At 43.1% G+C, this 72,089-nt stretch overlaps 2 protein-coding genes across 2 annotated transcripts; one reads left to right on the top strand and one right to left on the bottom strand.

Annotated features, from left to right (window-relative positions):
• Positions 1-16,726: 16,726 nt before the first annotated feature.
• On the bottom strand, positions 16,727-22,484 carry LOC145432177 (heat shock 70 kDa protein 12A-like). The gene is made up of 4 exons (XM_080308789.1): positions 22,434-22,484; positions 18,113-18,337; positions 17,875-18,040; positions 16,727-17,754 (listed from the first exon to the last, which is right to left on the bottom strand). The coding sequence occupies exons 1-4, from the start codon at positions 22,482-22,484 to the stop codon at positions 16,727-16,729; spliced, it is 1,470 nt and encodes a 489-aa protein (XP_080164915.1).
• Positions 22,485-45,347: 22,863 nt separating this feature from the next.
• On the top strand, positions 45,348-54,345 carry LOC145432111 (heat shock 70 kDa protein 12A-like). The gene is made up of 4 exons (XM_080308671.1): positions 45,348-45,629; positions 52,642-52,866; positions 52,939-53,104; positions 53,225-54,345. Exons 1-4 carry the CDS (start codon positions 45,348-45,350, stop codon positions 54,250-54,252), a joined length of 1,701 nt encoding a protein of 566 aa, XP_080164797.1. The 3' UTR covers positions 54,253-54,345.
• Positions 54,346-72,089: the final 17,744 nt, after the last annotated feature.

Here is a 72,089-nt window from a genome sequence, read left to right as displayed (position 1 = left end):
TCCTATATGTTGGTTTTGCACCAGATAGGATGACAGATTTCAGGTGGCCCTGTGTTTTTCTCTATTACATCTGCCACTGCATCTCGATAATCTTTGTGTGGCTTCTAGTGGGTCCTGACCCTCTCATATTTTGAAAAAATCTGTGTTTGAATCTCCCTCAATAATTCTGTTAAGAATTCTCTCCGCCTTTGTCAAAAGTTTTCTATTAGGAAAAAGTGAAATAAATATAAGTACAAAGTCCCAATGTGTAGAGCACACATTAATAAATTAGTCATGTTCTCTGTGAAACAAAATAAGCCTAATTCTTAAAGACCCCTCAAATCATTTACTAGATGTTTATTTTTTGAATAAAATAAAAATCTGAGTTTAACAAAACATCTTAAATGTAAATATAAAGCTTACCTTTCTTTCTTCCATAAAATGTGCTTGTGGGCACGCCAGCCATTTTGAAAAGGTGGGAAAAACAATTGGCAAGCCCACACCCCCACATATGTGATATAATTTTAAAGGTACTGTTGTCCTCTCTAAGAAACATCAGGACTTAGAGGAGTGACAAGTAGAGTATGAGAGCTATAAGCAAAAACTAAATGTGTACTACAGTGCGCAAAAATGAAGTACTGGGTCATCAGGGGGTTATGAGGGACATTTATGACACGAAAAATCCCACAAACCTTAAAGTGCACTTTAAAAGCTCACACAAGAAGGTTAACCTAGTTTACCTTGAAGGGCTCATCAGGGGAGCACTCTCCCCCTCGTTGAAGAGCTCCCCCACTTAACCCGCATCCCCCCGAAAACAGCTAACCCCAGATAAGGCAGCGTGATGTATCCCGAGATAACAGGACTGGGGCATCTAAATAAATGTGTGAAACAATCACCTTAAAAAGGTTATTAATCCACTTCAACCAAAATTAGGAACACTTGGTGCGGCAAGTTAATAGTTATTAGTCTCAACACCCAAGGATAACCAGGAGAGCATGATTGATATGATGGAACTGAGATTTTGTACACTTAATCTTTGCGAAACACAACTAAAACTAAACTGAAACTAAGGATTTTTAGAAAATAAAAACTAGACTAAACTAGCAAAGAATTGGTAAAAACTAATTACAACTGGTAAAAAATTTAAAATCTGGAGTTGAAACTAAATAACAATTAATTGGTAATAGATTGATAATTGGCCACATTTACAGCTGTATTGACTTGTTGTGGACGTAGTCGACTTCAGGTTTAAACACTCTAATTAACAGGTTGAAAATAGTGACATTAAAGGAAGAGTATGCAGCGCCACCCTGTCAGACGCCAGTGATGGTGGAGCTCACTGATGAATCAGGTGAGCTGGATTCATGGCTGATTCAAAACTAAGATCCCCCTGCTGTGGTCAGTAAGGGGAGAACAGGGGGAAATAAAATTAAGAATAAAAGAGGCATTTATAAACGTTTATGGGTCAAGTGAAACGGGATAAAAGGGGGTTTTACTGTTATTTTAATATCAGCATTATTATTGTAGGAGATTCATGCAACAAGCATTGCATCGATGATCGTTTATTGAAGCTTTTGACCTTATACTAACATCTGTGTTCCTGTGATTGTTATAACCTCTGATGAATCTTCTATTTACAGGTGTTAGGATAATGATATAATGTTCCATTGCAGGTGTAACCATGATCATTTTCATACATATTGCAACTTGTTGCTCATTGTAGAGTTGTGCTCAAGTTAATAAGGGTTAAAAGCTACAGTCAGCGCGAATGTCTGACTGATCTATTGAGGGAAAAGGCTTCGAGCATAGAAGGCCGCACGCGCTTACAAAACACTGATATCATGTTATTTTTTGTGATCTTTTCTTCAATTATGTCTTTAAGTTTAGTTTAAATAGTGGCAGTTAATTACATGACATTTATTAAAATATTAAATACCTGAGTCAGAACGTTACACGCAGATCACCTTAAGAGTCTGGGAAACTTTGTAGCTGCCTAACTTTTTTATTTTGAATGTTCTAGCTCTGTTGATTTGACACATTGGAATGTGTCAAAAAAGGGGGAGAGGGGAAGTTGAGTTTTAACATCAAACAAGGATTATTTGAACATTTTATAACTTCATTTGTGTCTTTAATACCTTAGGTATGGTAAAGCTTAAGCTAATAGCGGTCCGAGAAGACGGACTTTTGTAGAGAATCAGTGAGAAGCATAAACCATTATTTTCATGTTTAATCATTACTCATTGAAATGAAGTGAATAGCGTTTAGAAGATTTGTTAATTTCTTTGTCTTTGTTAAAAAGAGAGGGTTTCAATAATTTTCAGACACACATTGCAAATGTGCTTATAACGAGTTGGCACTCGGCCTTTTGAAGGTCAGAAGCTTCGTTCGGCGTGATTGTCCGGGCTGATAAAGTGTAGGAAATGCCTTGAGTGCAGAGGGCTAAATGCAAACACGCTTACACACACATAGGATATGATTAGAATAAGTCCCTGGGACATTCTGAAATATTTTAAAACCAATTCTGAATCACTAGAAGGTCAATAGATAACAACATTAGATTATTAGGGTTAGGAAGAGAGGTGTTTTGGTTTTCTGTCTCTTACAGAGAAAGGAACAGACACCAGACGAGGTCACAGATATGCGAGGATCCTCCGTAGCAGAGACAGACACAGTGACTGCCGAGACATCAACTGGGTCCAAAGGTCATGGCGTTTGGGCTCCAGCTAGTCACCACAAAAAAGATGGATCCCATAAACACAGCAATAACCATGAAGGGGTTGGCGGAAATCCGGGAACACCAGACCAACGAAGTTCGAGAGGCTTTTGGGCAAAAAGGGGAACACCTTCCTGTTCCTTTTTTCTGGAGGATACACAGATCGTTGTTTGAAATCGGGGCAGAATAATCCCCTGATCTGTGCCACGACTGAAGGGTTGTCTAACCCCTAAGGTTGAAGAATGAAGAGCAGAGGATCACCCAACTGGACGACACTGGTAGCTGCAACAATAAAATAAAGGCTAAAAGCTGTGGGAGACCTGGGGAGTGTCATCTGTACCCGCTATTGTTGGAATAATAGTTTTTCTTGCATCTGAACTGCGCAAACACAGAGGTCATCCCACATATGGTTCGCCCCTCAGGGGGACAGAGGACCTCAGGAGTGAGAAGAGATGAACCCGGCCACACTGAATTGAAGGGTGTTGGTGAGGTCATTATTCTAATGACCTCATCAGGGGGAATTGTTAGATTATAATATTATTTTATGCCATGCTATACCCCGAATTAAAGATTGTGAATTATTATGTAGTTTTAGTTTGCATTATTCTCCTGAATTAGAAGAAGCTGATAACTATTGCATCAGTTAAACTGATGTGCATTATATTAAACTGTTGACTTATTGTGAATGAATGATATTGTTTTATGATGCATTATACTGCTGAGTTATAAGAAATACTGTTTGCAGAAAGTCATTGCCTTATTTGTCTGATTAAAAGAGAACAGAACATACTGGAGTTTTCTGCCCCATCTCAGCAGGAGCAGATAAACGGAGAGCCAAGGTCGTAGCTTAGGCGCTGTGTGAGAAGAAGGCATGTGAATGTTTATGCTTTGTATGATAAGGTGGAGGCACCAGAGGCTATAAAAGTTTGAGCAATGCTCCACCATTTTGAGATTTTGAGGCTGTCTGCATCAGTGTCCATCTCCCACGCGTGTGATCATTAAATCATCGTTTGACTCAACCCGACCGGACCAGTGTTGTTATTGTGGTTTTTCTCTTGTCTCCATCCCCGATATTTTTGAACCTTAACAGCCTGCAGAGCAAGAGCGGAGCGCTCTAATAGGGTGATATGGTACTACAAGGTCATTAAGATAAGATGGGCCCTGATTATTTAAGACCTTGTATGTGAGGAGCAGGATTTTGAATTCTGGATTTAACAGGAAGCCAATGAAGGGAAGCCAAAACAGGAGAAATCTGCTCTCTCTTTCTAGTCCCTGTCAGGACTCTTGCTGCAGCATTTTGGATCAGCTGAAGACTTTTCAGGGAGTTTTTAAGACATCCTGATAATAATGAATTACAGTCGTCCAGCTTGGAAGTAATAAATGCATGAACTAGTTTTTCAGCATCACTCTGAGACAGGATATTTCTACATATATTTCTACACACACACACACACACACACACACACACACACACACACACACACACACACACACACACAGGTAAGGTACTCTTTGTGTGAATGTAGACGTCATATGTTAATGAACCTATGCATATTCATGTAACCTCAATAAAAGGGCAGTGGTACGGGAGAACGGAGAGAGCAACCGGGTCAGGCGAGGGAGCGGCGCCTCTTCGGTCTCTCCGTGCACGAGTACCATGAAGAACTTTGCCTACTTGAGTCTTGCTTCGCAGTGTAATTATATTGTCTTCAATGTTCCAGCGGATAGGTACAAGCTACAAACCTATCATTAATTGGTCCTTCGATGCCGGATCCCTGGAATCGACATTCACCAAGGGGGGGAGAGGCACGCTGAAAGACTGACGTCAGCCAGGAAGTTCCTGTGGATTTGCTGTCTGTCGTTTCTCCTCGATGAATGGCGATCGGCGGGATTTGAGGCTGATATTACACGCTAAGCAACACCGAGTAAGTTTAGAGTCCAACTCTATAACTGTACGTCTTCGCCGCTCAGTGGGGTGTTGTCAGTGGCCGCTCAGTGGGGCTAAAATTCGCCGTCTAAGTGGGGCGATGTACAAAGCTGCTCAGTTGGGTTTTTTGTACAGAAGCATTAAGTCGCAGAGTTGCGCAGTTCGAACTTTTTTGGTTCGCCGTCGTAGTGGGGTGAAATACAGACCGCTTTGTGGGGTACTGTAGTGAGTTCTCCACTGCTCAGTGGGATGTTGAGAAGTTCCGTGGGGTCCAGATTGTGCTGGACAGTAGGCCTATTTTGTGTTGTTGTCATTGTCGTCGTCGTCATTGTTGTTGTTGTGTGTGAGTGTGTGCGGAGCAGAACATGTGGTCTGTGACACCGACTGTTGTTGTTATCATGGGTTTCTAAGCAACCAAGAGTGAGTCGGAGGGAGACAGACGTTTGTGCTGGACTTTGCTCCTGGCAGCAAAGTATTTATGTAAAAAAAAAAAAAAAAAAGAGAGAGAGAGAGTGAAGGCTCCACAGCTGCGCGGACGCACGCGAGCGCGGTCGCGCGGGTTTCACGCGGACCTGAGCCGTGCGGTTAATCACAGGCTTATAAATGGAAGAGATTCAGATGTTAGAAGTTTTCAGAAAACACACCAGCCTTGAAGAGTGTGTGGAAAAGGCCAGCCCACATCAGCAGCTGTGCTCTGGTGGGTGGCTTTCCCCCCACCCCTTGCTGACAAAAAATGTTAGCTCTTTAGCTTGCCCTGATCGACAGCAGCCTGTGTGCCAGACCATAGATTTAATTGAGGTGGATAGTTGTTAAAAGTAATCTACATTAAGCTTGTGGTTGCTCAAATTCAGTACAATGACATGTGAGGTTAAGTGATATAGGTAAACATTTAAACTAATGAAGTGCATAGAGGCACTTGACCTGTGTGAAAGACTGTCGTCTTATTATGAGCCATTGTTGAGATATACAGCACGCCTGTGAAAACAACTAAAATGCTGAACCATGTATGAAACATCTAAAAGTACATGATGGAGAAGCTGCATTGAATATGAAAGTGTAAGACTTTGCCGCTGTGGGCAGAGCATGCAACTACTATGTGATGTTGCGTTGCAGTTTTTTTTTTTTCTGAGCTGATGAGCAAGCTACACATTATCAGATCAAGAGCTGTCTGAGAACTACTCAAAGAGAGGGAAACAGAGAGTGTGCAGCGTTTCCATGAGCAGTTTTTCTGCACCTTGACTCGTGTGTGTAGCATCAGCATCATGTTTTTTGTTTATTTGTTTTGTTGGGTTAAAAAATAATTAAATGAACTGGTGATCATATTTATGGATCACCATGGTATCGTCAGCCATGAGATTTATTTATGCAGATGAAAAAGAGAAAGAATTTATATTTTAGATGACAAATAAATCATAGGGAGAAGGTTTTGTGTTGATCAGCCAAGAACAACTACAATCTTATTTTCTGCTTTTAAGAAAGGATTGTTCACAAAAACACACACACAGAGAGAGAGGGGGAGATGTGTGTTGATTAAGCAGTGATGATAATAATGAAAATGTCTTAGTTAGTCAGATTCAGGTGAAAAGCAGACCTGAATCAATTTTCCACATGCAGCAGTCGGAAGAGAATGATAGTTTAACATCATTGGAAACATGCAGGCCAAGTTTCTGGCTGACTGATTTACAGCACAATGTGTATGTGTCTCTCAACCTCACAAGCAAGCAAGCTCTCACCCCTCCCTGAAGACAAGGAATGCAGCTCCAAAGCAATAACATGATAAAGAGACAGCAGCAAGTCCTGACCAAAGAGTCCCAGCAAACAGCAGCAATGTGGACAAACAGCATCAGAGAAGAGCAAACCCATCATCCTGACTGATCGGATGAATGGCACTGTGTCTACAACAAGCTGAAACTTCACTATGCATGTGAAGAAAACGTTTGAAGAGAACTGAACAGTTGGAGTTTGACATTTGCCACCTGTGGAGTAAAATGGCAAGAAGAGACAGTGGAACACAGGACAAAGCTGAAGGAGAACTGCCGGGACTGTTGAAGTGGGAGAGGACAACAGAGTGAGAAGATTAGGTGAGAACACATAGGAATTATTTAATGTGGGAAATCAAAATTTGGGTTAGCAAACCTGGGGAAAAGAAAACTGACTGCTTAAGTTGGAAAATTGTGAAGGAGTCTGAAACATATACAAACATATACAAAATCACACAGAACATGCCTTAACCCTACTAATACAAACACAAAATAACTCAGGAAGACTAGACAACATCTTAAGCGTGAGTCTGTTTATCATCTTGTCCAAGTCACCTCGTGTGATGCAAAGACCAGTGGAACTCATAGCACATTACATGCTCTGCTGGAGATGCAGCTCCACAGACATGCATTAGACCTGCCTAATAACACAAACACCCATGCAATGAAAATTAGCTTGTTATCTTTCATCAGTGTTAAAATAGTGTCACTTTAGCAGACACTTGTTATCAAATACTGAATTTATCCAATGGAAAAAAAAGAAAGAAAAAAAAATTGACGCTCTAGGTTGCAGGACAACAATTTAAGCTTTTGTGGGAAAAAAGAATCCTGGTTTGACCAACCAGTGATCAGACAATAAATTTAGTTGTTAAAATGGTAAATTGGGAGAAGCTTCCTGCTTGATTGATGCAGCAAGTAAATTACATTATGAGGGAAATTGTCTTTTGTGATACTATTTTGAACATGCTTTTCTGTCGTCCTGTCAACTTAGTGGGTTAATAGCTGATATGCAAATTAGTTGATCGGTTTTCGATTAATGAAAGGTGACTGAATTCTAGCACGAGTAAATGGGATGTGTTGGAGTTTGTTGTGTGTTGAAGTGCATGACAGCATGTCACATGTTTTATGATGAAGGAAAAAGGAAAATTGAATAAAATAGATCTGTGGCCTAAATGAGTGAAGAGCACAGACCTGGTGATTAAACTCATAGTTATGTGGTGTGGTGTGTTGTGCAGCTGATGGTTGGTTTGGAGTGAATCTAGCTGATGATTCTTCTCCTGTTGTGAAGTTGATGAGGAGCTTGTGTCATGACTTAAAAAGGCCTTTTTATTTTGATACTTTCACAGTGCACTGAAAGTTTGGTTTGATAATCTCTGTTATTTTTCATTTTTATCTTTTGAACAGGCACTGATTTTGTTTGTCTATTTCTTTTCTTTAAGCAGATCTGCATGTCAGAAATTAAAAGTGCGATACGACCTGTCAAGAAAGCCTTACAAGTGAATTTTCTCCACATTAAAATGGGCTCTGGAGAAAGCCACTTATTGGGACAATATTAAATGAAAGTCCCGGCCTAAAAAAGGATTCAGCGATGTAATCCAAACTAAAGTTCTTCTTTTTCTTTTTGAGATGACGTCATTTTGCTGGAAGTGGAAATTAAATGCGACAACAGGTTCCACTATCAGCAAAGGAAGAATGAATGAATGAATGAATGGAAATAAAAAACAAACTGACTGACTGGTAAAAGCTGACAGGACTTGGCCACGACTCAAGGTTAACCTCCACCTAGACAGGACAAAAGGGTGGATGAATTTATGTGTTTTTGTTACAGGAGCAGAAAGATGACAGCAACATTCGAGGTTGCATGACGATTTAACCTTTTAAATGCCATTTTCTCTGTCTGTGAATTTACTATGTGTGTGTCATCCACTAACTTGCGCAGCGCTAACTTTATGGTGTTTTCATGGCACCTCTGGAATGTGGATGGCCGATGCCTGCCCACCAGGATAATCAATGTGTGTTGCTAATGTTTGTTTCTCTGAGACTGCATTTAGAAGATTCAGCTGAAGCGGACAAGTGACATGAGAAATATGTATAAGGGATTGTTTATGGAAAAGTTGAATATGGGCTCTTAGCTGGCCACTTTGAGCCCATAGTAATATATGAGTAGAGTGACCTTGCTTAAGGGAAGTCACTGATTACATTAATGTTAACTGAGCACAAGGGATGATCCATGTTTGAGGTGAATTATGGTAATAATAGTGATTTGATGTTTTGAGAAAACCTGCACATGACACTTGTCTTGCTGATGCTGAATGCTTATTACCCTTGTGATATAATTGTTTATAAGTGTGAAGTTTGATTTTATTTCCAGATCTTGTTTTCCAGGCCATGATGGTGTGTATGCAGGCTCCTGGTGGAGCCAGTTTTTAAGACAGGGATCCAGGTTTGGTGAGTTGACACATGAGAGTGTCCATGCGTCAAGAGGTGGGGTCCAGAATTAACATTAAACAATGTTTACTATTATTGTTGCAGTGATTTGTGTGATTAGCCGTTTATTTACAAGTATTAAACCTATGCAAGTGGTGCATCCATGTTCAGATGAGGCTTTGATGGCCTATAAGTGAAGTTCACTGAACTAAAGAATGTGGTTTGATGATTGTTGACATGCTCTCCAAATAGAAGTCTTTCTGAAATACAGGTGCAGCAGTGAGAAGCGAGCAAGGAGGTCGAGGTCCCAGGAAACTCCAGCACCCTCAAGACAGCACAATAGAGAAATCTCACACTTGGTTGTTTCAGGGGTGAGGGAGAAGTGCTGATTGAGCCCCCGTAGGGTAAGCTCGCACTTCAACCTCCAGCCTCTGATCAACTCTAGGGCAACCAAGTGCAAGGTGTGACGGCTGAATCAGCTGAACCAGGAGGAAGGCAGAGAAGCTGAGTGTTTTGAGACAGGTCCAGCAGGCCCAAAATCAGGACTATGCGTGACGAGAAGGAGTGCCTGAGAGGATCGTCCACAGGATGGGAGCTGAGGCCAGGAGAGAGACTTCAGGAGGATCAGAGATCATCTTCAGCACAGCAGACATCACAGAGAGAGCTGCGCTACTGAGCTTCCAGGAGACTTCCCACAGCAAGATTTTAAATAAAATAAAAGATTCAATGTTGACGCTGAGGAAGACAACTAAGGTGTACGACGTGCTCTGCCTTAAATCTTCAGCAGCGTTGGAACATGAAAACTCGAGGGATGAGGAGCGTGCCAAGCTCCATCGACAGCGCAGAAGGAGTTCGAGGATGACATCATGATTCTGTGAAAGCACAGGAACCAGAAGCTATGGTGGTGATGACAGCAGTTTACTATGAAAATCACCTAATGCTTTGCCACTATACTGTGCATACGATGACACTCTGATGGCTGCTGGGATCATAACAGCAGTAAGACAACTGAACTCTGCACCCTTTCCACAGAGGTGTTTCTCTGCAGAGCGTGGACAATTAAGGAGTCATAAATATCCCCCTCACAGGATGAAGGCCTGAAGTGAGGTGGTGGGTAGAGGCCATAAAACTAGAGTGCTGAGAGGTCTGCAGCTTTGGAAATAGCTGAGACCCATGTTGACAAACAACAAAACAAACTGGTGTGTTTGAATGTTTATCCTACATACATTTGGACTCTGGTCCTATGGACAATGATGGAAACAACTGAAAGAGACATTCATGACGCCCTGCAGAACTCAAACCACTCTGCAGAGAGACATGTGATTTGCACACCCGGAGGAAGCATTACCAAGCTGAGATGTTTTTGAAAATGTTACTTTCTTATTTTCACTATTAAATTAACAATTTCTTTGTTTGCTTGTAGGATGCAGTTTGCCATGAGATGAGATCAATGAATGGGATAACCGCTAATACATTTGTTAAACTGTATTTTTTCAGTAATTTAGGGTGATTTGACATATGCTGAGTATAACGATGTTTGCATTAAAACTGTCAGACATGAGGTATTCATAACTGGGAACTTTTCTAGCATAAAGGTCAAAAAGGGGGGAATGATAGGTTTGTATTGTTGATTGTCATTTATGCTTAGAAATATTTACTCATATATGCTTAGAAATATTTACTCATATATGCTTAGAAATATTTACTCATATATGCTTAGAAGTATATAATCATTGGTAGATTGAAAGGATGTCTCATCCTAAAAGAGGTCTGTATTAACTCTGTGTAGCATACATTCCTCAGTGTTCTTGGTATAAATCACATACTCCCTAGGAGAGTTTATTTTTGATTTATGGTATAGCAAGCACACGTATATCTGTTTAAGTATAAGAGCCTTTTGTTAGATGGACCCAGACGTCCTGGCACCAGCTTTGAGGAGTCTTCACAGGGTCACATCTTGACCTCACACACACACAAACACACACACACACACACACACACACACACACACACACACACACACACACACACACACACACACACACACACCCACATCCACCTGTAAGGAAGAGGACTCCCTTACTGCATTTATTTATATTGTATTGTCTGTATAGCACTTTAGAGCACACCTTTCACTTTATTAAAAGCACCTTATCAAGCAATTTATGAGCATTGCACTTTAACACTAGGACTCCCAGGCTTTTACGTTTCTACCTAGAAAACCCAGGAGGAGCCAAATGGCTTCTAGCTAGGCTTTAGCTTCAGGCAGAAGCTAAATTGGCTAGTCATTCATATGTATATGAGGTTGTTAAAAAGCTATTCATGAGGGAGGGGAGTGGGGGTGTGTGGATGAGGGGGTGCTGGAGCTGCTAAAAGCTGTGAACTCTCTTTTGTGTTTGCATTCTCAATCATCCAGGGAAATAAATCTCCAAAAGTCACCAACTTGGAGTGTTTCAGTTTGCCGTCTTAGGGAGAAATCAACACACATGGGTGTTTGTCCTTTGTTGCTGAGATTTATTGATAAAAACAGTACAAAAATCCAACCATTTGTATACATTTTTACAAATAATAATAAAAAGTGAGTGAGTACATTTCAACATTTTCAGCAATCACTCACAATCCTGGCACTGCCATGGTATCTGTAGTCTGCATTTACCACATGTGTATCTGTTGCAGTGAACACATTGCACAGTGGCATGATTTTTCTTGCAGTTGTATTTGACCTGACACGTGGCTCTTTTTCCAATGCTCGTTGTGGAGGGTTGTGTGCAAAGCAACTGTTCTTTTCTTGCCTTCTTCGCAGCTACATGAGAGCGAGCCAACTCCCTTGCAAGCTCCACCAGGAAGTCCACCCGTCTTTCCTTCGTCCCGGTGCATGCTTGATACAGCACATGTGCATTCAGTGCTGCCATGTCAATCATGTTATAAAACACAGCAACTGGCCAGCGCCGTGTTCCTCTGCGGACAGTGTACTCCCGAACCATCTGGTCCATCACATCCACGCCACACTTTGTTTTGTTGTAAAGGGTGACAGTGTTTGGCTTCCTTTTGGTAGTGTTATCAGTCTGAACCACGCTGTGCATGCTGCTAAGAATATAGACTGTCTTCTTCCGTTTGGCCGCATACGCCGTCAGCGTGGCAGCAGAGGTTGAAAACACTTAAGAAATAAGATAAATTGTTATTTTCATAGCCCTTTTACACACAATGAAACACATAAACATAGAACCACAAAAGACCTGCAACATACCTGAGTGGTGAATTCATTGCGATCTGTCTGTCTAGTGGATTGAGGAATTTCCCTGCGAATCTTGTTGACTGTGCCGAGGATGGTGGTTTTCCGTCTAAGAAGTTTTTGCGCAAGTGAAAGCGATGTGAAAAAATTGTCCGTGGTAACATTTCTGCCCTTGTCTAGGAATGGTTCCATCCAGCTTCTTTTTGTTCCTCAGGCATCCAGAGACGGCACCGGAACTGAGTAGTCATTTCACAAAACCGTTATTCATCTTTATTCATCTTCATTTAAGCATGCATCTTCTAGAGGGGAAGATGTGCAAGGCCGGTGTCCCTCTGCAGATCTTCCCTCCTTTGTCTGTGAAACACAGTTTTGTAGAAGGGACCCTATCATAAAACCCCCATGGTGTGCTGCAAACTTTGTGTGTCTATGTGTGTATGCACAAGCACGTGAATGCCTTTGTGTGCGCGTACCCGTGTGTCTATGTGAGTGCATGTGAGTTACTGTGCATGTAGGTGTGGGTGTGTCGTAACAGTCAAAGCACTGTGTGTGTGTCTCTGTGACTTCCTGCCAGTCAAAAGTAATCTCCTCACCCAAGCTACACCAAATTCTCTTAGACAACTGTTGCGAGATCAATCAATGTAGAGCAGTGAAACAAACCACGAAGGCCCAGAAGAGTGCAATCAAACGATGAGTTTATTAACACACAGGAGAAGAAACATCAGCACATGTCTTCTGCCAAAAAACACTTTTAAAGCGTCAGGGTTTACGTCCCCCTTATGGCGTCAAATACAGATCAAAGACGTTGATCGCAGTAAATGGTACATCTTAAATGGCTAAAAACAGACACAGAACTTCCTATTTCTATAACACCTTCAATAAACTTAAAGCTCTAAGGGTCTCTGAGGGCTGATCCTTGACTCTGGTCATCTGTTACCGAGTAAATTAAAATGTGGTTGGAAGCTAAATGAATTTGGCCTGGCAGGTTTATGGATTCTATGTGTTTGTAAGCGGGTATGCGGCCTTCTATGCTCTAAGTCTTTTACACAATTGATTGTGAAGTCATAGCACTTCACAAAGCTTGAGACCTTCTTTAAGAGACTGAACATCAACTCTGAATGAGCACAAACATGCAATGTGTCTATATTACTTCTGGCTGTACCTGTAATTAAAGGTTAACATGGTGGGATTAACTTTAATAAACATCTTTAATGCAATATCAGAATCAGAAAGGGTTTTATTGCCAAATGTTGAGCAGGTTTACAACATTAGGAAACTGTCATAAATTACGTTTAAATAGACATGAAAATAAAAATAAGAATAAGAATTAAAAGTGCTACATAGATAGATATATACATGATATATACATGAGTGCAGGTGGTGATCAGTGCAAACATGGAATGATGCAGTGAACACAGCGTAGGGTCATGTGTTAGTGGCGGGGACAGTCATATGGTTATTGTTCATGTGTCCAACAGCAGAGGGGAAGAAACTGTTCTTATGGCGAGAGGTTCTGGTGCGAATGGACCGGAGCCTCCTGCCTGAGGGGAGCAGGTCAAACAGACTGTGTCCAGGGTGAGAAGGGTCAGCTGAGATCCGAGCTGCACGCCGCAGTGTCCTGGAGGTGTACAGGTCCTGCAGAGATGGGAGTCTGCAGCCAATCACCTTCTCAGCAGAGCGCACAGCACGCTGCAGTCTCTGTTTGTCCCTGATAGTGGCTCCAGCGTACCACACGGTGATGGAGGAGGTGAGGATGGACTCGATGATTGCAGTGTAGAACTGCATTATCAAATGCAGTAAGAGATAAATGATAAAACTGCAGATTATATGTTAGCAATGAAACAATTTCTGTATTTCCACAGAACATAGAAAACACAGTTAACAAATTACAAACACTGAGACTCCAACTCTGCATCCACTGGGCCATTGGCCTCTTGTTGTCTTACATTTACAGATAAGCATGTGGAGAGCTTCCTGCAAACCTGCTTCTAAGTTATAACAATTATGAGTTTTTATTAAAGGTACAAGCATCAGCAACCCCCAACTGTAGCTTCCTGTCTCCTTTCATGACAGCAGACCCCCAGTGTCCATAAACTCCTTTCTTTCTAAACAATTACACACGCTCTCAGGCCACAGCTAAGCACACTGAGACGCAGACCAAGCCTTCCTTATTCCTGTGATCTAAACAAATTTAATACATCACATTATAATAATTATTTTCTTGTACTCACACTGTTTATGTCCATATTGCTAAACTTTGGTAGTTACACAATGTTTTACGTTAGTTTTGCACAGCCTTAGTTAATCTGCTGACAATTCTTTTTTGGCTGTCTAAACTTTCTGCCCATTTCTCAGCAATAAGCAGCAAGTACTTTTGAAGTAACTTCATCTTGTTCCACTTATTTTAAAGGACTGTTTTGCTTTTTCAGTATTTCTGCTAATTTATCACAATTCTGCAAAGTTATTATGATTTCAGCTTCTTCCTCTGTTTTTAGCAGATGGTTTCCGCTATGCAGCATTTACATGGCATTTTCTCAGGAAATTTCACTTTTTCTAGTTATTACAATAAATTAACTGTAGTTAAATACATTTCAAAACTGAGAGCTCACTGAAGGGGATGTTCTCGGAAGAAAAATGGCAGAAGAGACCTGGGATTTAAAGCAGATATAATACAGGCTCTTGAGAATTCAAAACCCTTCACTGAATCGTAATTTAGGCTCCATACACAGAATTGTTAACCTTTGGTACTTGAGGAATGTAAAACAATAGGATGTATAGGCATTCAAATCCACTAATTAAGGGACTGCATGCCAGCTTTGAAATAAAGCAAATCAATGCAATTTTCAGAAAGCAGAATCTTCCATTTGGGTCTACCTGTCACGATCTGCGGAGGCAGACCGTGCGGAGATGTGTATGGTGGACCCAGGTGCGAACACAAGCGAGGATACGGGAGTGGATTTAAACAAAAGCGAGCCTTTTATTATGGCTGATGAAAGGAACGAACCAGAATGAGGGCAGCACAAGAGCAGAAGTTCAAAGGAAACCTAAACTGGACACAAACTATGGAAAGGCTATGGCTGGGGATACGAAACACGGGGGATGGGAACACAGACGACGCAACGCAGACTGCATGAAACACAGAGACTAAATACACATGAGGGATGATCAGGGGAAGTGACCAAACATGGAGCACAGCTGACACACATGAACCATAACGACAGGACTGGAGAGGTGAAACTGAATACGCTGACATTGAATACAGACTTTCAAAGTAAAACAGGAAACATGGAGACATGACATGAACTAAACATAACCACGCAGACGTGACACATGAACCAGGGAGACTTAGTCCAGGGGGAGATGACATAAACAACTAAGGAACAAGACTAAACAGCAATCTAGAAATTAACTAGGTGCACTAAGCTAAGGCACAACAGGAATACAAAAGATACATAAACTCAAACACTGGGTCGCTTGACCCAGGACCATGAGACTACCAGTATTGTGAAAAGTATTCCTGAAAGGCTTCAGTCAACAGCATTGTGTTATGAAAGTTGATGAAAGTTCAAACATGTCTAAAGTCAAATTAAAACCCAAAAGAGACACAGACAAAGAGACACCAAAGGGGAAACATGCCATGATTCTCTCATGGCAGGCTTCTGAATTATATCTGGTATCTTTATTTAATTTGAAATAAGCAATAGAGTTTCTGATTCCAGAGGATTAGTAAACAGCTACCACTGTTTCTAAATATGCAGGAAGTAAAAGACATCTTATCAGTGACGGTGGCTGGTCTAGTGACTTGCCTTTTTGTTTTTTTTTCCAAGCCACATTGTTCTTTCACTGCCAAGTTTCTCTTTTATTTTGTACTTTTTTTCTCTGGAAACTGAATGATGTGTCCGATAACAATGAAGAAGTTATCTGAAGTCAACTGTTACTGTATATCCCCTAATTCTTTAGTGTAAATTGCATGTGAGAATCAGAGGTGTCTTTTTAAGCTTTTTTTTGTTATCATTAAATTCAGTTCAGTACTATTTTATTCATCACCAAATCACAAAAAAATTGCCTCTCGGTGCAAAGAATTTCTGCAATATGTCAATGCAAATGAAAAAAATAAGCTAAAATTGTAAGAATATAGGATCCACAAACCCATGTAAAGATAGGTTTTAGGTAGAACATTGTCTAAACCCAAGTGGTTCCTGAATTTATTACACGAGTCAAAGCCAAAAAAAAATAATCATAAAGTAAATCCCAAAGAGTTGATTCTGTTCATCTTGACGTTTTGAGTGGGAAAAACATTTCATCACTCTTTCAGGTGACTTCTTCAATCTCAGCTGACTGCAGGTTTCACCAATCTTATGAACAGTATATTTGCATAATGACTGAACTAGCACCACTGAATGAATAATGGGCTGTGAGGTCAGTTCCTTGATCATTAATATGCAAATTGCCATGACCACTGATCAACACCTACTGATCAAAGCCCATTGATCAATAGCCGTGAGCACCATTCAGTGGGCTGGTTTCAGTTGTTTTGCAAATGTACTGTTTATAAGTTTGGGGAAACCTGTAGTCAGCTGAGACTGAAGAAGTCACTTGGATGATGATGAAACATTACTCCCACTCAAAATGTTAGGTCCAGAAGAACAAAATCACCTTTTTGGGATTTACTTGCCTGGATGATTGAGCATTCATCCAGTAATAAAGTCAAATGTTACTTTATCTTTAAACCCGGAAGCCATATCTGTGGCTGTTGCTGTTATCTCTGTAAAGCCAAACTTAACTTCCAATTTCACTGCACGATTTATGCCTCCTGAAGTGTCAGGCATTTCGACTAAACATGAAGCAACTTTTTTTACATCCTCTTCGTCTATATACTCTGGATTTTTATTAGCTGTGCAACAAAACTCAAAGCCTACTGCTCTCTGATTTGCTTTTAATGGATAAACAATATGAGTTCTGGTTTCATTATATCGCACGTTTTCACCTTCCTCCACCACTTTACAGAATATATCAAAGCAGAAATCCTTTCCTTCAACTGTATGTTTCTTCTCTGTCTTGTGTTTAGACCCATCAAATATCTCATTTGTACCAAACCCATAAGTAAAAGCACTTTTTTGAGATGCCACCACTGCTGGGGTTCTTCCAAACTGCACAGCTCCCTTCAGGATCACTTCTTGAGGCCTAAATGGACACAGAACTTTACACTGATCACCAAATTGATGGATAACATGTTGACGTAGAATCTGGCTTTCAGCGTAGCCCCCCACTAACAGAATGTACTCGATGTGTAGATCTTTCTTCAGGATTTCTCTGAGACTGTCAGTGATGCCCTTCAGACTCTCAGTAAAGAAAGACCTCAGTGTGTTTTTAGAGATTATGATTGATCCACCATCCCAGGAAGCACCTCTTACTGTTTCAAATAATTTTTCTATTTCCTGTCTTTTCTCAGCCAATTTTCCCAGGTTATATGGGCACACCACCTGAACATCATCATCTACCTGTTTGAGAAACATAAAATCATTCATTATCCTCTGAACCTCACTGGGAAAGTTTCTCTCATATTCATCCCAGACACCATGACTGAAGATTTCTCTTAGAAACTCTTTGAATTTCCTGTCCACAGTTTGTCCCCCCAAATTATTTCCTGAGGGCTTGTGTAGCTCCTCCAGGGCTCCTCCATCCAGGACTTTATGAACAGTGATGTCAATGGTTCCACCTGAAACACACAGGAAGTGATGAAAGTGGACTTCCTGCAGCAGCAGCAGACACAGTCAGATGTTTCCAATGTGTCTGTGGATGAATGTGTAACAGAATGTAACAGAGTCACATACAGTACCTCCACAGTCCACCACCATGAACTGTGTTCCTTGAGACAGTGATCTTCCATCATTGTTCTGAGTGATGAAGCCATCAGCTGGCAGCTTCTTGCACCAGACTGAGGCTGCCTCTGGTTCCAGTGCAATGATCAGTTTTTCCTGAGTTCCTTCTGTAATGATTCCTGCCTGGAAATGAAATACAACTGAATACTCTGAACATTTCAGCATCTCAGAGCTCTCTTAATAAAATTATGTTACCTGAGCTGCAGCTTCTCTCATGAACTGCTCTGCTGAAGAATCCCAGATCGCAGGTACAGTCAGCACCCAGGTGAGGTCAGAGGGTATGAACTTCCTCCCTTCTGTGTTCCTGGCAATTGTTTTCTGTGCATCATCCTTCAGGTATTTCAGTGATTCGGTAAACACCTTCAAAGCCTTCATCGTCTTCCCATTTGCAGCTTCAATAGTCATATCTCTGCTGAGTTTCTAGAGATGATTGATAAGATGTTAGCTTGTATGGACAGTTTTCAATTTATTAGTTTCCGTAATCTTCCGTAAGTGTTATTACGGAAGATTAAATAATTTAAATCACTCCAACCTTCTTCAGTTTGCATGAACTTACAAACAGGGTCTGTAAAGACTGATCACTGAGAGCTGTACGGTTTCACTGCGAGGGGATTTGTGCTGCATCAACATACATTTTTTATTTTCATCTACCAAGTTTCAAAAAGGGATCATCTTCTGCCCCTTTGGGTGCCAAACTGAATGCATATCCACTGTATGCAGTGCCAAAGTCTAAGGCTATGATGAATTGCTCACTGTTTCCATTCATTGTAGAAACATGTCCAGCAGGTTGAGTGAAGGAATTAAATAAAGTGCCAACGAGCAGCAGTTACAGAGTATGTATTCTTTTGCTTTCTTTAAACCACACCTCTTTTTTTTATCTACAAATATTTGGACATAAAGGCTTTTCAGAAAAGAGGCAGCACTAGCTGGATACAATAATACAAAGAACAAGAACGGCGGGGCAGCATTTGACACTGATTTTTTTGGCTTGTTTTCAATCCATATGAATGTTTATAATATATGAACTGTATAATCTTTACCCCTGTGTTCATTTTTGATGATTTACAGTTGGTTTTAAACATCTGTTGCATCAAATCTAACAATTGTTTAGCAACATAACTAAGGTGTTTTACCTTTAACCAGTATTTCTGTTTAATTGAACTTTAAATAATAGTAAAAAATAATAGTAGTAATAATAATGATAGTATATGTTTTGTTAGAATTGTGTTATGATACAAGTTTTGTTGTGAAAGTCCAAAGCTATGGACAAGATTAGTGGCCTGTGAAATGGTTAAAGTCTACAGTTTACTTCACACCTCAAACCTTTAGTAAACTATTAAAAAGTAAAAGTAAAATACAATAAATTACAGGTAGCAACAAAATGAACTACTAACTCTTTTACGCTATGTCCAAAGGTATGGGGATATTTTTGAAAACAGCTTTTCTGTGCGTTAGGACCTTTTGTCCACACGTAAATGCCGTTTTGAATCACTGAAAACTGAGATTTTTTAAAGCTCCTGTCAGGTTAGAGGTTTTCGAAAACTATTTTTGCATTCACGTGTGGATGAGGAATACATGAGTTCATCATGCAACGTCAAACGTCACATCACGCTGTGTGCCACATTATTGTTTACATGCGATGAATTTCTACAATGGCAGATACAGACAAAATACTGTTACTGTTAATCTTACTATGTGCAGTTTTTTCAAGTTATATATACACACTGTTAAGGTTCAAAAATATCGGGGATGGAGACAAGAGAAAAACCACAATAACAACACTGGTCCGGTCGGGTTTAGTCAAACGATGATTTAATGATCACACGCGTGGGAGATGGACACTGATGCAGACAGCCTCAAAATCTCAAAATGGTGGAGCATTGCTCAAACTTTTATAGCCTCTGGTGCCTCCACCTTATCATAAAACCTAAACATTCACATGCTTTCTCTCACACAGCGCCTAAGCTACGACCTTGGCTCCTCGTTTATCTGCTCCTGCTGAGATGGGGCAGAAAACTCCAGTATGTTCTGTTCTCTTCTAATCAGACAAATAAGGCGATGACTTTCTGCAAACAGTATTTCTTATAACTCAGCAGTATAATGCATCATAAAACAATATCATTCATTCACAATAAATCAGCAGTCTACTTTAATGAAAATCATTTTAACTGATGCAATAGTTATCAGCTTCTTCTAATTCAGGAGAATAATGCAAACTAAAACTACATAATAATTCACAATCTTTAATTAGGGGTATAGCATGGCATAAAATAATATTAGAATCTGACAATTCCCCCTGATGAGGTCATTAGAATAATGACCTCACCAACACCCTTCAATTCAGTGTGGCCGGGTTCATCTCTTCTCGCTCCTGCGGCCCTTTGTCCCCCTGAGGGGCGAACCATATGTGGGATGACCTCTGTGTTTGCGCAGTTCAGATGTAAGACAAACTATTATTCCAACAATAGCGGGTCCAGATGACACTCCCCAGGTCTCCCACAGCTTTTAGCCTTTATTTTATTGCTGCAGCTACCAGTGTCATCCAGTTGGGTGATCCTCTGCTTTTCATTCTTCAACTTTAGGGGTTAGACAACCCTTCAGTCGTGGCACAGATCAGGGGATTATTCTGCCCCGATTTCAAACAACGATCTGTGTATCCTCCAGAAAAAAGGAACAGGAAGGTGTTCCCCTTTTTGCCCAAAAGCCTCTCGAACTTCGTTGGTCTGGTGTTCCCGGATTTCCGCCAACCCCTTCATGGTTATTGCTGTGTTTATGGGATCCATCTTTTTTGTGGTGACTAGCTGGAGCCCAAACGCCATGACCTTTGGACCCAGTTGATGTCTCGGCAGTCACTGTGTCTGTCTCTGCTACGGAGGATCCTCGCATATCTGTGACCTCGTCTGGTGTCTGTTCCTTTCTCTGTAAGAGACAGAAAACCAAAACACCTCTCTTCCTAACCCTAATAATCTAATGTTGTTATCTATTGACCTTCTAGTGATTCAGAATTGGTTTTAAAATATTTCAGAATGTCCCAGGGACTTATTCTAATCATATCCTATGTGTGTGTAAGCGTGTTTGCAGTTAGCCCTCTGCACTCAAAGTCAATAACCGCAATATATCAATCCGGACAGTCACGCCGAATGAAGCTTCTGACCTTCAACAGACCGAGTGCCAACTCGTTATAAGCACATTTGCAAGGTGTGTCTGAAAATTATTGAAACCCTCTCTTTTTAACAAAGACAAAGAAATTAACAAATCTTCTAAACGCTATTCAGTTCATTTCAATGATTAATGCTTAAACATGGACGTGATGATCTATGCTTCTCACTGATTCTCTAAAAGGTCCGTCTTCTCGGACCGCTATTAGCTTAAGCTTTACCATACCTAAGGTATTAAATACACAAATGAAGTTATAAAATGTTCAAATAATCCTTGTTTGATGTTAAAGCTCAACTTCCCCCCTTTTTTGACACATTCCAATGTGTCAAATCAACAGAGCTAGAACATTCAAAAAAAAAGTTAGGCAGCTACAAAGTTTCCCAGACTCTTAAGGTGATCTGCGTGTAACGTTCTGACTCAGGTATTTAATATTTTAATAAATGTCGTTTAATTAACTGCCACTATTTAAACTAAACTTAAAGACATAATTGAAGAAAAGATCACAAAGAATAACATGATATCAGTGTTTTGTAAGCGTGTGCGGCCTTCTATGCTCGAAGCCTTTTCCCTCAATAGATCAGTCAGACATTCGCGCTGACTGTAGCTATTAACCCTTATTAACTTGAGCACAACTCTTCAATGAGCAACAAGTTGCAATATGTATGAAATGATCATGGTTACACCTGCAATGAAAAATTATATCATTATCCTAACACCTGTAAATAAAGATTCATCAGAGGTTATAACAATCACAGGAACACAGATGTTAGTATAAGGTCAAAAGCTTCAATAAACGATCATCGATGCAATGTTTGTTGCATGATTCTCATACAATAATAATGCTGATATTAAAAATAACAGTAAAACACCCTTTTATCCCGTTTCACTTGACCCATAAACGTTTATAAATGACTCTTTTACCCTTAATTTTATTTCCCCCTGTTCTCCCCTTACTGACCACAGCAGGGGGATCTTAGTTTTGAATCAGCCATGAATCCAGCTCACCTGATTCATCAGTGAGCTCCACCATCACTGGCGTCTGACAGGGTGGCGCTGCATACTCTTCCTTTAATGTCACTATTTTCAACCTGTTAATTAGAGTGTTTAAACCTGAAGTCGACTACGTCCACAACAAGTCAATACAGCTGTAAATGTGGCCAATTATCAATCTATTACCAATCAATAACAACAGATAACTTCTATTTTATGCATGCTTTTAATCAACCACTCACCCAGAGGATCTCCAATCCCAGGAAATTCCTTCTCCTCCTTTAATGAGTCTGTCCTCCTTCCATGCCCTGGTAACTGGTCCATCCAGAGCCACATGATCTCAAAATATACATGCAACAAGCCAAACCACACCTTGGTCAAACCAACCCTCTCCCGCCCCGAAGATGTCCAATGCCATCCTAGTATGGACTGAAAGTGGCTTTAACGCTGACTGTCCTGACAATCCATCTTATACATTTCCTGGTCAGATTTGCCAACACCACAGGACGAGCCCCCAAAATGTTATGGTTCAAAATATTGGGGATGGAGACAAGAGAAAAACCACAATAACAACACTGGTCCGGTCGGGTTGAGTCAAACGAAGCTTTAATGATCACACACGTGGGAGATGGACACTGATGCAGACAGCCCCTGATCTCAAAATGGTGGAGCATTGCTCAAACTTTTATAGCCTCTGGTGTCTCCACCTTATCATACAAAGCATAAACATTCACATGCTTTCTCTCACACAGCGCCTAAGCTACGACCTTGGCTCCCTGTTTATCTGCTCCTGCTGAGATGGGGCAGAAAACTCCAGCATGTTCTGTTCTCTTCTAATCAGACAAATAAGGCGATGACTTTCTGCAAACAGTATTTCTTATAACTCAGCAGTATAATGCATCATAAAACAATATCATTCATTCACAATAAATCAACAGTTTAATATAATGCACATCAGTTTAACTAATGCAATAGTTATCAGCTTCTTGTAATTCAGGAGAATAATGCAAACTAAAACTACATAATAATTCACAATCTTTAATTCGGGGTATAACATGGCATAAAATAATATTAGAATCTAACAACACGCAGTTACTGTCCCTCCATTTAGAAAGGCAGAGGGGTAATGGTGTAATTGTTTTACGTGTAGTGTTTTTCCCTGTGTAATAATATTCAGCATTGCTATCAATACATTTTTCAAAAAATGCCTCTCTGTGCAAAATGTGTTCAATAACATAAACCACCGTGGGATACTGCTCGTCTGTGATTTGGACAGGGGGAACAAATTGTTGCTGCAACTTTACTGTATAAAAAGGTAAAATTTCCAAAATTTCAGGAGTAGTTCGTTGTTATAAGAATGGTAAATGGTAAATGGCCTGTATTTATATAGCGCTTTACTAGTCCCTAAGGACCCCAAAGTGCTTTACACATCCAGTCATCCACCCATTCACACACACATTCACACACTGGTGATGGCAGCTACATTGAAGCCACAGCCACCCTGGGGCGCACTGACAGAGGCGAGGCTGCCGGACACTGGCGCCACCGGGCCCGGTGACCACCACCAGTGGGCAGAGGGTGAAGTGTTTGTCATGATTTGGACAGCCCAGCGCATGCTCCCAACGCAGGAAACCTGCAGGGAGTGGCCCCTCACTTTGGGAACCACTGGTTAAGAGGGTCCACGCTGTCTTCACTGTATATAGTGAAGTCTGTAATTCCTTGAACAGGGAAATGTTTTTTTGTGCCCAACTTATTCTGCAGATCATCAGGATGAAAAGTTATTCACCATGTTTACATAACCCTTTTTAAAAATATGCTTTCATGACATTGTTATGTGTCGGATGGTGGTCAGGGCTATTGTTAGGAAAATACATTTTCTACCGCTTATTTGCTGTGTACCTTTGTTTTATGCATTTAATAGCAGGCCAGTATATTAAAGGCCACTTTTGAGTTACAAAGGTTAGGGCGTGTCATAGGTTAGGGCGACCGTGGCTCAGGGGATTGGTAAGGTCACCTGTAACTGGAAAGTTGCCGGTTCGATCCCCCTGCTCTCTCTGTCCTGGTCGTTGTGTCCTTGTGCACTTTACCCTACTGCCTACTGGTGTTGGCCAGAGGGACCGATGGTAAATGGCCTGCATTTGTATAGCGCTTTTCTAGTCCATAGGACCCCAAAGCGCTTCACACTACATACATTCACACACACATTCACACACTGGTGATGGCAGCTACATTGTAGCCACAGCCACCCTGGGGCGCACTGACAGAGGCGAGGCTGCCGGACACTGGCGCCACCGGGCCCTCTGACCACCACGATGGTGCGATATGGCCGCCTCGCTTCTGTCAGTCTGCCCCAGGGCAGCTGTGGCTACAACTGTGGCTTACCTCCACCAGTGGGTCAGAGTGAATGAATAGTGGCATTGTAAAGCAGTTTGGGTGTCTAGAAAAGCGCTATATAAATGCAAGTTCAAGTTCAAAATTTATTCGCCACATGCAGTGGAAATATGCTTGTGTTCTCCATGGAAACAAGCATGTGAGCAGACTTTGTTAATACTGTGCTGTAGCTCACACCTAGACAATAATTAAAACTAAACATTTTGAAACAAAAGGTCAAGTCAAGATAAAGATCACAAATAACTAAAGAAACTGGAAGATCTGCATATCAGTCACAGTGATTTGTGTGATTACTCACTTTTGCTTCTTCCCTTTGCCAAGTTTCTGTTTCTCTCCACAGTCTGTTCCTTGGAAACTGAAGGGTGTGCCAAATAAATATGAAGGTGTTTGTGATGCCAGCTGTTTCTGTACATTCTGATTCTTAGGTGCAATTGTTCAGCTGAATGGTATTAACATTACAGTATATATGTTAATATACTAAATCATACAGTCAAACTCTTTTTAATAATTAACAATGAAATTAATGCTGACAAATGGACACTCATTTCTTCATGTGAATCTAACAAGAGCTGAACCGGCAAGCTTAACAAGATAAATGAATAACTTTTTAACCTGAATTCTGCATTAACTCTTTTACAGTATCTGATTATTTAAACTGTTTCGTTAGCCCCCAAAAATCTGCACTATCAGCATGACTTGAATTGTATTTTCATTCTAATCATTTCAATAAGTTGCTAGGCATCTACACACTGTATATCTGCTAAATTTATGCTCTAATAAAGATTTTTTTCATTAGATTTGTTTATTACTCCTCTGCCTCTTTTAGCAATAACGATTCTTCTTGTAAATTTAGGCTTGTTTGCAGCTCTGGAGGCTAGAATCACCAAATAAGAGATCATGCTTCAAACCCTTGAAAACCCAGTCCCTAGATAGATCCCTGTAGTCGTTGCAACCAAAGGTAATCTAGCCCCCATTAGCTCTCCCCTTCCTCGTCCTGTTAAACCCCATCCCCTAAGAAACTGTGGCTGCTCCCAAACAGACAAGAAAAATAAAAATAAAAATTCTAAGGCTGCAAAAAAACAAAATTGTGTTTATGATTTTATATATGGGTTAGGGTTAGGGTTAGGGGGTTACCCTAACCCTCTACACTGGGACTGATGAGAGGCCTAGTGATGGGTGTCCATTGATTTTGCTGCTGCATTTTGTCTTTTCGAAAACAAAACCATTGTTGTGTCAACAAGCATGGACTGGTTGAAACAAAGTCATACAAGCAGAACTTGTAAAAAAAATTTTTTTAACCTTTACAGAAAAATAGGACTGTCACGGCGGTGTGTTTTTGAAACAGGACCCAAAAGCAGATGTGGACGAGGTGTTGCAAGTTTCAACAGAAAGCGATCCTTTATTTGGATGATTACAGGGGTTAACCAAGGAACCCTAAGCAAACTAAAAAACACTAAGAAACAAATACTGCGAAGTTCTATGACTATGGTGGGGATAACAGACGACCCGACGATGACATTCAGAAAACAGAGGACTTAAATACACACATGAGGTGATCAGGGGAAGTGGAGACACATGAGGAAACAGCTGACTAGGATAAACATAATGATGCACAGGCAAGAGTAAAACTAACCGCATGAGCACAGAACACAAGACCCTTTTCAAAATAAAACAGGAAATATGCAGACTTAGACACGACAACACAACTTAACAGGCCTAACACGCATGACAGACTAGACAAGGAACCAAACATAACCACACAGACATGACACATGAACCAGGGAAACTTAGTACAGGGGAGATGACATAACTAAGAAACAAGACTACACAGTAATCTAGAAATTAACTAGGTGAACTAAGCTAAGGCACAACAGGAATACAAAAGATACATAAACTCAAACACTGGGTCGCTTGACCCAGGACCATGAGACTACCAGTATTAGTTATATTATTATAGTAATTATAGTAGTACCATATCACCCTATTAGAGCGCTCCGCTCTCGCTCTGCAGGCCTACTTGTTGTTCCTAGAGTATTTAAAAGTAGAATGGGAGGCGGAGCCTTCAGTTTTCAGGCCCCTCTTCTGTGGAACCAGCTTCCAGTTTGGATTCAGGAGACAGACACTATCTCTACTTTCAAGATTAGGCTTCAAACTTTCCTTTTTGCTAAAGCATATAGTTAGGGCTGGACCAGGTGACCCTGAATCCTCCCTTAGTTATGCTGCAATAGATGTAGGCTGCCGGGGGATTCCCATGATGCATTGAGTTTTTCCTTTCCAGTCACCTTTCTCACTCACTATGTATTAATAGACCTCTCTGCATTGAATCATATCTGTTATTAACCTCTGTCTCTCTTCCACAGCATGTCTTTATCCTGTCTTCCTTCTCTCACCCCAACCAATCACAGCAGATGGCCCCGCCCCTCCCTGAGCCTGGTTCTGCCGGAGGTTTCTTCCTGTTAAAAGGGAGTTTTTCCTTCCCACTGTTGCCAAAGTGCTGCTCATAGGGGGTCATATGATTGTTGGGTTTTTCTCTGTATCTATGAAGCGCCTTGAGGCGACTTTTGTTGTGATTTGGCGCTATATAAATAAAATTGAATTGAATTGAATTGAGTTATTACACAGAAAAGCTTTGGATTTACTGACATTGAATTTAAATCCTGAAGGAGTTTCTCTTCTCAATGAGATACTGTAATGAAGAAAAAAAAGAATAAATGCGAGAGGAGAGAGATCAAAATAAAGAGGAAATTTGATCTGTCTGTTTGAGTTAGAGCTGCTAAGCTGGTTTCTTTACATTCCAGCTGCTGCTTAATTGAAAATAGCCTGAAGTGAAACTGCGTGTTTCTGACTGCCAGTTGATTATCAGTAAAACAAAGACTGGACTGACTTTGAGCTCATAACCTCAAAGTGTTTTACAAGTTTTAGTTTAGTAAGAAACTGATTTAAAAATAGTGTAGTTTCTGTAGGAAGATGAAAAAGGTTGCTGTGTTAGTGATCCTTCTCTACGGTAAGACATCCTCCCTCCTTCTGACCTGATTGTTTTTCTAATCTGATGGCATTAGTTTTAAAGATTCATGAATCCTCAATCATGGGCTATTTTTAAAAAAAAAAATACTATGCATTTTTCAAGATAAGTCAATGTATTATAAGGTTCAAGGTTCAAGGTTCTTTATTTGTCACATGCATGTGTGTGTGTGTGTGTGTGGGGGGGGGGGGGTAGAGGAAGAACATTATATATATAGTATATACATTACGTGAATGTGCAGTAGCAGCAGCAAGCAGATGAATTCTGTACACCAAGTGAATTAAATAAGAATAGACAATCTGACTATTTTACAGAATAGACAATATAAAAATATTTAAAATTAAAGGAATTTGAAATGTATAATGATATATGTTTAGATTTTCAACAACAACTCAGGCAAATAGTTCTTTTTGCGGGTTCAAATATTGAGGGTGAGCACAAAAACAACAATTGGTCCAGAAGAGCTTTGGTCAAACAATGATTTTTAATGAACACATGCGTGGGGAGATGAACACTACACACAGACTGCATCGATCTTCGCCCAATGATACACAAGCCGTTGTTTTTATAACATCAGGGTGTTATTTATGACGCCCCCTCGTTCATCAAAGCAGATACAATACAAATGTATAAATGTTGACGACTTTTGACACATTTAAAAGGACATCTTCTCCGTCTCGAGGCCAGGCACTTCCTGTTAATCTTCTGAATCTCACTTATCTCCTGGAGCAAACTGTCCCTTAGGCAGACACAATTTTGCCGTCACAAGCTTTTGCAACTATTGTTTGAACTCTTACCTAAACATGAGTCTAACTACTGTTTGTGTGTCTCGACCTCCAACGCACTCAGCCTCACCCCGCCCATTGACGCTTCTGGCCTTTTACCAGACAGAAGCTCTCTGTGATAGGTGTAATAATCTTAACTAAGAACATGTGTAATCTATTGAATAAATGCTTTGATGAAATGATAATTAATGTAATGGTAACGATGATGGTTATGAATAGTATCAGTAAAATATTTCCCTGATCTCCACTGAAATGTTGCTGTCATTTACAAATTAAATTTGTTATCCATTAACATAATACAGTCAAATAATTTAATCTGCCATTCAAGATGTGGCTTATAAATCAGTATGCTGTTAATTAGTGTTTGTATGCAGTTTCCAGGCTTGCAGTAGCTGAGGTGGTGGAGGTTTATGAGGAAGTGGAGTCTGTCCTGCTGCCCTGTCGATACTTTGGTTTGATACCTGAGAGAAATCCCACAGTAATCTGGAGCCGCTACGATCTCAATCCAACAATTGTCCACCGAAGAAGAGAAGAAGAAGATGATCCTCAAGGCCAAAACCAGCATTATAGCATGCAAACATCAATGAGGTCTGATGCTCTGGATACTGGAGACTTCAGCCTCACTCTGAGAAAACCCCAACTCACTGACAGTGGGAACTACACCTGTACCCTCAGTGATGGAAGAAGAGAACAAAGATTGAGAGACATCCAGCTGCAGGTCAAAGGTTGGCAAGGCACCCTAAGCTGCTGTAGATAAAGGTCAGAACTCAGAGGTCATGTTCTTTGTGTTTCTCCACAGAAAGATTTCCGACCTGGGCCAAAACTCTTCTAGCGCTTCTGATTGTTGTTCTTGTTGTTTCTGGGAGTGTTTTATTTAAATTTCGGCAATATTTCATGCCAGGTAAGTCTCTACTACACTACTTATAATTGTGATGGTTAATGTGTCCTGTTTTGGCTTCTTGAGTGGTGTGCACACAAATTTATTTCAGATTCTGACAGTTTAAAGTTTAAAACAGTTGTTAAAGGGAGCTGAAGACAAACTTCTTTGTATTTAAATGGATGATCCAGTGTAAAAGCTGAAGCCTTTTAAGTGACTTCATAGAGAAGAGCTTCCTGAGCTCATTCTTAGACCCACTTTACTGCACAAACCCAACTTTGACACTGAAAAATTACTTGACAATGAGGTCATGTTCATTAATGCTGCCACCTATATACCTAATCTTTTACATTTTTGTCCCCTTAGTGTACCAGGTGAAGGTGAATTCAGGGGTTAAATCTGTCAAGCTGCCCTGCAAGACCATTGTTCGCTTACCTAAAGATGTTACGGTTAAGTGGGAGAACAGTAAAAAAAGGATTTTGCATGCGTGTGAGACTGGTTCTGACTGTCCTGAAGAACAGCACTGGCTTTACAAAGACCAAACTGAGATGAAGAAAAACCCGCTGAAAACTGGAAACCTTACTCTGACCTTGAAGACTCCCACAGACTCAGACACCTACACCTGCACCGCCTACAGCAGTGAGGGAAACATTCTGATGAAGAAACAAGTACAACTCCATGTAAGAGGCGGAGACAGCTCAAAGGTCAAAGGTCAGTAGAATAGCTTTGTTAAATGGCTGTGTGTTAATAGCTGTGAAGAACTATAGCTTCTAGTTAAGGATAAGCTTCTCGTAAAGTAAGTTCACCTTAGCAGTCTTTCCATTTTTGGGGAGCCTATTCCCCCCCCTCCAAACTCCCTGCCGGAGGCTGATGCCCTCAGCCGTCCTTGCACTGTTTTCGGTGTCTGGGGCTAGGCGCCCAGGTACGCACTGGCCTACTCCCAGTGGCTGCTCGGCAGGGCCTGGTGCCCGTGACTCAGTCGCGCCCCTTTCAGGGGTTGGGGGACACAAACTATCTTGGTTGGCTGCTACCTCAAAGCATACCGTGCGCCTGTGCCGGTTCTAGACAGGGGATATATGAGGGGGAAGACAGAAATTTAAAGGGGGCACATGGCAGCAATGGAGGCGGGAAAGGGGTGGGGTGCTCTGGATAACTGTTTTATGTAATGTAAATGGATTGCACTTTGTCAGCCCTCTATCCTTAAGACCTGGGGCCCGTTCTTCGTACGTCGCTCACTACATCCAAGACCAAACCATCGCGCTAACCGTGAGCCCGCTAATCTGGTTCCCGGAACACACCTGCCGTTGACGATTAGTACAGCTGGACGCAGTAATGTGACATCACTGGGTGTCGTAAAAGGGGCTACGCATTGATAGTAGAAACATTTTTTTTTTTTTTTTTAATAGGACAGGGGGAAAGAATGAAAGAAAGAGGGGGAGAGAAAGAAAGAAAACCAAAGGGGAGAAGAGACGGTGAGAAGGGGGGGAAGAGAGAAAAAAAAACAAACAACAAAAAATACAAACTCCTGGGTCACCTGTATGGAGAAAAAAAAACAAACAAACAGAGGAGACAGCAAACAACAAAGAGCAACACAATAATAGAAAAAAAAGCACCATCACAATAAACTACCTAGTCATAAATATCAATAGTTACTAAATAATAGATGATATTGTTCAGCACGCAAGATAGACAGCGCACAGTGTGCTTTGAGGCAGCAGCCAAGAAAGCTTTAGTCTGCGTCTGTGAATACCCATGTGTACACCTGTGGGCTCCGCCGGCAGCCAGCTGTGCCTGAGTGACCGAGCCCCAGGCCGAGAGGCCGGGGGCACCCCACCTCCGAAATGGCCCGAGCGAGCCCCAATAAGCGGCCGCCAAGGAGTGAGCCGGTGTGTACCCGGACGCCCATCCCCAGATACAAAGAACCACCAATGCACCGACACCTGAGGGAGTCCGCCACCGGCAGGGGAAGTGGTGGTGGGTGGAGATAGTAGAAACATTGATCGGCAACCCGCTGATTGGTCGGCGAAAATGTCGAAGGAGCGCGCTCGGTATTTTCCGGCAGCAGAGCAAGAACCCTTGAGTGAGGGATTTCAGGAGTTTCAGAGTTTAATTAAAACGCAAGGGAACACTGCAAAGGCTGCAAAAGCAAGGAGTGAGGGCTGGCAGAAAGTTGCTGACAACTCGTAAGTAATTTAATAATAATAATAATAATGGATTGGGTTTTTATAGCGCTTTCCAAGGCACCCAAAGCGCTTTACGATACCACTATTCATTCACTCCCACATTCACACACTGGTGGAAGCAGCTACGGTTGTAGCCACAGCTGCCCTGGGACAGACTGACAGAAGCCAGGCTGCCATATCGCGCCATCGGCCCCTCTGGCCAACACCAGTAGGCGGTAGGGTAGATCTATCATATGACACTATATTATCCAATATTATATGGCATTATATTATATTATAATATGTTATATTATATCCCCTTTCACATTAGAGCCACAACAGGACCCACAAGAACATGGGAACAAGTAAAAGTGAAATATAAGAATATTCTACAGAATGGTAATATTTATCACTTATATTGCTTTTAGTCTCTTGGAAAGAGACCCTGGAATAATCTGTTAGTTTGTTCATAACAGCAACCACGAAAAGGGCAGAGCAAAAAAAGACAGGTGGTGGTCCTGCACCCCCTCGTCAACAAGTTGGTTAAGTGAATAATACCCTCACGGGAATATCGATATCTCTCAATGAGTACACTGTCGTGCTGAGCTAAAGGATCCTGTCTATCCCGCAATATACGCTGGATTCTGAGGACTCTCCTTATCAATCTTGCACCTTCCGCAATGGGTGGCTCGCGTATACGGACAGGACATGGCTGCGACAGGCTTCCCAAATCCACCTTCGCTTTTATAGCCGTGGTCTCTCATCTTGATTACACGAAGTAATTTACAATTACTACTCTGAAATATGAATTACATCTGTAATGATCACATACATGTAATAGAATGTTAATAGTACATTTCCCTCTTTTAGGAAATGACCTGTATGTATCTGTGTGACATCAATAAAAGGATCAGGTGCTGCATTATCTTTAGTTACATTGATGTTATTTATTTATGGTGAAACAGTGGTGGGATATCGCTGTTGCTTTCGTATAAATGAAGCGGACATACCTGCGTGGCTGCGATATAATCCTGTTTACATAAAGTAAACCTGCTCGGGAGCAGGTTTACGCTTACGGCTCTGTTGCTATGACAGCAAGTCCCGGATGAGCTTCGGGGAACCGAACGATCCAAGATCACGCAAAATCGTCAACCATCTAATCCAGCTAACTTACTTAGCGAGGTACGAAGAACGGGCCCCTGATCAACTTAGGCTGAAGGCTAAGCTTCTGTTGATCTAGCTTTTAGGGGCACTGAGGCATGCAAACGCCAACCATGTTAAGGTGGCAATCCGTCAAGGGGAAAACAGAAAAACAAAACAACAAAAAATTAATTAAAATATTGCTCATCAGATTCTAACAACTAAAGACATGACATTTACCTTAATTGGATGGCCTGTACTAAATATATTTGAACCCAACAATAGTACTTCGCACTATTGCCTATATTAACAAAACTGAAAAGGGTAGGCCAAAGTATAAAAAACGAAAATTCACCAAGTCTTGAAAAATAAAACTGAAAAATAGAAATAAAGAATAAAATACAATCTCCATCTGGATCTTTACAATCAACAATGGCCTAATTCTTAAATAAATTTGCAAAATAAAGTAGGACTACAATAAGAAATCTCAATATACAGTGGGGCAAAAAAGTATATAGTCAGCCACCGATTGTGCAAGTTCCCCCACCTAAAATGATGACAGAGGTCAGTAATTTGCACCAGAGGTACACTTCAACTGTGAGAGACAGAATGTGAAAAAAAATCCATGAATTCTCATGGTAGGATTTGTAAAGAATTTATTCGTAAATCAGAGTGGAAAATAAGTATTTGGTCAATAACAAAAATACAACTCAATACTTTGTAACATAACCTTTGTTGGCAATAACAGAGGTCAAACGTTTACTATAGGTCTTTACCAGGTTTGCACACACAGTAGCTGGTATTTTGGCCCATTCCTCCATGCAGATCTTCTCGAGAGCAGTGATGTTTGGGGGCTGTCGCCGAGCAACACGGACTTTCAACTCCCGCCACAGATTTTCTATGGGGTTGAGGTCTGGAGACTGGCTAGGCCACTCCAGGACTTTCAAATGCTTCTTACGGAGCCACTCCTTTGTTGCCCGGGCGGTGTGTTTTGGATCATTGTCATGTTGGAAGACCCAGCCTCGTTTCATCTTCAAAGTTCTCACTGATGGAAGGAGGTTTTGGTTCAAAATCTCACGATACATGGCCCCATTCATTCTGTCCTTAACACGGATCAGTCGTCCTGTCCCCTTGGCAGAAAAACAGCCCCATAGCATGATGTCTCCACCCCTATGCTTCACAGTAGGTATGGTGTTCTTGGGATGCAACTCAGTATTCTTCGTCCTCCAAACACGACGAGTTGAGTTTATACCAAAAAGTTCTACTTTGGTTTCATCTGACCACATGACATTCTCCCAATCCTCTGCTGTATCATCCATGTGCTCTCTGGAAAACTTCAGACGGGCCTGGACATACACTGGCTTCAGCAGCGGAACACGTCTGGCACTGCGGGATTTGATTCCCTGCCGTTGTAGTGTGTTACTGATGGTGACCTTTGTTACTTTGGTCCCAGCTCTCTGCAGGTCATTCACCAGGTCCCCCCGTGTGGTTCTGGGATCTTTGCTCACCGTTCTCATGATCATTTTGACCCCACGGGATGAGATCGTGGGAGATTATCAATGGTCTTGTATGTCTTCCATTTTCTGATGATTGCTCCCACAGTTGATTTTTTCACACCAAGCTGCTTGCCTATTGTAGATTCACACTTCCCAGTCTGGTGCAGGTCTACAATACTTTTCCTGGTGTCCTTCGAAAGCTCTTTGGTCTTGGCCATGGCGGAGTTTGGAGTCTGACTGTTTGAGGCTGTGGACAGGTGTCTTTTATACAGATGATGAGTTCAAACAAGTGCCATTCATACAGGTAACGAGTGGGGGACAGAAAAGCGTCTTACAGAAGACGTTACAGGTCTGTGAGAGCCAGAGATTTTCCATGTTTGAGGTGACCAAATACTTATTTTCCACCCTAATTTAAATAAATTCTTTACAAATCCTACCATGTGAATTCATGATTTTTTTTTTCACATTCTGTCTCTCACAGTTGAAGTGTACCTCTGGTGCAAATTACTGACCTCTGTCATCATTTTAAGTGGTGGAACTTGCACAATCGGTGGCTGACTAAATACTTTTTTGCCCCACTGTAGCCTATATTTGCAAAACTAAAAAAGGGGATGGTAATAATAAAAAAGAACAAAGTATCTGCGCTGCTCTAGTCTGGCATCTCCTGGTGTAGGTGTCCTGAAGCGGGGGGAGGGCAATCCTGCAGGAGCGTTCTGCTGTACGGATCACTCTCTGGAGAGCTTTTTGGTCCTTCACACAGCTGTTCCCAAACCAGGATGTGATGTTCTATGTGAGGATGCGCTCCACAGCGCCTGTATAGAAATGAGGATCTTTGGAGAGATCCTGAACTTCCTCAGTTGTCGTAGGTGATACAGGCGCTGCCTAGCCTTTTTGGTCTGGACCTGATTGTGGGCAGACCATGTCAGGTCTGAGGAGATGTGGATACCAAGATACTTGAAGGACTGCACCCTCTCCACTGGAGCTCCATTGATGATAATGGGCTTGTAGTCTCTGTGCTGACTCCTTCTGAAGTCCACCACCAGCTCCTTGGTCTTGCCAACATTCAGCTGGAGGTGGTTGTCCTGGCACCATGACACCAGATTCTTCACTTCATCCATGTAGGCCGCCTCATCGTTGTTGGAGATGGCACCCAACACCACTGTGTCGTCAGCAAACTTCACAGTGGTGTTGGAGCCGTGGGTGGCCACACAGTCTGAAGTGTAGAGGGAGTAGAGCAGTGGCGAGAGGACACATCCCTGAGGTGCTCCTGTGTTGATGGTGATGCTGTTGGAGAAGCAGCTGCCCACCCTCACCACCTGAGTTCTGCCAGTGAGGAAGTCCAACACCCATGCACACAGACGGCTGTTAAGTCCCAGATCCCTGAGCTTTGTGAACAGTCTACGGGGCACTATTGTGTTGAACACTGAACTGTAATCAACAAACAAACAGCAATCTCAGTCACTCTGTTTCTTGTCCACGTGGCTGAGGGTGGTGTGCAAGACATGAGCGATGGCATCCTCTGTGGATCTGTTGAATCTGTAGGCGAACTGCAGCGGATCTGTGGTGTTTTGGATGGAGGAGGAGATGATGTTCTTCAGAAGCCTCTCGAACACCTTCATTACTACCGAGGTCAGTGCAACTGGCCGGTAATCGTTCAGGGATGAGGGTTTGCTGTTCTTGGGCACAGGGATGATGGTGGATCTTTTGAAGCATGTGGGGACCACAGACTTCGCCAGGGACTCGTTGAAGATGTAAGTGAACACACCTGCTAGCTGGTCAGCACAGCAGCGCAGCAGACGGCCGGTGATGCCGTCTGGCCCCGCCGCTTTCCTTGTGTTCACTCTCCTCAGTGCCGCTCGGACGTCATGCTCCGCGATGCTGGTCACCGGTCTCTCGCTGATGATGTCACTGTCTTCGGTAGTCAGGCGGTAGATGGTATATGGCCAGCATTTCTAGTCATTAAGGACCCCAAAGCGCTTTACACTACATTCAGTCATTCACCCATTCACACACACATTCACACACTGGCGATAGCAAGCTTCATTGTAGCCACAGCTGCACTGACAGAGGCGAGGCTGCCGGACACAGACGCTACCGGGCCCTCTGATCACCACCAGTAGGCAAACATGGGGTTAGTATCTTGCATGCAGCCAGGAGGCAGCCTAGGATCGAACCACCGACCTTCTGATTAGTGGCTGACCTGCTCTGCCACCTGAGCTACAGCATTAGCCGCCTGGCTAACCTCGAAACTGGCGTAGAACTGGTTCAGCTCGTTGGTGAATGCAGAGAGTTGATCGGCGCAGTGTCCCTGGCTTTGTAGTCCATAATGGTGCGTAGTCTGTGCCACATACTCCGTGTGTCGCCCTGGCGGAAGCGAGACTCCACGCGCTCCCGGTACTGGCGTTTGGCATCTCTCACCGCGCGCCACACGCCGTATGAGGCTGCTTTGTATGCGCTCAGATCACCACTGGCGAGACCCGCCACTGGCGATATGACTTCCATAGTCTGTCCTCCTTTAGCTCCACTTACCACTTCTTTCTAGATTTCCTGTCTACATCAGTGTTTCTCATTATACTCAGCTGTGATAAACTAGGTACTTCCATTGCATGCTTCGATGTATTTACACATTACTGACCTGCTAAGTGTAGCTCTGCCACTTTAAGAGAATTTGTCTGGTGTTTCCTTTGATGTAGTAGTGTCATTTCTGTGTTTGCGCAGCCTAGGAAGTAATAGTGCCAAATAAGTCGACATCGACTTCCATAAACTTGTCGATGTCGACTGCACATGTCCCAGTCTACGTGATTGCTTCCTGTAGCGTAGCTTCTGATTGGGCAGACCAACGTTTCACCTCCCTCGTGGTTACTTCTTCCCTCCGTATGCTTTGTTTATACTGGGGAATGAGGAAGATGGCGTTGTGGTCAGACTTCCCAAAAGCCGGGTGTGAGACAGCTTTGTAGCCCTGCTTGTATGGCGTGTAGCAGTGATCCAAAATCCGATCCCTTCTCGTTGGACACGAGACATGCTGGTAAAAGTTTGGCATGACTTGTCCAGGGTTCGCTTTATTAAAGTCTCCTGCCACAATGAGGGCTGCGCCCGGGTCCTTGTTTTGAAGCGAACTCAGGACATCATGTAGTTCGGATAAAGCCATACCTGTGTCCGCTTGGAGTGGGATGTAGACAACCGTGGCGATGACTGAGGTGAACTCACGAGGTAGATAGACAGGGCGGCACATAATGCTCTGGAATTCCAGATGTGGCGAGCAGCCGCTGGAAAGAGTAGAAATGCTCCTGGCATCACACCACTTTCTGTTTACCATGAAACACATTCCTCCACCTTTGGTTTTGTTTGACTCTGCCGTTCTGTCCGTGCGGAGCACAAAGAATGAATCTGATGGAGTTATGGCCTGGTCTGGTACGGTGTGGGTCAGCCATGTCTCCGTGAAGCACAGAATGTTGCAGTCCCTCATGTCACTTTGGAAGGTGACTCTTGCTCTTAGGTCACTGAGCTTGTTCTCCAGCGATTGTACGTTGGCCAGTAGGATGCTGGGCAGTGGTGCGCAATGCGTAACGCGTTACTAAGCAACGCGTTACCGGCATTACTGCCACTGGGACATGGCGTCTTTGTCTTCCACAGCACTGGCACCCTCTGCAAACTCAGACTCAGCATGAATAGTTTATGGAAGTTTCCACACAGCTGGGGGGTGCTGGCCTTGAGGACTGGGACTCACTCCGTCTGATCCAGCAGACTTGCCTGAGTGGAGTCTCCTCATTTGCATCTGAACCTGGTCTTGACCAAAAATGATGGGTGGGGGAGGGGTGTCAGGATTCTCACCCGAGGCAACAGTACTATGTGGAGAGAGAGGCAGGCACCGTGGTGTGGCTCTGGATTCCAGGCTGACTACAAAATCACTTTATTAATCCCGAAGGAAATTATAGGTTACAGCGGGCAGCACGCTAATGGCGCATGCGCACTTCTGACCAAACTTCACACAAATATCACATTGGGAGACATGTCACAGAGGTAAGCTGATAGGGAAAAAAAACAATGAAAATACATAACATGAGGTGAGAGGAGGAGAAAAAAACTCCCCCCACACTTAGCTCCTAATGGGAGAACAGTTTGAGAACAGAAAAAACACCCCGGCACAAAAAGCACATGACTTTCAATACACCATAGAAACACATGAAAGCAACAGGGGCGGGTAAAAAGTGAGAGACAGCGAGTGTAGACAGCGCATCCAGGCCCGTCTGCGTCGGGAGGGAAAAAGCGTCAAAGGAATTTGGAAGAAGAGGGGCAATGAGTGTATATATCCGCATGTGTAGAAATATATGTGTGTGTGTGTGTGTGTGTGTGTGTGTGTGTGTGTCCAGAGTTCAGCTGAGACAGTGTCCTTCCCCCTGCTAGGCTAAATAAACAGTCTTCCAGCCAACCCAGGTGGCCTTGCGTAGGATGGGAGGAAACAGTCTGAGCACAGTCTGTTATCAGGGTGTTTTTGTTCGGCTCCAGCCTTGAGGCCACAGCTGGCGCCGAAGTGGTATCCGCATGAAATGATGGTGGTTTTTACTTTAGTGCTAACAACTCATGTGAATTTCAAAGCTGTTCTAGCAGTCCGACACTGGTCTCTCAATCTCCCGTTGGAGAGCTGTGAGCTTCTCCGTGATGTTATCAATCTTGTGCTCCATGATGTTATCAGTCTTGCGCTCAAAGAGCATATTCTGAGAACTCACAACTGCCGTGAGCTTCTCCAAGATGTTATCCAATTTCCGCTCAGCGGCCTTGAGTGTTCACTGCAGCCTCAAGCTTTTCCAAGATCTTCATTCATTCAATGAGCCCATTTTGAGAACTCACGACTCGTCCCATCATTTCAATCACAGCGGGTAGCCTTGTGGGGTTTGAACAGCTGATTTCGCTTTCTTTAATCTTTGATAAGCCAGGGCCAAGCCAGCTCTGATCAGCAAGAACACTGTTATCATGGTTCTGAACAGGTAGATGTCTTTGATGTCCTCGATCGACAGTCCCGCCAAGCACACGACCCTCCACTTATGCCACCCGTTCATTGTGTATCTGGCAGGGAACGGACCTCCAGGACACTCAAGCTCACCTGAGCTCAGGCTTCTCATTGAGAAAAGGGTGTCAGTTGCATTAAGGGACCAGTTGATCAAATCCATAATTCCTCTTTTAGGTTTTAGAGAACAGACTGTGAGAGAGTGTTCCAGGGAAGAACTAAGAAAATAGAGGAGACTAGGCAAGGACACAAGACGCTAAGCAGGGAAGATAAGGGAAGGGAGAGGAGAAAAGTGTGACCGCCTTCGCCAAGAGCCAGAAAGAAAGGAGGTTACAGTGAGGTTGTGGGGGTGTGAGCAGACACTGTGGTGTCCTTAGCCTCTCTTATTGTGTCCTTTAGCAACACCTGGACCCTTCTCACCTCCTCTTTATTGCCCCCTGTGAAAGCCCTCTTCTTGTCATCAAGTAAGGCTTTGATGTCCTTAGTCACCCACGGCTTGTTATTTGGGAAACAATGGACAGTCTGAGCTGGAACAATTTGATTTGATATACCTTTATTAGTCCCACATTTCATGTTTTCATTTTCATTCAAATTTCATGTTAAGGCTGCCGAACTATTGCACGCAATGGCGGCGCCTTCTTACCCTCCGACCATACATACATTACACAGAAACATCACATGGGGAAGACAGGTCAGAGAGGTATAACAATGGAAAATGCACCACATGAGGAAAGATAAGGAGAAAAAAATAACTCCCCCCAGACTGAGCTCCAACAGGGAGATCAGTCTGAGAACAGAAAAAACACCTCTACACATGAAAAAACTCTCAATACACCAAAGAAACACATGACAAGCAACAGGGGTGGGTAAAGGGTGAGGGACAGTCAGTGTAGACAGTGCATCCGGGCCTGCAGCCTATGCGCTGGTCTCCTTGATCCACCGTCAGCATTGGAAGGGAATAAGCGTTGAAGGCATTTGGAGGGGGAGGAGGGATGAGAGTACATCTGCATTTGTATAGATGTCTGTGTGTGTGTATATGTCCAGAGTTCAGCTGAGACAGTGTCCTTTGCTCCTTCGATCGTCCTTCGGGCGATTGTGGCTCAAGAGTTGGGAGTTCGCCTTGTAATTGGAAGGTTGCCGGTTCGAGCCCTGGCTTGGACAGTCTCGGTCGTTGTGTCCTTGGGCAAGACACTTCACCCGTTGCCTACTGGTGGTGGTCAGAGGGCCTGGTGGCGCCAGTGTCCGGCAGCCTCGCCTCTGTCAGTGCGCCCCAGGGTGGCTGTGGCTACAATGTAGCTGCCATCACCAGTGTGTGAATGTGTGGATGACTGGATATGTAAAGTGCTTTTGGGGTCCTTAGGGACGAGTAAAAGCGCTATATAAATACAGGCCATTTACCATTTACCATTTGCCCTGCTAGGCTAAGTAAACAGTCTTCCAGCCAACCCAGGTGGCCTTGCATAGAATGGGAAGAACAGTCTAAACACAATCATTATCAGGGTGTTGTCGTTCAGCTCCAGCCTTGAGACCACAGCTGGCGCCAAAGGGGTGTCTGCATGAAATGATGGTGGTTTTTACTTTAGTGCGAACAACTCATATAAATTTCATAGCTGTTCTAACAGTCCGACACTGGACCCTTTGGAGAGCCGTGAGCTTCTCCATGATGTTATCAAACTTACTCTCCGTGATGTTGTCATTCTTGTGTTCAAAGAGCCGATTCTGAGAACTCACAACCGCAGTGCGCAATGGAATCGGTGCAGAAAGTTATGTAGCCTGTGATACACTCAGTAAGCCCATTGATGTCCTCGGCGTGAGGCTCACAGAGTGTTTCCCAGTCGGTCACCTCGAAACAGCCCTGTAGTTCCGCTAAGGCCTCCTCTGACCACCTCCCAATGCTACTCGTGGTCACAGGTTCCCTCCTTGCAATTGGCACATAGCGGGGAGGGGGGGGGGGGGGTGGTGGTGGAGGAATCAGGTTATTGTCTGACCTTCCAAGTATTGCCGTATTGGTCCATTTGATTGACCTTTGTTGTTATTATTTATTTTAATATATTTTCAGTTGTTACAGACGGGACAGACATGACTGAGGGATAGGAAAGGGAGAAAGAAAGATGAAGGAAAAGAAAAACAGAAAGGAAGAGGGACAGTGAAAGAGGGCACTTAAAAAGAGAAAGAAGAGGGAAAAAAAAGAAGAAAAAATCTCCTGGATCACCTGTTGAGAGAATAGAAGAGAAAACAAGCAAAAAAAGAACAGAACAGAGCAACATACTAAACACAACACCATCACATTAATCTAGCTAAGTGTAAACAGCAGTAAATACTAAATATTGAATGTTGTTGTGTAGCAAGCAGGACCGACAGCGCACATTGTGCTTGGAAATAGCAGCCAATAGAGGTATAGTTTATGTGTATGAACAGTGGACACCCGTGTGCACACCTGTGTGGATCAGCGCGCTTCTATTCAAAAGGTTTCCCCATGTAATGGTCTGCTAGAGGATGTAGAGAGCCATAGCCCCTTCCCCCAGAGCATGAAGCAGGCATGGAGGAGATCCAGGCCCCAGACATCCAGAGTCCCCAGAGTGCGAGAGCCTAAGGAGGACCACCGGAGTGCGTGCCACACTCCTGGGAAGAGCTGAGGAGAGCCCCAGATGAGGGGTCACCCAGTAGCCACGGAGCAGAAGCCAGAGGGGGCTGCACTGGCGTGGCGTGCCAGTCGACTCAGCCAGGAGCCAGCTGTGCCAGAGTGAACCAAACCGCAGGCCCAGAGGCCGCAGGCCCAAGAGCCCCTTTTGCCCCGGAAGGGGCCTGACCGAGCAACAGGTACCAGGCCCCGCCAAGTAGTCACCGAGAGTGAGCTGGTACATACCTGAGCGCCCAGCCCCGAACACCAAGAACCACCAACGCACCGACCCCAGAGGGCATCAGTTACCGGCAGTGAGTGTGGTGAGGGGAGATAGGCCTGGGAGGGCCTGGGAGTTCCCAGAGAGGTGGAGTCTAAGACCCGACCTGACATATAAACACAGACAAATAGGCACACACAAACATGCATTCCCACCCTCATGCACACATACAAATACTCAGCACTCACCCAACGTAGGGATAAACATACATGGACACTGTACACACAATCACACTCCCCAAACAAACTCTATACCCCAGGTCCAGGTTCCCTCGCCCCTGGAGGGGGAAGCGGCACCTAGACCCAGGAGATGTTACCCTTTCCCCCGGGGTGGAGGCAAGCGGACCACCCCAGGCTCCGCAGCAGCAGGGAGGCCCCGCATCCCAGATCCCAATCAGACGGCCAACACCTTCTCCCAGCCCCCCCGCCCCGATGGCCAACAGGGGTGTGTGAAGACCCCAAACCTCCCTCCTCTCGCTCATGTGTAGTGTTGCTGCGTGCTGTTCTAAGGTGCATGGAATGGGGTCTAAAAGACATGTTGAAGGTTTGGAGGAAGTAATTACTGAAGTTAACCCAGAAAGATCAATTGGAGAAAAGGAGTCTAAATGAATATCAATGGTACTAAAAGTATCTCTATTACATATATACATATCACATAATATTACATCGGTGAGATTTCCTCTCCAGTTTACGCATTATGTGCTTTAGGCTACATATTTGAAAATGATACCACGGAGTCAGGTACTTCTGATTAGAGACCTTAGTTTTCAAGGAGCTACAGTATCCAGACTTGTACGTAGTGAGGAAGTAAAATTATTAACAAGATGATCGACCTCTGTTGGGGTAGCGTTCAGATAGCTGCTCTGCTCTATGTTGGTACAGGGCATTGACAACAATAGCAGTGGGTGGATTAAATTCTTAAACTTAGTTACAGCGCGTGTGATTAAAGTGGTGGGTAGGTCCTTTTACATTTGGAGAGAAGCCAATTGAGTCTAATAACAGATTAAATGCTGTGTTGAGGCTGTCATGTTAAATTCATTCACAATAATTATTTTATCTGAGCTGAGCACTAAGTCAGATAAAAAGTCTGAGAAATCAGACAGAAACTGTCACGGTTCTCGGTCATTTTGACCCAGCTTTTTCTGTTTTTTAGGTTTTAGTGTTTTTCTGAATTATGATTTATTTTCTGATTATTTAGTGATACTGTTTTGAATATTGTTACTATTGCAGGTTTAGTTCAGTGTCAAGTCTGTCTCTCTCTGTCTAGTCCGTGTCTTAGTAAAGTCTTGTTTCCTGTTTTACTTTGAAGGTTCTTGTTTGTGTCTGATTTCAGTGTTTTTAGCTTTGCTCCCCCTTTCTTGTTAGGTCTCATTCCTCCCACTTGTGTTCCCCTTCTGCCTCTAATTCCTTGATGACTTCCTCAGTGTATTTAAGCCCAGTGTTTCTTTGTGTCACTGTGTAAACAACCGATATATGGAGCGACTGCCTCTCTGTCCTTCCCTCTCCTGTTGCTACTTCAGTCATGAAACTGCTTGATGATCAGCTGATTGGCTTTTCTGTCGCGAGTCCGTCTCTCATCTTTGTTTTTGGCCCACTTTGCACCAGAAAGAGCAAACCAGCGGCTGAACAACAGCAGCACGTTTAAGCTTGATAAGCTGTTGTTAGAATTTATTTAATATTACTTTCTACACCAGGATCTTTTTCTAAGCAGCTGACGTAACTGTGCAGGGGCGGATCTAGCAAAGTTTAGCCAGGGGGGCCGATAGGGCATTAACTGGGAAAAGGGGGGCACAAAGACATACTTTTCTTTCTTATTCTCATTTAAAATGTCTAGCTTTTAATAAATAATTATCTGACACCCAAAGTTTTCATTTGATGTAAAATGAATAGAAGTCAATTACTGTATATAGTGACTATTAAGTCTAATATATATACCCTAGTAAGCTATAGTACTTTCTCCTTTGGGAAGATACCATCTGTGCAGTCTGCAGTTCTGTTGAAGAAAGATGTTGAATCTATTTAATTATTCCTGAAAATAATTTAATTCTGTGCATTTTTTTCCCACACTGTATCAAATTAAAGTTGATTACGTCGATTAAGCATCATGAGGTGGAGGGTGGGGGGTAGTTCCCTATTTTTTTTTTGCTGGGAGTTTGCAACCCTATTAGGTAGGTTGCTTAATATTTCTGCTAAACACTCTTTAAAATACCAGAATAGGGAGGATGGTGTAGGTTTAAGTTTATTAGATTGATCAGTATTGCTGAACTATGAAATATTTTGGGTGCAGTGTATTTTTTACATACAGGTGTAACAGAATAGCTTTAGTGTTGTTGTTTATTTAAACTCGAGTATGAACTTATACAAAATGCAGCAAGATATTAAAAAACAGTTTTATTGATTAAAAAACACACTATTCATATCGGTATCGGCAGAGATCTAAAATTCATGATATCGTATCGGACATAAAAAAGTGGTATCGTGCCATCTCTAGTAAAAATTGCTGCCACACCGCCCCCTCGGCCTGTGCTTCGAGGTTTCTGGTAGTTAGAATGACTCAGCGGTGTTGATTCATTTAAACTAATATAATCATCCTGCTGCAACCAGGTTTCTGTAAGGCAGAGTAAATCGATATGTTGATCAATTATTAAGTCATGTACTAACAGAGGCTTCGCGGGGAGAGAGACCTAATATTTAATAATCAACATTTCACTGTTTTACTCTTTGGTTCAGATGTGGATAATGTATTGTTCTTTCTTTGTGATTGTTTTGTGTTTACGTTGTTTTTTGTCTGTTTTTTTGTTTGTTTTTTGTCTTTTTGGAAGCTGACACAGTCTCTATGGAGATGGGCTTTTGGGGGGTTAATAGGAGGAGAGAAGCTGCAGAGACGCGTGTAAGACTGCAACTCTGCTTCCTGGGTCAACTCTGGATAGTCATATTTTGGGGGGTTTAATAAATTTGTTCATATTTCTAGAAATGAGAAATATGGACCACAGAAAGTGGGGTGGTTGCCGTCTCTCCTAACAAGACCAGGTTTCCTCCAGAAAGTTTCCAAATTATCTATGAAGCCCACATCGTTTCTGGGACACCACTCAGACAGCCAGCAATTTAAGGAGAACATGCGGCTAAACATGTCACTCCTGGTCTGATTGGGGAGGGGACCAGAGAAAACTACAGAGTCCGACATTGTTTTGAGTATGAAATATTAAAATTTAAGTCAATGACTATCCTTTCACTTAATGCGAAATACTAAAGCGATGTGTTTCTCAAGGTCTGAAGTTTCTCTTATTTTAAGCTCCATATACATTTATATATATATTTTATAATATTTTTTCAAGCACAGGGTGCCATACAGAACCACCTTTTGAGAAATTATTTTTAAAAACAACAACAACAACAACAACAAAGCAGAAGATAGGTCTTATATAAAAGTTGAACAATAAATGAACTCTTACTCCTTCTTATTGCCACTTTGTTCCTTCTTGGCTAGCTGGACCAGTTTCTACAATGACTGAGTTGGTTATCGTAGCCATAGACTTTGGCACTGCATACAGTGGATATGCCTTCAGTTTGACACCCAGCGGGGCAGAAATTGATCCCTTTTTGAAGAGATGGGGTAAAGAGCTCGGACTGGACACTCCAAAGACTCCAACCTGCATTCTGTTCAATGAAGACAAAGAATTTCTCAAGTTTGGTTATGAAGCCAAAACAATTTATATAAAAATGCGAAGTGAAGAAGCAAAGAAAAAGTACTTCTTTGAAAACTTCAAGATGACGTTATATGGAAAAGTAAGTCAAAATTTCTACAAATAATAATCTACAGTTGTGGTCAAAAGTTTACATACACTTGTAAAGAATATAATATAATGGCTCTACCGAGCGTCCCGTTATTTCTAAAACTCTGATTTTTCTCTGATAGAGCGATTGGAACAAATACTACTTTGTCACAAAAAACATTCATGAAGTTTGGTTCTTTAATGACTTTATTATGGGTTAACAGAAAAAAGTGATCACATCTGCTGGGTCAAAAATATACATACAGCAACATGAATTAGCAATTTTGGTGACTTAGAAAGTTGTCAGTGAACTGAGCTTCATAGCATGGCCTCTTAACTGCTTGTGAGTGATTATGAGCGACGACAGCTGGTGACTTCTCTCAGGCCAGTTAAATAGGGCTCATTGGATACAAACGCCCACAAACGCCACAATGGGAAAGTCAAAGGAGCTCAGCATGGATCTGAAAAAGCGAATTATTGACTTGAACAAGTCAGGAAAGTCACTTGGGGCCATTTCAAAGCAGCTGCATGTCCCAAGAGCAACAGTGCAAACAATTGTTTGTAAGTATAAAGTGCATGGCACTGTTTCGTCACTGCCAAGATCAGGAAGAAAACGCAAGCTATCACCTGCTGCTGAGAGAAAATTGGTCAGGAGTCAACCAAGAATCACCAAAAAGCAGATCTGCCAAGAATTTGAAGCTGCTGGAACACAGGTGTCATTGTCCACAGTCAAACGTGTTTTGCATCTCCATGGACTGAGAGGCTGCCGTGCAAGAAGGAAGCCCCTGCTCCAAAAGCGGCACCTTAAGGCTCGACTGAAGTTTGCTGCTGATCACATGGACAAAGATAAGACCTTCTGGAGGAAAGTTCTGTGGTCAGACTAAAGAAAAATCGAGCTTTTTGGCCACAATGCCCAGCGATATGTTTGGAGGAGAAAAGGTGAGGCCTTTAACCCCAAGAACACCATGCCTACAATCAAGCATGGTGGTGGGAGTATTATGCTGTGGGGCTGTTTTGCTGCCAATGGAACTGGTGCTTTACAGAGAGTAAATGGGATAATGAAGAAGGAGGATTACCTTCACATTCTTCAACATAACCTAAAATCATCAGCACACAGGTTGGGTCTTGGGCGCAGTTGGGTGTTCCAACAGGACAATGACCCCAAACACACATCAAAAGTGGTAAAGGAATGGCTAAGTCAGGCTAGAATAAAGGTTTTAGAATGGCCTTCCCAAAGTCCTGACTTAAACCCCATTGAAAACATGTGGACAATGCTGAAGAAACAAGTCCATGTCAGAAAGCCATCAAATTTAACTGAACTGCACCAATTCTGTCAAGAGGAGTGGTCAAAGATTCAACCAGAAGCTTGCCAGAAGCTTGTGGATGGCTACCAAAAGCGCCTAATTGCAGTGAAAATGGCTAAGGGACATGTAACCAAATATTAGCACTGCTGTATGTATATTTCTGACCCAGCAGATGTGATCACTTTTTTCTGTTAACCCATAATAAAGTCATTAAAGAACCAAACTTCATGAATGTTTTTTGTGACAAAGTAGTATTTGTTCCAATCGCTCTATCAGAGAAAAATCAGAGTTTTAGAAATAACGGGACGCTCGGTAGAGCCATTATATTATATTCTTTACAAGTGTATGTAAACTTTTGACCACAACTGTATCTATCTACCTATATATTAGGGGTGCAACGATACTCGTATCGATATTGAATCGTTCGATACAGTGCTTTCGGTTCGGTACGCATATGTATCGAACAATAAAATTTTTTAAATTAATTTTATCAACTTTTCTTCTGACGATGCTGTCTGTGTTGAGAGCTCAGTGGATTTGCGTTCGACTACTCTGCCTAGGCTGCACTGTTGAGCGCAGATCCGTTGAGCGCAGCGCAAGCTAGCATGACAGAAGTTAAGCTCTCCTTGCAACATGGCAAATTGAACCTCCCCCACCCTCATTCAGATCTGGCCTTTGGAACTATTTTGGTCTTCATGTGAAGCATGACCCTGAAGGTAAGCATGTCGTGGGCAAAAGTAAAACAGTATGTCGGATGTGCCCGCAATGCTCAATTACATGGGTGGGAGCTACTGCGTTACCGCAGTTTGCTCATTAACGTGTTGACGCCATCCAGCCCCACGCACGGGGGGATCCGCAGTAGCTCGTTAACGGAGATTTTCCGTGTTGTTGCGTTAATGTCATTTCAGATTAACGCTGACAGCACTAGTGGGAACACAATGCATATGACTGCACATTTACGCCAAAATCATCCTAGTGCAAAGACAAGTGGAAGCAGACAAAAACAACAAGCACCATGCTACAAACTTTACCCGAGTCATTTAGACAGCTGTTAGCACAGGATTCTCCTTATGGGGACCTGATATGTTTAATATGCTGCTGAGAATATAGCCCAGAAGAAGCGGATAGTAGAGCTTTTATTTTGGAAAGAGACATTTCTCTGTAATATACTCTCTTTTCCAAAGATGAGTGATTCCTCAATCAGATAGATTTATTTTTTTATTACTTTGTTTTTTCAGCAACATTAAATTTAAAAACTGTACTTTTGAGTTAAAATATATATTTATAATTTTAATAAATGACAAATGAAAAAAGCATGAACATTTTTTGTTTTAGATTAATAGGTCACTTTAAATACTCTGAGCCCCTTCAAGATGGCTGAACTTCTCACTCTATCTCCAAGGGAGATGCCAGCCACCCTTCGGAGAAAGCTCATTTCCGCCGCTTGTATCTGCGATCTCGTTCTTTCAGTCACTACCCACAGCTTGTGGCTATAGGTGAGGGTAGGGAAGTAGATCGACCGGTAAATTGAGAGCTTCGCTTTTATGCTCAGCTCCCTCTTCACCACGACGGACCGGTGCACTGCAGCTGCAGCACTAATCTGTCTGTCGATCTCCGGTTCCCTTCTCCCATCACTCATGAACAAGACCCCGAGATAGTTAAAATCCTCCACTTGGAGCAGGAACTCGTCTCCAAACTGGAGTGGGCACTCCACCAATTTCCAGCTGAGAATCATGGCCTCAGATTTGGAGGTGCTGATCCTCATTCCCACTGCTTCACACTCAGCTGTGAACCGATCCAGTGCGAGCTGGAAGCCATCACCCGATGAAGCCAACAGAACCCATCTGCAAAAAGCACAGATAAGATTCTGAGGCCACCTAAGTCAAAGCCCTCCGCCACTTGGCTGCACGTAGAAATTCTGTCCATAAAGGTTATGAACATAATCGGTGACAAAGGGCCTATCACCCACCAGGAACATGTCCGACTTATTGCCAGCTATGCGAACCTAGCTCTTGCAACGCTTGTATAGGGATTGAATGGCCCGTAGCAATGGGCCAGACACCCCATACTCCTGCAGCACCTCCCACAGGACACTTCGAAGGACACTGTTGAATGCCTTCACCAAGTCAACAAAACACATGTAGACTGGTTGGGCAAACTCCCTTGTGCCCTGAAGTATCCTTGAGATGATAAATAGCTGGTCCAGTGTTCCGTGACCAGGACAAAAAACGCATTGTTCCTCCTATATCCAAGATTTGACTCTGTCAGTTTAGGGGTACCGCACCCGAGCTCCACGCAACATTGCAGAGGCGTGTCATCCAGGTCGGCCCTACAACATCTAGAGCCTTCAGGAACTCAATGTGGACCTCATCCGCACCAGGGGCTCTGCCACCAAGGAGTTGTTTAACAACCTGAGTGACCTCACCCACAGAAATTGGCGAGTCTTTCCCCTCATCCCCAGACTCTGCTTCCTCCTCGGAAGACGTGTCAGTGGGATTAAGGAGGTCCTCGAAGGCATCCTTCCACTGCCTGACAATTTTCTCACTCAAAGTCAGCAGCGCTCCACAGGTCAGATAGAGCGATTCAGAAGACCCTTATAAAGAAAAACATCGAGGAAACAGTTTATCCTGCCCGTGATAGGGTTACCGGGGCCCCGTCCTGGAGCCAGGCCCGGGGAGGGTGCCCGAGGGCGAGCATCTGGTCGCCGGGCCTTAGGCCGAAGAGGAGACATGGGCCCATCCTCCCGCAGGCCCACCACCCGCCGGAGGCGCCATAGGGGTCGGGTGCATTCTTTGCTGGGCGGCGGCTAGGAGCGGAGGTCCTGGCGGACTGATCCCCGGCTGCCAAGACTGGCAATAGGGACATGGAATGTCACCTCTCTGGTGGGGAAGGAGCCTGAGTTAGTGCGTGAGGTACCGGCTAGATATAGTCGGGGTCACCTCTACACATGGCTTGGGCTCTGGAACCAGTCTCCTGGAGAGGGGCTGGACTCTGTCTCAGTCTGGAGTTGCCCTTGTTGAGAGGTGGGGGGCTGGGGTGGGTATTCTAATATCCCCTCGGCTTGCTACCGGTACGTTGGGGTTTTTCCCGGTGGACGAGAGGGTTTGTTCCCTGCGCCTTAGGGTCGGGGAACAGGTCTTGACTGTCATCTGCACTTATGCGCCGAGTGGCAGTTCAGAGTACCCAACCTCCCAACCTTCTTAGAGTCCCTGAGGGGGGGGGGGGGTGCTGGAAGGTGCTCCACCTGGAAACAGTGTTGTCCTGCTGGGAGACTTCAATGCTCACGTGGGTAATGACAGCGAGACCTGGAGGGGCGTGATTGGGAGGAACGGCCTCCCTGATCTGAACCTGAGCGGTGTTTTGTTATTGGGTTTCTGTGCAAATCACAGTTTGGCCATAATGAATACCTTGTTCGAACAAAAGAGTGTCCATAAGTGCCGTCGCACCAGGACGCTCTAGGCCACAGGTCGATGATTGATTTTGTATTGTATCACCAGTCCTTCGACCATATGTTCTGGACACTCGGGTAAAGAGAGGGGCTGAGCTGTCAATTGATCACCACCTGGTGGTGAGTTGGATCAGGTAGCGGGGGAGGACGCTGGAAAGACCCGGTACACCTAAACGCGTAGTGAGGGTGTGCTGGGAACGTCTAGCAGAGGCCCCAGTCCGCGAGATCTTCAACGCACACCTCCTGCAGAGCTTCAACAGTATTGCAAGGGAGACTGGGGAGATTGAGTCCGAATGGACCATGTTCAATGTCTCCATTGCCGAAGCTGCTGCCTTGAGCTGCACCCGCAAGGTGGTTGGTGCCTGCAGTGGTGGTAATCACCGAACCAAATGGTGGATACCAGAGGTGAAGGGAGTCACCAGGCTGAAGAAGGAGTCCTGAGGCAGTTAATCAACTCCTTGGTGGCAGAGCCGCTGGTGTTGATGAGGACCGCCCCGAGTTCCTGAAGGCTATGGACGTTGTAGGGCTGTCCTGGTTGACACGCCTCTACAATGTTGCGTGGAGATCAGGGGCAATACCCCTAAACTGGCAGACCGGGGTGGTGGTCCCCATCTTTAAGAAGGGAGACCGGAGGGTGTGTTCCAACTACAGGGGGATCACAACCATCAGCCTCCCTGGGAAAGTCTATGCCAGGGTGCTGGAAAGGAGAGTTCGTCAGCTAGTCTGACCTCGGATACAGGAGGAACAATGCGGTTTTCGTCCTGGTCGCGGAACACTGGACCAGCTCTTTATCCTCTCAAGGATACTTGAGGGTGGACAGGAGTTTGCCCAACCAGTCTACATGTGTTTTATGGACTTGGAGAAGGCATTCGACTGTGTCCCTCGAGGTGTCCTGTGGGAGGTGCTGCGGGAGTATGGGGTGTCTGGCCCATTGCTATGGGCCATTTGATCTCTATACAACCGTTGCAAGAGCTTGGTTCGCATAGCTGGCAATAAGTCGGACTCGTTCCGGGTGGATGATGGGATCCGCCAGGGCTGCCCTTTGTCACGGTTCTGTTCATAATTTTTATGGACAGGATTTCTAGGCACAGCCAAGTGGTGGAGGGCTTTCAGAATTTCATCTCTGCTTTTCGCGGATGATGTGGTTCTTTTGGCTTCATCGGGTGAAGGCCTCCAGCTCGCACTGGATCGGTTTGCAGCCGAGTGTGAAGCACTGGGAATGAGGATCAGCACCTCCAAATCTAAGGCCATGGATATAAGCCGGAAAAGGGTGGAGTGCCCACTGCTGGTCGGGGATGTCTGACAAGGATGCCTCCTGGGTGCCTCCTGGGTGAGGTGTTCCGGGCATGTCCCACCGGGAGGACCCGGGGCAGACCCAGGACACGTTGGAGAGATTATATCTCTCGGCTGGCCTGGGAACGCCTTGGTGTTCCCCCGGATAAGCTGGAGGAGGTGGCTGGGGAGAGGGAGGTCTGGGCTTCTCTGCTTAGGCTGATGCCCCTGCGACCCGGCCCCGGATAAAGGGGATGAAAATGGATGGATGGAGGTAGAGCACCGCTTTCCCATCCTGAGTTGCCTGACGTTTTGCCAGAATCTCTTCGAGGCCATGGCCTCTCCGACCTACTCCCATACCTGACTTTTTGGTTCAGCCACTGCTCGAGCTGCATTCGCTTGGCCTGTTGGTACCTGTCAGCTGCCTCCGGAGTCCCAAAGGCTAACCAAGCTCGACAGGATTCTTTCCTCAGCCCGGTGGCTCCCTTCACCTCTTCAGGGGGTGGCACCTGTAGCCTGTAGCCTGGCTACAGTTTACCAGGGCAGGGTAAACTGTTCCCTCTGTGATATTCTCATAAGGGTCTTCTGAATCGGTCTTTGTCTAGTCCCTCACCCAGGACCAATTTGCTATGGGAGACCCTACCCGGGGGCACAAGCCCCCGGACAACATAGCCCCTGGGATCCCTGGGACACACAAACCCCTCCATCACGATCAGATAGCTATTCACGGAGAGTTCATATTGATACAGCAGTGAAAATTGTACAGCTCACAGTGATTGCTTATTACAGATCCTGTTAATAATGACCCAAGAGGAGACTCTAATTTCTATCTGTCACAGCGTGTGAGCTGATTAATCAAAACTGATTCATGAAAAATAAAAATAAAGAGTCTGTATCCTCTTGAGACATCAAAATGCTCCAAATAGAAATTCCGGCTTTTAGACTGTAGATAAACTGATGACTGTGTTCATACAACCCAACATGCTTTCAATTGTCTCCAGAAGCTCAGCAAAGATGTGCTGCTTAAAGCTGCAAATGGGAAGTCAATGAAGGCCTTGAAGGTGTTCACAGAAGCTCTGAGATACATGAGGAAAGACGCAATTAAAACCATAAATACCAACACAGAAGGGAGGAAGTTCATACCCTCTGACCTCACCTGGGTGCTGACTGTACCTGCGATCTGGGATTCTTCAGCAGAGCAGTTCATGAGAGAAGCTGCAGCTCAGGTAACATAATTTTATTAAGAGAGCTCTGAGATGCTGAAATGTTCAGAGTATTCAGTTGTATTTCATTTCCAGGCAGGAATCATTACAGAAGGAACTCAGGAAAAACTGATCATCGCACTGGAACCAGAGGCAGCCTCAGTCTGGTGCAAGAAGCTGCCAGCTGATGGCTTCATCACTCAGAACAATGATGGAAGATCACTGTCTCAAGGAACACAGTTCATGGTGGTGGACTGTGGAGGTACTGTATGTGACTCTGTTACATTCTGTTACACATTCATCCACAGACACATTGGAAACATCTGACTGTGTCTGCTGCTGCTGCAGGAAGTCCACTTTCATCACTTCCTGTGTGTTTCAGGTGGAACCATTGACATCACTGTTCATAAAGTCCTGGATGGAGGAGCCCTGGAGGAGCTACACAAGCCCTCAGGAAATAATTTGGGGGGACAAACTGTGGACAGGAAATTCAAAGAGTTTCTAAGAGAAATCTTCAGTCATGGTGTCTGGGATGAATATGAGAGAAACTTTCCCAGTGAGGTTCAGAGGATAATGAATGATTTTATGTTTCTCAAACAGGTAGATGATGATGTTCAGGTGGTGTGCCCATATAACCTGGGAAAATTGGCTGAGAAAAGACAGGAAATAGAAAAATTATTTGAAACAGTAAGAGGTGCTTCCTGGGATGGTGGATCAATCATAATCTCTAAAAACACACTGAGGTCTTTCTTTACTGAGAGTCTGAAGGGCATCACTGACAGTCTCAGAGAAATCCTGAAGAAAGATCTACACATCGAGTACATTCTGTTAGTGGGGGGCTACGCTGAAAGCCAGATTCTACGTCAACATGTTATCCATCAATTTGGTGATCAGTGTAAAGTTCTGTGTCCATTTAGGCCTCAAGAAGTGATCCTGAAGGGAGCTGTGCAGTTTGGAAGAACCCCAGCAGTGGTGGCATCTCGAAAATCTGCCTTTACTTACGGGGTTTCTGTTTGTGAGAAGTTTGATGAGTTAAAGCACAGAGAAGACAAGAAGTTCACAGCAGATGGGGAGGAGTTTTGCAGCGATATTTTCATGACACTTCTGGAAGAAGGTGAAAATGTGGGTTGGAATGAAGTCAGAAGGCTAAACTTTAACTCAGTTAGTGCAGGTCAGACCGGCATGGAAATCAAATTTTATCACACACACAATAAAAATCCAATGTATACAGATGAGGATGGAGTAAAGGAAGTTGGTTCCCTCGATTTCAGAATGCCCTCTATTTGTAGCAAAATTCATGAAGTTAAATTGGAAATCAAGTTTGGCTCCTCAAAAATAAGAGTGTCTGGAACAGGCTTGCTGCGTCATGTAAATAAATCAGTAAAAATGGAATTCATGACCAAAGCATGAATATGTTTAAGAAACATCCAGAATGCAGCCACTTTGTCTGCTGTTTCCAACAGAGAACCAATGAAGGATAGGAGTGAGGAAACTAGAAGAGTCATGATGATCACATCTCTTCTCCAACAGTTGATTATGTTCATGTGGATGTAGCGTTTTGTGGGAGAAATGTTTCATCACTCATCCAAGTGACTTCTTCAGTCATCTAAAAGCTGATGTGTACCGTAAACCTACGCATACAGATCAGTATTTAAGGTTTGACTCTCATCATCTGCTGGAGCACAAACTGGGTGTCATTAGGATGCTACAACACAGAGCGAACACCATCCCCACAGACACAGCGGTCAGGGAGGCAAAAGAATAGCACATCAAGAAGGCCCTGAGTAAATGTGGTTATCACAACTGGACTTTTGTCAAAGCTGCAAGGCACCTAAAGGAAGCTCCAGCTGATCCAGGAGAGAAGGACAACCGCTGCCCAAGGAAAAACCTGTAGTGATCCCATATGTGTCAGGAGTATAAGAGCATTTGAGACACATTTTTTCTAAACACTGTGTCTCTGTGGCTTTTAAACTGCAAAACACGCTGCGCCAAAAATTGAACCACCCGAAGGATCGGGTCCCCCGACACAAACAGAGTAACATAGTGTACGCTGTTTAGTGCCAGCAGGATTGCCAGGATATATACAACCAAACAACCTATGGTGAAGCGGATGGCACAACACAGAAGAGCTACTTTGTTAGGCCAGGACTCTGCTGTCTATTTACACCTACAGGCCAGTGGACACTCTTTCAAAGATGAGGATGTAACATCTTGGACAGGGAGGAACGCTGGTTTGAGGGCGGAGTCAAGGAGGCCATTCTTGTGAAAAGGGAAAGACCATCTCTGAATCGAGGAGGGGGCCTAAGGGTACATCTGTCATCTTACAATGCTGTGATTGCAGCCATTCCCCAACTCTCTGTGAATGGGACTCATGACCATTGGTCAGTGGTTGTTGATCAATGGTCATGAGAATTTGCATAATTAAGATTAAGGAACTGACCTCCCAGCCCATTGTTCCTTCAGTGGGCTGTTTTCAGTCATTATGCAAATGTACTGTTCATAAGATTGGGGAAACCTACAATCAGCTGAGACTGAAGAAGTCACATGGATGAGTGAAGAAATGTTTCTTCCACAAAACGCTATGTCCAGATGAATAGAATCAACTTTTGAAAATTTACTTACCTGGATGATTGAGCATGCATCAAGAATCAGAATCAGAACACTTTATTGATCCCTGGGGGAAATTATTTTTTGTTACAGTGCTCCATTTTAAACAATCATTAAGAAAGACAGACAATACACTAACTAAGAATAGTACAATATATACATATATATACATACATACATACATAAGTCACTCATAAATAAATAGCTGGAAAAGAAACATGTGTAGCTGTAGCAGCAAACAGTGTGTTAAGTGGATGCGTTGTACAGGGAGCCACAGGCAGGAAAGATTTCCTGTGTCGTTCAGTGGTGCATCATGGGTAATCTCAGTCTCTCACTGAACGAGCTCCTGTGACTGACCAGCATGTCATGGAGTGGGTGGGAGGTGTTATCCAACATTGTCTTCATCTTGGACAGCATCCGCCTCTCCGACACCACCTTGAGGGAGTCCAGCTCCATCCCCACAACATTACTGGCCTTACGGATCAGTTTATTAAGTCTGTTGGCATCTGCGACCCTCAGCCTGCTCCCCCAGCATGCAACAGCATAGAGGATCGCACTGGCCACAACAGACTCGTAGAAAATCCTCAGCATTTTCTGGCAGATGTTGAAGGACCTCAGTCGCCTCAAAAAATAGAGACGACTCTGGCCCTTCCTGTAAAGTGCTGTGGTGTTTTTAGCCCAGTCCAGTTTATTGTCAATGTGTACTCCAAGGTATTTATAGTCCTCCACAATGTCAACACTGACCCCCTGGATTGAAACAGGGGTCAAGTGTTTCCTGGTCTTCCTGAAGTCCACGATCAGTTCCTTGGTCTTTGCCGCGTTGAGCTGCAGATGATTCTGCTCACACCACGTGACAAAGGAGTCGACCACAGCCCGGTACTCTGTCTCATCATCCCTGCTGATGCATCCAACCACCGCAGAGTCATCAGAAAACTTCTGAAGATGGCAGGTCTCTGTGCAGTGGCTGAAGTCTGTGGTGTAGAGGGTGAAGAGGAAGGGGGAGAGGACAGTCCCCTGTGGTGCCCCTGTGTTGCTGATCACCTTGTCAGACACAAACTTTGGGAGATGTACATATTGTGGTCTTCCTGAAGATCACATCTCTACTGGTATAATCACATAAACAGGCTCTTTGAATTAGTTTTGATTAGAATGGGGGGAGGGAGCAGGTTTTGCATGTAATAGATTATTTACACCACCATATGTTTTTACTCAGATGAGATGTTTGAAAGTTGTTGAAGTGGAGATTTTCACAGAAGTTATTTGCTTTACAGAGGTGATGTTAAAATGTGTCTTTGAAACATTGTTAATATGTTACTACATTAGGATTTAACTAAAGCACAAAGCATGATAATTTAAGCTTTTTAAAACTTTTCAGCACAATTTACGATTTTTCATAAAACCAAAAGATCTTTTATCCAGACCCTGATTAGATTATAATATTATTTTATGCCATGCTATACCCCTAATTAAAGATTGTGAATTATTATGTAGTTTTAGTTTGCATTATTCTCCTGAATTACAAGAAGCTGATAACTATTGCATTAGTTAAATTGATGTGCATTATATTAAACTGTTGACTTATTGTGAATGAATGATATTGTTTTATGATGCATTATACTGCTGAGTTATAAGAAATACTGTTTGGGAAGATGCTTCAGCATTTAGGGGGAAGTTTGGGTGTTTTTTGTTTTTATGTTGTACTGTTCTGTACACTGATTTTGTTTTTTGCGTGTTTTTCATTGGTCAGCTTTGGCTTTTCTCAACCTATGTTTTAATATGGAACCGCAATTAAATATTAATAATCAACAAGCAGGTTACTCATTTAAGTTCTGTAGCTGGAATTGTAAAGGCCTGAACCAACCTATTAAAAGGAGCAAGGTCCTTCATCATTTGCAATTCTTGGGCGCCCAGGTTGTGTTCTTACAAGAAACACACCTAAAAATTTCAGATCATTTTAGACTTCGCAAGGGGTGGGTGGGTCAACTCTATCACTCTACATTTAATTCCAAAGTTCGTGGTGCTGCTATTTTAATACACAAATCAGTGCCATTTGTTTCTTCTAAGGTTATAGCGGACCAGAATGGTAGATTCATTATTGTGAGTGGTAGTATTTGGAACACTAAATTTATTTTTGCCAATGTTTATGCTCCCAATTGGGACGATCCAAATTTTTTTAGTATTCTTTTTACTAAAATTTCTGATTTCTCTTCCCACTATTTGGTTCTTGGTGGCGATTTTAATTGCTGGCTCGGGCCGCTGGATCGATCCTCAAATAAGCCTGGTAGGCAATCCAACTCTTCCAAAATTATTAATACGTTCCTTAAAGAATTCTCTGTTATTGATGCCTGGCGTTTCCTCAACCCTACACGTAGAGAATACACCTTTTTCTCCCCTGTTCATCATACATACACTCGTATTGATTACTTCCTACTGGACAGTCGACTTACTTCACAGATTCGCTCTTGCTCTCATAGTGCTATTGTCATTTCAGATCATGCTCCGTTGACTCTAGATTTGGCAGTGGGCCAATGTTCTCCGCCAGCTCCATGGCGTTTGAATACACGCTTGCTGTCAGACGATAAGTTCACCACATTTCTGAATTCCAAGATAGACTTATTTATAGAGACAAATACTACACCCGGAATATCACCCTCTATTTTGTGGGAAACGTTTAAGGCTTTTATCAGGGGACATATTATATCTTATGCTGGTTTTGAGGCAAACCAAAGGAAAGCAAAATTGTCCGAGCTCATAATACGCATATCGCAATTAGACGAGTTGTATGCCGTTTGCCCGGCACCAGAGGTCTATAATGATAGGCTGTCTTTGCAGACTGAGTTTGATCACCTGTCCTCTGCTCGGGCTGAAGAGATGTTGCTGAAATGTCAGTACACCCAGTATGAATATGGGGATAAGGCCAGTAAACTGCTCTCTCATCAGCTCCGTAGTGCAGCAGCTGCACACTCCATTCCTCGGATTCAGACATTAAGTGGTGTCTCTATGGATCCTAGAATAATTAATGACCAATTTCGAGACTTTTATTCATCTCTCTATGCGTCTGAGTGTGCATTTAGTACGGAGGCTTTGGACTCATTTTTCAATCATCTTAAGCTCCCATCAATCGATCAGACACACAGCCTCCAGCTGGAGGGACCAGTAACTGTAGAAGAGATCATGCAAGCTATCAGCAAACTGCAGTGTTCTAAGTGTCCCGGACAGGACGGGTTTCTGGTTGAGTTCTATCGTAAATTCATGCCTAAACTGGCTCCGCTCATGATAAATATGTATAAGCACTCACTGGAAGTTGGATCCCTCCCACCCTCTCTACTGCAGGCATCTATATCCCTGATCCTAAAAAAGGATAAGGATCCACTACAATGTGGCTCATACCGTCCCATTTCTTTGTTAAATGTGGATTATAAAATCCTTGCTAAACTTCTAGCGATGCGTGTAGAAGCAGTCTTACCATCTGTAATCAACCCGGACCAAACAGGCTTTATTAAAGGGAGATACGCCTTCTCTAACCTTACACGTTTGTTTAATGTCCTTTACAATCCCTCAGACTCCAACAGCCCTGAGTTTGGGATCAGTTTAGATGCTGAGAAGGCTTTTGACAGGGTAGAGTGGGGATACCTCTTTTATGTTTTAGATAAATTCGGCTTTGGTAAAATACTCATCTCCTGGTTGAAACTTCTTTATACTTCCCCGCTTGCCGCTGTCAAAACAAATGGCACATGCTCTGACTTCTTTCCCCTGTTTAGGGGGACTAGGCAGGGCTGTCCTATGTCGCCATTGCTATTTGCAATCGTAATTGAGCCCCTAGCCATATCGCTAAGATCAAACCCAGGTATCACCGGGGTTTCTAGAAATGGTATAGAACAAAGAGTCTCCTTATATGCAGATGACTTGCTTCTTTATATCTCAGAGCCAGCATCCTCATTCCCTTTGGTACTTTCAATACTTGAACAGTTTAGCCTTATTTCTGGCTATAAACTGAATCTTGCTAAGAGTGAACTGTTTCCCCTGAATGCTGCTGCACAGAAATATCAGTGCACAGCACTGCCTTTTCAAGTTGTATCAGACAACTTCACATATTTAGGGGTTAAAATTACAAGTCATTTTCATGCTCTTTTCAAGCTTAATTTCGACCCACTTGTGGAGAAAGTTAGGCAGGATTTGGACAGATGGTCTCTACTCCATCTGTCTGTAGCAGGGCGCATAAATACAATTAAAATGAATATCCTCCCCAGATTTTCTTTTCTTTTTCAGTGTGTCCCTGTATTTATTCCAATTTCCTTTTTTGTTAAATTAGACAAGATTCTGTCTGGGTTCATCTGGAACAAAAAAAACCCCAGAATACGCAAGACATATCTTCAAAGACCGAAAAAGATGGGGGGGATGGCTTTACCAAACTTTATGTTCTATTATTGGGCATGTAATATTCGTATTCTCAGGTATTGGCTACAGGGGGAGGACACGAATAATGCCCCGGCCTGGCTCAGTTTGGAGACTTCTTCCTGTGTCTCAGCCTCTTTACCAGCCCTGATTTATGCCCAAAAGCAGCCTCCGAGTGCAGGTTCTTATAATAACTCTATTGTCAAAGTTACCTTGAAAATATGGTATCAATTTCGTCGTTATTTTAAGTTGACCTTTTTTCCCCTTCAATCACCCATTGTGAAAAATCCCTCTTTTCAGCCTTCGTTAGCTGATGGTGCTTTTTATTTGTGGGCCTCTTTGGGTATCAGGTCTTTTTCTGATCTGTACATTCAGAATACATTTGCCTCCTTTGAACAGCTCTCATTGAAATTTGGCCTTCCAAAAAGTCACTTTTTTCGCTATTTACAAATCCGGAGTTTTGTTAAGGAGAAATCCTCTCAGTTCCCATCTAGACCTTCTTATCATGACTTTGATAACCTTCTATCGCCTCCCCCTTCATTACAGGGCCTGATCTCCTGTTTGTATGGGAGAATATGCTCCTTTGGCAATTCTTCAATCTCGGCTATTAAATTGGCATGGGAGCAGGATCTGGGGTGTGTGATTCAGGATGACTCTTGGGATAAAATTCTTTACCGGGTCCATGGCTCCTCATTCTGTGCCAAACACGGGCTGATTCAATGTAAGATTCTGCACCGTGTACATTGGACTAGGGCCAGACTAGCTCAAATATACCCCAATCTTAGCCCTGACTGCGACCGTTGTCATCAAACACCTGCCTCTTTAATGCATATGTTTTGGTCATGTTCATCCCTCAAACAATACTGGATTAATATTTTCTTGATTTTATCTAAGATCATCCAGCTAACCCTCCAACCTGTGCCCTTAACTGCTTTGTTTGGGGTTCTTCCTGATTCAGTTGCCTTGCCGACGCCTCAAGCGGATCTGGTAGCATTTCTCACCTTATTGGCAAGACGCAGAATATTGTTATGTTGGAAGTCCCCTTCCGCCCCATCCTGGGAAATCTGGATCAGAGACGTTTTGCACTTTAGCAAACTCGAAAAGATTAAATTCACCCTGCGCGGGTCTACGGCCAAATTTTTTAAGACCTGGCAACCCGTTTTTGACCATGTTCAGACTTTGCGGTCTCGCAATGCTCCCAGTTAGCCAGCTCAGACTCTATCATATTTTATTTTTTCTTATCTTATGTTTAAGTAAGAGGCCTAAGTTTAAGTATATGGATTCTATTGTGCCTGCGCCCTAGTATTTATTTAACTACTTTATACATATTTCTTTTCTCTAACAGAATTGATTTATCCCTATCACTAAGCTGACCACTTATCATCTGTGTTTTTGTTTTGTTTTTTTGGGTTTTTTTGTTTTGTTTTTTTTGTGTGTTTTGGTTTTTATGTGTCTGTGTGGGGGTGTGGGTTCTGGATACTCTCCACATCTCCTTTGTACACTCAGGAACTGTTGTCTTGTACCCTTGGGTTTGTTACTAGTATTATTAGATTGGACTTTTTCCTTTTTCTGTTTGTACACCCACTGGTACTGCTATAATCATGAGGTGGGAATGTATGTTTTATATTGCTTTATGTTCTTTAAAAAGAAAACGGCATATTGTTCAATTTATCTTTTGTAAAAGTCGATGCAAAAACTTTAATAAAAAAATATCGGGGGAAAAAAAAAAAAGAAATACTGTTTGCAGAAAGTCATCGCCTTATTTGTCTGATTAGAAGAGAACAGAATATACTGGAGTTTTCTGCCCCATCTCAGCAGGAGCAGATAAACAGGGAGCCAAGGTCGTAGCTTAGGCGCTGTGTGAGAGAAAGCATGTGAATGTTTAGGCTTTGTATGATAAGGTGGAGACACCAGAGGCTATAAAAGTTTGAGCAATGCTCCACCATTTTGAGATTTTGAGGCTGTCTGCATCAGTGTCCATCTCCCACGTGTGTGATCATTAAAGCTTCGTTTGACTCAACCCGACCGGACCAGTGTTGTTATTGTGGTTTTTCTCTTGTCTCCATCCCCAATATTTTTGAACCTTAACAATGTGTAATGAGGGTGTGAGTAATGTGAATGTCTAAGTTGTGGGATAAAATTGAGGCAGAGGCAGCCAGAAGGGGACGGGGGACGGGGACGGGGGGGGGGTAGCCTCCTCTGCACCCTGGTGACATACCCCTACTCCAAGGCCCTGCATGTGTGGGTGGTTGTGGTGGAGCGGGAAGAGGGAGGCAGCTGAAGATGGGGAGGGAAGGAAGGGAGGGGCAGGTGACCCACTTGGAGTGTGGACCACTCCCACACTCCACAACCCGCCAGGGAAAGGGGGCCCAGGCCCATCCAGACCGGGGCCCAGTGCAGCAGCGCCTCCCGGCCCCACAGAGCCCGGGACAGTCCACCCAACCCCACCACAGAGAAAACTGCACCCACCCCACCATCCACTCATCTTCCAGACTACATAAGACAATAGACGCCCAGGCTGAGATCTTCCTCCACCTCTCCTGTATCTCCCCCTCCTGCAGAGAGAGTTCCTGAAGAGAGGAAAGCTCCTGCAAGATGTGACAGCCTACCCCACCAGTTGAAGAGCCCCCCAGGTGGCTCGACACACCGGCGGAACCCTGCTCCAGGGCTGGGCCCCCATGCACCCACCCGCCCAGAATCCCGGCAACACACCAACCAGGACCCAAGCCCCCGAGGCCCGGCCAGGGCCCCAGCCCAGAGACGGAGCGCCCCCAGAACCTCACGCCCATCCTGGACCCACCCAGGGGCAGACAGGCTACCAGGTCAGTAACCCACGTCCGTCAGCACAGACCCTCCCCTAACCCCGCTGCACGCAGCCACGAGGAAACAGTCACCTGAGAGCCAACAGAGCCCCTAACCAGACATGTCCACTACCCTGGGTTGAGCCCCCCAAGGAAGATGCCTCCGGGGAACCCCCCGACGCCCTAAGCCTGTCCCTACCCCCACACCAATCACAACAGTGAAGGTGGGACCAAACTATGACCCCCCACCCCCACTAGGTGATCGAGCTGATCAAAGGAGCCCAGAGCAATTGATCTGATGTGGTGGCAGAGGCTGTATCAAGACTAATGTAATCTAATAGATAATTTCTATATTGGTTAGAATTAAGATTGTTTTTATTTTTCCAGTTCATGAGGACAGTTTTCTTGGCTATGCATAGGGCAGTGAAAACCATATGGGCTATATTGTTTTCTGAAGTGACATTATCTAAGCTGCCCAACAAACACACTAAGGGGGAAGTTGGAATGTTACATTTCAGACACTTTGATAAGTCTTCACATATCTCGTGCCAAAACTTCTGCACTGGTGGACAGAACCAAAGAGTGTGAATGTAATTGTCTGGTGTATTGCCTTGACAGTGTGAGCAGTTGTTGGAAGATGTAAAGCCCATCTTGAACATCCGATGACCTGTATAGTGCACTCTACGTAGTATTTTGTATTGTATTAATTGCAGACTGGGATTTTTAATCAATTTAAAAGTTTTTAAGCATACCTGAGACCAGAAGTTTTGGTCTAAACTGACTGATAAATCTGCTTCCCACTTTGCAATAGGAAGGGATATTGATTCATCTAATTTAGAAAGTGTTCTGTATATTTTAGATAATAATTTGGGGGATTTAAGAGTAAGGAAATGTGCCGCACTTGGTGGTGTTTGTAATTCAACTTGACTGAGGTTAAATTTCTTTTTTTATAATGGATTTAATTTGTTGATATTCTAAAAAAAATTTCTTGTTGATCCCATATTGTGCAACTAGTCTGTCAAATGGGATCAATTCTGTTCCCTCCAATATATGTTCTAAGTATTTAATTCCTTTACAACTCCATTCTGGGAAATTAATCATATTATTGTTTTGTAATATGTCAGGGTTATTCCAGATAGGAGTACGTTTGCATGGGATTAGTGAAGACTCCGTTATTTTTAGAAACTCCCACCATGCTGTCAGAGAGGAGCTGATGTTGATACTTTTAAAACATTCATGTCTTTTGATGTTTGAGCTAATAAATGGTAGGTCTGAAATCTCTAGATCCTTGCATAGTGCCTGTTCAACATCTAGCCAGGGCTCATCTAAGAAGGTATGTTTTAACCATTCTGAGATGAACTGAAGCCTGTTGGCTAAGACGTATTCATATTTTAATTTTAAATGGTCAACACTTGAAGATTCCCCCATCTCTTCTGAACAAAACAGTCTAGGAACCGTTCTAGCCCCTATGGTTAGGAATTGATGGCCATTTGTTCGAGGGAAATCCTCAATGAGAGAATTAGGCTACAAAAAGCCAGTACCTCTCTCTGTCTGTGTCTCTGTGTGTGTAAGGGCTTCAGCTGATTTGGCAGGAAAAAGAACACAGCCTCTCTGATTGGTGGATTCAAATTGAGAAGTTTCAGGCTTTTTGACTGACCTAGAAACTTACAAGAATCACTATCCAGTCTTTAAGTCTGACGTCATTATCCATGTCTGGGCCCAAATCCGGTGCAGGTCCCTAAGTGAAATAATCACTGCAGCATTACTGAGAGTTGAAAAACTGTCTAAATTCTTTCCACTGTAATAAAATGATCAGCGTTGCTGCTCCACCGGGTGTAACAATTAATTTAAACATCCAGATATCCACGAAAATTTATGATATTTAACAGAGTTAGAAGTTAGGAGGGAGTTAGCTCACTATCTCCCATCTAAAAATAATATAGCATGTTCTGACTGAGGGATTTAAGAAATAAATTAAAACGTACAGCTCTGCTGTTACTTCCAACATAAATGAACACAGGAAAGTAAATAGTAGTGATGTTTGTAGGGTTACTGAAGTTGGGCTAGCTGGAATGTAATGATGTGCTACATGATCGCTAGCGCGACAAAGCTTATTAGGTTAGCATAACATAAACAGTAAAGCTGGATTAAGAACGGTAACAAACTGAGGACTTTTTTTCCACTCAATGACAGTTAACGTGAGGGTTCCCAATGGTTGGGGGCAAATGCAATCACATGGCAGGATACTGTAAACGGACCACACGTCAGTCAGGAGAACCACCGAGATAATCTATCCACAATAGGAGGTTAGTCATTAATATACTGCTGCATGGGCTGGGTTGTAGTTACATCATAAAGGTTTAAAAACTGAGCTTTACAATAATTAGTGTTAATAAACACCGAAAGAAGCCGACTGTGGTCACTGAGTGTTTTTAGGGGCTTCTTGAGATTACCGTATTTTCACAACCATAAGGCGCACTTAAAAGTCTTAGATTTTCTTCAAAAAGTACGGCGCGCCCTATAGCGCAGTGCGCCCTACGTGTTGTAAGGAGGACGTAGTAGAGAACACCATGAGAACGTTAAAGGGTGAAGTGTTGGCGTCATTCGGCTAAAAGCAGTTTCACTTTCACTTTTTATGAAACGGTGCCATTTTTCCATCCGGACCAGGACTACGGTAGCGCAGCAACTTCCAGTGGATTATAAGGAAAAGCTGGCCATCTTCCGCTCCTACTGCAGCAAACACATCGGCGACAAACACATCCAGCGATGGATGACCGATGGAGACCACAGTTTCACCAAGAGTGGAAGGCAGCGCCGGGCGAGTTACGCCACAATTTGCCAATGGATTGCAGATGCTTGGGCTAACATGGCTGCTGGCACTGTTGTTCGAGCTTTCGCAAAAGCCGGCATCATTTCCGAGGAGCCGCACGGCACGGAAAGTGACTCTGACAGTGAAGAAAGTGAACCTGGCATGTTTGATGGAGATTTAGCGCAGCTGTTCAATTCAGACACAGAGGATGAGGACTTCCATGGGTTTGATTGATGATAAAAATGTGAGTACCAAACCTTGTTTTGCTCCTGCTTTATTTTTAAATACGCATACGGTACTTGTATGCGCCCTATGGTCCAGTGCGCCTTATGTGTGTGTTAAATACAGTAATGGCACACATAACTGAGACTGCGCCTTTTAGCACAGTGCGTCTTATGGTCGTGAAAATACGGTAGTACAATATGAGACTTTAGCTCAAAGAATAAATGTAGTCTTAACCTTCAATTTTTGAAACAACATAATCGACTCAGCCAGCTGACACATTTAAGGACACCTGGTGTTTTTTGTGTTTTTGAATGAGGATGAATAGCAACAGTAACTCTGTTTCCCAGAGCTCAGTCAGGTTGTTTCTTTTGTCCTGCAGTCGGTGTGCTGATATAGGTACAGAAGATACAACTCTAATCACTTTTCTTTTACATGGAAATCCTGCTTCTTCTGCAACTTCTGGTTTGCTGTGAGAATAACAGGCCACTTCTTCTATGAATGACCTGTAGGAGCCGTGTATGTGGTGGAGCTGACCTCGGGTGATCGGATGTGGACTTTTAAGCGTCCAGAGTTGTAGCTGTTGCCCGAGGCTCGCTGGAGCCCATTGTGAAGAGACGTGCTGCTGGGGAAAAGTCCTTTACCCGGGATGAAGGCTATGTCCACAGCAGTATCTTGGCTAGAGACAAACACATAAGCATGTGATCAGTGTTGGCACACAAAGCGTGGTCCATATATGTGGGACATTTTGTTTACCCATTTACAAAAACACATTCAACTTTGGGCTTAAAGTGTAGTATCAGCTTTGACACTGTATTTACAGGTGGGTCTATGGCAGTTTGTGTAAAAATCCTTTGGTTGCAGTCTTTAACAAAGCTTAAATCAGGTTGCTTTTTCCAACCCAGGATCGAAGATGCTGTAGAAGATCATGTTTCCACAGTATGAAGGTTTCTGCACAACTTTATTTATTTAAGTATTATAAGTTATTAGCTTAAACTGTTACAAGAAAAACTGTTAATCCTAAGAGAGTGATATGAGCTTTTCTCAGTTTGAACTGATTTTAATGATCTACATGTAACCCAGTGAACTGGAGAGAGTGTATATCCATGCCATCACACTGCTTTATGTCTTTTACAGACAATGTTTTACACTTACACTCATCATAGTATCCACCATCCTCTTTACAATGTGTCCAAAACCGTGAGACTTTTTCTTAAGTCTAATCTGGCCTTGCTATTCTGATCACTGGTTTGTGAAGCTGTCCTGCAGTGCTGTTATCTAGCTGCTTGATGTAAAAGGCCACCACTCTTGCAAAAAAAGCCTTTTACACAGATTTCCATGTAAGGGGAGGGATTTCATCCCTTCATATAATGTCAATCTCACAAATGACTTTTTGTTTTTTTCACAGAATGTGCCAAAATCCTGAATCATGTGCTCTCACTGTCTGCCTGGTTTCCCATAATTTCATTGTATATGTACAATGACAATAAAGGGCTATTCTATTCTATTCTATTGTACTGAGATATCTTTTGACTTTATGCTCTGTGTTTCTCAGGTTTGGCCGGGGAAGCTGCACACTGGGCCTTCTTCATCACGAGATCCTGAAAGCACTGATCGATATAATCTTGGAGAGTCTTGTTAGATTCTAATATTATTTTATGCCATGTTATACCCCTAATTAAAGATTGTGAATTATTATGTAGTTTTAGTTTGCATTATTCTCCTGAATTAGAAGAAGCTGATAACTATTGCATTAGTTAAACTGATGTGCATTATATTAAACTGTTGATTTATTGTGAATGAATGATATTGTTTTATGATGCATTATACTGCTGAGTTATAAGAAATACTGTTTGCAGAAAGTCATCGCCTTATTTGTCTGATTAGAAGAGAACAGAACATACTGGAGTTTTCTGCCCCATCTCAGCAGGAGCAGATAAACAGGGAGCCAAGGTCGTAGCTTAGGCGCTGTGTGAGAGAAAGCATGTGAATGTTTAGGTTTTATGATAAGGTGGAGACACCAGAGGCTATAAAAGTTTGAGCAATGCTCCACCATTTTGAGATTTTGAGGCTGTCTGCATCAGTGTCCATCTCCCACGTGTGTGATCATTAAAATCATCGTTTGACGTAACCCGACCGGACCAGTGTTGTTATTGTGGTTTTTCTCTTGTCTCCATCCCCAATATTTTTGAACCTTAACAGTCTCTAAACTCTCCCCGTTGTTATCCAGGGTGTTGGAGATTATTTAGACAAATATTGTTAGTTATAAGACAATTGATAAGTGTATTTGGTAATACTGAAGCTTAAATGATTTTGTTCAAATCTAAACTACCATTTGCTTTAATTTTCCGCCAAAATCTCCGGCGTCTGACGTCAGTTACAACATGAGTCGCTTACCTTGTCCGTCACTTCCGTCACTTACCTCCTCCTAGGCATAAGTTGTTATGCTTCTGCAAAGTTATTACAAGTTCAACAACTTTTGAAGTACTGCCTTCAGCTTCTTCGGCTATTTTCAGTAGACAGTTTCAGCCTTACAGCATTCACACAGCATTTTCACAGGAAATGCAAATTTTTCTTGTTATTATTCTTGTTCTGCCTAAAATTTTGGAATCACACCCCACGCCACAACCACCCCAATTTTTCCCTATTTATTTCAATGGGAAAGTGCCCGAAAAAGACCCCAACCCAGGCCACTCTGAAAGCCTACTGCTTGGCCATACTTTGTCGTAGAAACATAATTTAAACTTTATGTGGGTCACAAGACTTTGGACTTTTATTGACCAAATCCGTGTTACGATATCTTTTATGGTTGTTTCACAACAGTAGTTTTATGAAAATTGAGATGTTTCCTAAATCTTTATGGAGCTGTCAACTGCCATAAAAATAGTGTGGAGAATAATTTGAAAAAAATGTCTATCTCTTCCTCTCCCACCCAAACCGTTTGCCTTACATATATGATTTATACATCAAAACGTAGCTATCATTGTCTTCTTTCATCCAGTGTCATCTGCATTAAGATGAGAGTTACGTTTTTCTCACAAATGCCCTCAAAGCTCACACTCTGTCCCCCCATAGATGACCATTCTAAACCTGCTCCCAAATTTTGCCTCAAACTTAAAATTAGACGGTGTATTTACACTGTCACAATATCAGTATAATACACTCCATAGGTAATAAAATTTAATATATTTTTGTCTGGAAGGTCCTGCTTATTTAAGGTCCATCTTATTTTACTGTCACTATATATCATTCATAAAGCACTGTTATTATTTCATTATTACTTCATTAGTCCGCATCAGCTTATCATCAATATTATCATGTATCACTTATCATTTAGTAAATCTGCTACAATAGAATTCTAGATACAATACTCTATCAGTTAGTAAAGCACCAGTGTAGCTGGGGGTCCAGTCAGGCCGCAGTAAAGTCATATGAGGACACTCAACTTTGGTTGGCCTGAACTCACAATATCACAAAACTGCACACTTAGATACACACTTGGTTATGTTCCCAGATACAGAGGAGTAGAAACATCTGGAACATGTTGTTGTTCTTAGCCATAGAAGGACACAGAGGGGAGAACTGACTGATACTTATCATGTGACTTGACATCATCATTGCAATAAAAACCTTGTGAAGAGACTGTTCGGGGGAGATCGGCTCGTAAAGGCTTGTGACGCTCATCTTCCCCATATGTACGTATGTATAATAAAAATCACTATTTTGACATCTACTGAGAGAACATGCAGTCGTTTGTCTCTTCCTCAAATTCGAACCATGACAACTCCCAAACTCAGAGAATTATTTTGAAAGGCACTTTCATTGGGCGCTAACCGGGCAAGCGCTAAATTAAGCAATTCTAAAGGATCATTATTATTGATCACCTCAGGTTGCTCACTGTTTTGTGAATATGTATTCTGAGAATGGTGTGTATTTTCATTTAACCTAGCTAACGCTGTTTCTAAAGCAAGAAATGGGTCTGTAATATCTTGTTCCTGGTTATCCATTTTTTTTATTATTGGTTAACAGGAATGTATTAAAAGAACAAAAAAAAAAACCCCCAAAAAGACAGTTTGTTTGGAAGAGCAAAATGAAAAAAACAAACTTTTTTATAAGATGAGCTGAACTAATTTAGCGAACAGAGATACAGCACGAAGAGCGATTGAAGCCAGCTGTGTTCGTGTGCGAGAGAGACTGACTGTGATTGGATCTCAAAGGCAGGCGCGGTGCATTTCGTGTGCCTGAAGCGTTTCTGGTGCTCCGATTGGCCGGAGCACCGGGAGCGAGATCGGAGAGCAAATCTTGCCTGTCCCCGGCGGACAGGCGCAAGTTTTTCCCAGAGGGTCGCGGGAGAGAACAAGCTCCGGCGGGGATGGAACTGGGGCCGGATGAAGCGGGGCGATCTAGCGTAGAGAGCAGATGCTGTCTATCGCCTGTGTAGAGACAGATGTTCTTTCCTGTGGATCGCTCAAGCACTGGTGGAGAAGAATTCGGCGAACTCGAAAAAATAAAGGTGTCCAAGTCTGAGATATCTAGAAAGTTTGATAAAAATGAAAAAAAGGGTAAATGTTTTGTTTTTCTTGTACAATTAGCTGTAAAGAGGGAGAACGAGAATGAACCAAACCTACCAATTCGATCGAGAGAACCAAAAAGAGACGAGTTGAGCACGCTTATCTGAGTCTGAAAAGAAATAACAACGAGTATTTACAAACGGGAAAAACAGTAAAATATAAACATTATATGAACAAGAGTGAGAAAAATGAGGTACCTGATGAGGACATGATCGCTGCTATAGTTTAGTGTTCAAATGCACTTTTTAGCTCTGAGTGTTAGAGGCGAGCTTATATATATTTTGAAAAGGTGTATTCCAAGTGTTACAGAGCCTATTTGCATAGCTTTTGAAGATGAAAAAGCTTTTTTGACAGAATGGTATAAAGGAAAATGTGAAAATGTAGTTAGAGGGGGAAGATTAACACTTACCGAAATGATATGCGGATAAGATGCGGAGCGGCGCCAGTTGTTGATATGGCTGAAGACAGAGGTCTTCTGGGAGCTCGACGGCAGTCTTTTTTTTTTTTTTTTTTGCCTGTCCCGTTTGGCTCTTTTGCCATCAGAATTATTGTCTAAAGGCAAAGAAAGATGCCCAACGGATTTACTTTACCAAATTGACCATCCCAGCCTTGCCGTAATGGTCCATTTGATTTACCTTTTATTGTTTATTTTAATTATTTATTTATTTATTTATTTATTTATTTTTAAGTGACATCAGAAACAGCAGCATGTGACATCACATGATGGCGGAGCTTCAGTTCATCCTTTGTCATCTTTTTTTTTTTTTAATAGGACAGGGGGAAAAGAATGAGAGAAAGAGGGGGAGAGAAAGAAAGAAAACCTAAGGGGAGAAGAGATGGTGAGAAGGGGGGGAAGGGAGAAAAAAAAAAACAAACAACAAAAAGAACAAACTCCTGGGTCACCTGTATGGAGAAAAAACAAACAAACAAACAAACAGAGGAGACAGCAAACAACAAAGAGCAACACAATAATAGAAAAAAAAAGCACCATCACAGTAAACTACCTAGTCATAAATATCAATAGTTACTAAATAATAGACGATATTGTTCAGCACGCAAGATAGACAGCGCACAGTGTGCTTTGAGGCAGCAGCCAAGAAAGCTTTAGTCCGCGTCTGTGAATACCCATGTGTACACCTGTGTGCATACCTGTGTGGATCAGCATGCTTGCATTCCAAAGGTTTCTACATGTAATGATCTGTTAGGGAGTGTGGGGAGCCACAGCCCTGTCCTTTATGGTATCAAGCAGGTATGGAGGAGATCAAAACTCCAGACATCCAGAGGCCCCCAGAACACAAGAGACCAAGGAAGACCCACAGAGGGGCAGCTGCGCCACTGTCCCAGTTAGAGCTAAGGAGAGTCCCAGATGAGGGCTCATTCAGCAGCCGCGGAGCAGAAGCCAGGGGGAGTTGCAGTGACGCGCCCGTGGGCTCCGCCGGCAGCCAGCTGTGCCTGAGTGACCGAGCCCCAGGCCGAGAGGCCGGGGGCACCCCACCTCCGAAATGGCCCGAGCGAGCCCCAATAAGTGGCCGCCAAGGAGTGAACCGGTGTGTACCCGGACGCCCACCCCCAGATACAAAGAACCACCAACGCACCGACACCTGAGGGAGTCCGCCACCGGCAGGGGAAGTGGTGGTGGGTGGAGATAGGCCTCCAAACCTTGGAGGGCCTGAGATGTCCCCAGAGAGGTGGCGTCTGATACCCAACCTGACATATAGACACAGACATACAGGCACACACAAACACAAACATCCATTCCCACCCTCATGCTCTCATGTGCACTTACTCCACACTCAACCAACGTGGAGACAGACATAAAGAGACGCTGTACACACGATCACA

This window comes from Astatotilapia calliptera, chromosome 12 (assembly GCF_964374335.1).
Source record: "Astatotilapia calliptera chromosome 12, fAstCal68.1, whole genome shotgun sequence".
In the NCBI taxonomy this organism is placed as follows: Eukaryota; Metazoa; Chordata; class Actinopteri; order Cichliformes; family Cichlidae; genus Astatotilapia; species Astatotilapia calliptera.
This window is presented reverse-complemented; position numbering and strand designations above follow the sequence as displayed.

What these genes read in the sequence shown, in the direction of transcription:
- LOC145432177 (XM_080308789.1), bottom strand. Translation starts at nt 22,484, where the DNA reads ATGGCATTGGACATCTTCGGGGCGGGAGAGGGTTGGTTTGACCAAGGT. An exon ending in GTTGGTTTGACCAAGGTGTG is followed by an intron (nt 18,338 to 22,433) that starts GTTTGGCTTGTT and finishes AATCATCTCTAG; the next exon opens with AAACTCAGCAGAGATATGAC. An exon ending in TGAGAGAAGCTGCAGCTCAG is followed by an intron (nt 18,041 to 18,112) that starts GTAACATAATTT and finishes TTTCATTTCCAG; the next exon opens with GCAGGAATCATTACAGAAGG.
- LOC145432111 (XM_080308671.1), top strand. Translation starts at nt 45,348, where the DNA reads ATGACTGAGTTGGTTATCGTAGCCATAGACTTTGGCACTGCATACAGT. An exon ending in TGAGAGAAGCTGCAGCTCAG is followed by an intron (nt 52,867 to 52,938) that starts GTAACATAATTT and finishes TTTCATTTCCAG; the next exon opens with GCAGGAATCATTACAGAAGG. An exon ending in CATGGTGGTGGACTGTGGAG is followed by an intron (nt 53,105 to 53,224) that starts GTACTGTATGTG and finishes TGTGTGTTTCAG; the next exon opens with GTGGAACCATTGACATCACT.